Consider the following 70,885-nt stretch of genomic DNA (forward strand, 5'->3'; position numbering starts at 1 on the left):
ATCAAAACAAACCCATAAAATATGAGTGTATAATATCACCATGGTGATCTCAATTCTCAACTTCTTAGAGATGAATAGAAGTTATTTTTGATAACAAAACAAGGTGTTTGATTTCCATTATGAAGTATTGAGATAGAAACTCTACAGATTCAGATGTTTGTTCATCCAAGGAAAGGTGTAGAAGACAGAAGTGAGAGCAGCTCTGCTGTATGAGTTAGAGACAGAAGCAGTGAGGGAAAGACATGAGCCAGAGATGGAGGAAGCAGAGATGAGGATGTTGAGGTTCTCTTTAGAAGTGACGAGGATGGACAGGATTAGGAACGAGCACATCAGAGGGACAGCTCAGGTTGGCTGTTTTCGGGACAAGGTCAGAGAGACTAGATTGAGATGGTTTGGACATGTACAGAGGAGGGAGATGGTTATAAAGAGTAGAGGATGATGAAGATAGAGTTAGGTGGAAACAAATGATTTGCTGTGGCCCCTAACGGGAAAAGCCAAAACTTGTAGAAGAAGAGCGAATATTTAATTCCCTGTGAGTAACCCCCCCCAAAAGAAAAAAAAAAAAAAAAAAAAAAAGGCAAAAGAGTCATTGTTCTCAGTCCAGTTTTTAGGCTTTGTGAGTGAGGGGGCTGGAAGTCCAGCAGTGTTTCAGGGTAAGAGTGCGTGTAGGACACGACAGTCTCGCAGTGCACTACAACCTTCCTCATCAGAACAGAGCACTTCAGAGCGTCGAGGATGAATAAAAAGAAAAAGATCTCACTGTTGGAGGTGTGGCTCAGGAATCGCACCGCTAATCCAAAGAGAGCAGAAAAACTGAAACTATGGCCGCGACAAATGTAAGTGAGAAAAACTTTTTTTAGCCGTCGGAGTGTTGTTTAACGATTTATTGAAACAAAGATAAGCTTGATTATGTTCACATCCCAGGAGTTATATTCCTCTTATAACGTAACAATTCTTCATTGAGTGCTTCAATAATTTATTTATTTATTTATTTATTAAAGAATTACCTTTATTTTTTTATCATTTACTTTTGTGGAACATCAAGAAGTTTATGAAAAAGGTTTTCCTTCATCAGTATTTATTATTTTCTTCGCTCTGAAAGTTAATATCAAACTTAAAAAAAAAAAAAAAAAAAAAAAAAAAAAATAATAATAATAATAATAATAATAATAATAATAATAATAATAATAAATATATATATATACACACACACACACACACACACACACACTCACCAGTTTAACTCAACACTTTATTTGGTACACCTTACTAGTTCCGGTGTGGTCTTCTGCTGCTGTATCCCATCCGCCTCAAGGTTTGACGTGTAGTGTGTTCAGAGATGCTCTTCTACACACCTCGGTTGTAACGAATGGTTATTTGAGTTACTGTTGCCTTTCTATCAGCTCAAACCAGTCTGGCCATTCTCCTCTGACCTCTGGCATCAACAAGGCATTTGCACCCACAGAACTGCAGCTCACTGGATATTTTCTCTTTTTCAGACCATTCTCTGTAAAGCCTAGAGATGGTTGTGTGTGAAAATCCCAGTCAATCAGCAGTTTCTGAAATACTCAGACCAGCCCGTCTGACACCAACAACCATGCCACGTTCAAAGTCACTTAAATCACCTTTCTTCCCCATTCTGACGCTCGGTTTGAACTGCAGCAGATCGTCTTGACCATGTCTACATGCCTAAATGCATTGAGTTGCTGCCATGTGATTGGCTGATTAGAAATTTGCGTTAACAAGCAGTTGGACAGGTGTACCTAATAAAGTGTCATTTATAAATATTTGGGTGTTTGGATCAGCAATTTCATTTTGATCTACTAAATAACTGAAGGACACTAAAGTTATATTTCAGTAGTGAAATGAGGTTTATTGGATTAACAGAAAATGTACAATATGCATCAAAACAAAATTAGACAGGTGCATAAATTTGGGCACCCTTGCCATTTTGTTGATTTGAATACCTGTAACTATTTAGCACTGATTAATTGGAACACACAATTGGTTTGGTGGCTCATTAAGCCTTGAACTTCATAGACAGGTGCATCCAATCATGAGAAAAGGTATTTAAGGTGGCCAATAGCAAGTTGTTCTCTTTCACTCTCCTCTGAAGAGTGGCAACCTCTATGTTTCGCTCCCTCTCCTCTTCTCTTCTCTCCTCTCCTCTCCTCTATGTTTCTCTCTTCTCCTTTTCTCTCCTCTCCTCTACATTCCTCTCCTCTCCTCTCCTCTTCTGTCTAGTATCCCTCACTTGCTCACCTTTGGTCTCTCCTCTCTGGGCAGGGCGTTACTGAGAGACCCCGAGCTGGTTTCATCTCTCGTCCAGCAGAATGTGAAGATGGCCTGTTTGCTCCCCCACGCAGGCACCAATGTGTTACGCCGCTTCACTCCAGAGTCGCTGGCTGAGTGCGAGCGACTTAAAGCAGAGGAAGATGCTGAAAATGCAAACAGGAAAGCCCAGAACATTGAGATCCCTGAGGAGGAATTGCCCAAACCCTCCAAAGACCTGGAAGCTGGAAAACCCTTACCATTTATTTATGGAGATCCTCCACCTGAGCTCCTGAACATCCCTCTGGAAGAACTCGATCCCTACTACAAATCCAAGAAAGTCAGTCCTGCCTCCTCTCTGTGCACCATGATATCACACTCAGTCATATGTTTAGAGTTATTTTCAGGCCTTTGAGTGTTTTTCTGAAATCACGGTCAAAGTTTAAACTCTAGACAAACATGGAGCGGGAGATGAAACGGCAGTTTATTTTAATGCTCTTTCTAATGTCATCGTTTCTATAGTAACAGTCAACACAGAGAAACGTATACGTTGGATGTTCCTCATAAAATAATTCTTGCTTTATCTTGCAGTTTTTGCAAAAAAAACAAACAATCAGATCCCATCCCATCCAAAGTGCACACACACAGTGAACACACACACCCAATCAGAACTAAAGCTGCAGATTTCTGGTTTCTCTGTGACATGCTGCATGTTTTCGTCTTATTAACATCATCATCATTGAAAAGAAGCAACGGAACGATTGTGTATAGCTGGACAGGAAGTAACGTCTTTAACCACAAACGCGCCTGAGTGTAAAAAGAGACATGCACCACTACAGAACACACTGTTATAGAGAATCAGTCAGCTTTTTTACTACCACACCAGGATACCAGTAAACACACAGCTATGGTCTGGTGAATGTCTGGTGAAGACATTTTGTGTAGCTGATTGTCTTCATTTTATTTGATTAATGTATTTTTGTGTCTTTACAGACTTTCATTGTGATCAGCAAAGGGAATACAATCAACAGGTTCAATGTTGAGTCAGCATGTTACCTCCTCAGCCCCTTTAACCCCATCCGCAGATTCTCCATCCGAGTCCTCATTCACTCATATCCTTGATTTGCACAAATGTGATCGGATCCTTGATAAATGTCTGTTGTTTGATCTCTTATCAGACTTCCATGAGTTCAGTACTAAAAAATAAAAGCCTTATTTCATTGTTTTTCAAACCATTTATGAACAAACACACACACACCTATGCACACACACGCACATACCTACACACACGTACCTACTGTACACACATACACATGCACACACATACATACACACACACATACAGTACCTATACACATGCACACACATAGACACACACACACATATCTACACACACCTACGCACACATGCACACACACACACATACCTACACACATACACATGCACACACACACATAGACACACACGCGCACACACTCACACACATACACACACACACACACACACACAGACACACATACCTACACACATAATGTACACACGCACACACATACATACACACACACATATACACACACACTCACTGCTCCTTAACTGTTCAGTAAATTGTTCAGCATGTTCATCATGGTAACCATCCTGTCCAACTGCGTGTTCATGACCATGAGCGACCCACCTGAGTGGAGCAAAACTATGGAGTGAGTCTGAACCTCTATTGAATACACAACCATCTCCATCTAAAATACATCCATGGTGTATCTCACAGCTCAGTTATCTTCTCACACTCCAGCGTGTTTCCCACATTCTCAGTTCGTGTGTGTGTTGTGTGTCAGGTACGTGTTCACAGGGATCTACACCTTCGAGGCTCTGATTAAAGTCTTATCCAGAGGGTTCTGTATCGGAGACTTCACATTCCTTCGAGATCCGTGGAACTGGCTGGATTTCATGGTGATCAGCATGGCGTGAGTAGAAGATGTGCAAAAATCTAAATATATTTAATTTATATTTATTTTTCACTTCAGTTACACTTAGAAAAAGGACTACTCTACTTTCTTTCTTTCTTTTTTTCCTCTTTTTATAGTTTATTTCTTCTTATTTTCCTTTCTCTCATTCTCCTTCTTTTTTATTTTTCAGTTTTTCCCGATCATATTTTTTTTCCACATTCTCTTACTTACCAACATTTGTTTCTGTCCTTTTTTCTTTCTGTTATATTTCTTGAAACCATATCTCCCTATTCACTATTTGATCATTTGTCTCTCTGTCCTTACCTGCCCCTGCAGATAGTGTTATTATTAATGTGGACAGTGTGTGTAAACACTCCGTAATTACATTCAGTGAGATGTTAGAGAGCTGAGCTGAGCTACAGTCTGAAGCCCACGCTGATGTTCTCAGCAGTCTTGTGAAAACATCACCGTGGCTGTGCTGAATGAGTCTGTATTTCTGGATGCTGTGTGTCTGCAGGTACATCACTGAGTTTGTGGACTTGGGAAACGTCTCAGCTCTGAGGACCTTCCGTGTGCTTCGAGCCCTGAAAACAATCACTGTAATTCCTGGTGCGTCCTTAACCGCATTCCACATCATATCACATAAGCCTTTAAGGAGTCAGAGAGAGAGAGAGAGAGAGAGAGAGAGAGAGAGAGAGAGAGAGAGAGTTTACAAGAGATGGGTATATGCAAATACAGTTTACACTTACTGTGTGTGTGTATTGGAGGTCTGAAAACCATTGTTGGTGCACTGATTCAGTCTGTGAAGAAGCTGGGAGACGTCATGATCCTGACCATCTTCTGTCTGGCCGTTTTCGCTCTCATTGGCCTGCAGCTGTTCATGGGAATTCTGCGCAACAAATGCGTCCTGTGGCCTCCACCGAGCTTCGTCAACAACACAGACACAAACAGCACTTTCGACTGGGAACAATTCATCAACGATCCTGGTAACTGGAGCATAGATCTGAAGCCAGATTAGTATCAAATGATATGATGTTAATGGTGAAGGTTTAGCAGGAGTCTGTTTGTCATGCTGCTCTTCTGTACGCTGACAGGGACTTCTCTGTTTTGTTTTGTTTTGTTTTGCAGAGTATTTCTACTTCCTGCCTGGTAGCCTGGACCCACTTCTTTGTGGAAACAATTCAGACTCTGGGTATGTTGGTCAGACAAGGAGTTTCCTCTTCACTAGTTATGATATGATCTTTATTTTGGAGAAGGGACAATTATAGAAACAAATGTGTGGTGCTCCCGCCTCCGCCTTGTGTGTGTGTAGTTTGCATGTTCTCCCCGTGCCTCTGGGGTTTCCTCCGGGTACTCCGGTTTCCTCCCCGGGTCAAGGACATGCATGGTAGGTTGATTGGCATCTCTGGAAAATTGTCCGTAGTGTGTGAGTGTGTGTGAGTGTGAGTGCATCAATAGAAGAAGAAAATGTCTCAGGATAATAATTTATTCCTTTTATTATTACATTGAAGTAAATTATATTAATATATTGGTTATTTTTTACATGTCCACTTTCTAACCTTCTAATAAAAGATGAATTAATTTATCATCCTTGTGGTTATTTCGTTCGATTTCCGCCTCCGCCTTGTGTGTGTGGAGTTTGCATGTTCTCCCCGTGCCTCCGGGGTTTCCTCCGGGTACTCCGGTTTCCTCACCCGGTCCAAAGACATGCATGGTAGGTTGATTGGCATCTCTGGAAAATTGTCCGTAGTGTGTGAGTGAATGAGAGTGTGTGTGTGCCCTGCGATGGGTTGGCACTCCGTCCAGGGTGTATCCTGACTTGATACCCGATGATGCCTGAGATGCCTGAGGCTCCCCGTTACCCGAGGTAGTTCAGATAAGCGGTACAAAATGAATGAATGAATGAATGTGTGGTGCTGTGCTGAGGGAAAACACATCATTAAACACATTTAAGCTGTAAATCTTGTCATGACACTTGGAGTTAAAAAAAAATAAGTTTAGACACATTAATTGGGCTCTCATTATTTTTTTCCCTTTTAATACAAAATGTCTATCTATCCATCTGATCTTTTTGTATAACTCAGCTGTACTGTGATATTGACAGAGTGTGTCCCGAGGGCTATGTGTGTATGAAAACAGGAAGGAATCCGAATTACGGTTACACCAGCTACGACAACTTCGGCTGGGCCTTCCTCGCCCTCTTCCGCCTCATGACAGAAGACTACTGGGAAAATTTGTTCCAGCTGGTTTGTACATCCACATTTTCCACGAGTCTCGCATGCTGTTACACATCCATTATTCTTTCACCTTTCTTTATGCTTGCTTTGTCATGCTTCACTAACGGAGCTGTGTAGTGATAAAGTAAGTACCGAAACATGTTTATATTTAACTCACCACTCTCGCTATGGAGCACAGACAGAGAGAATTACGCTTAAAGGCAGGGTCACTGATTTTTGAGAAATGCTTCAGAAAACTGAGTCGGGCCAAAAATAATTAACAAAAATCAAAACAAAAATCAAAACAAACGTGTAGCCAATGAGCAGAAAGGGGCAGTTCTTGCCAATATGTGCGGAGAGAGTGTTCAGTGTGCATGTGTGACATTAGCAGAAAGCGGTTTTAACATTGACATGGAGGATAAAAACAAAGAAAGAAAGCGAAGAAAGACTTACGATAAGGTAAGAAGTAGGACGTGTTAATATAGGATCAGCTTTCCAGCGCTGGAGAGAACTGAAGGAGCAGGAAGTTGGCCACATATTCACAGATTGCAGTTTCTCGAGTCAATAACTCCTGAGCTAAACGCTGTTACTACACAAATAACACCTCTTTTATATCGTAGTAATGTAGAGGCGCAGCTACAACCTCGTTTTGCTAGTAACAGCGTTTAGCTCAGGAGTTATTGACTCGGGAAACTCCAATCTGTGAATCTGTGCCAACTTTACTTAAGATGCCGAGGCGCTTTTTTCCTTCTCGATAGGTGAGTAACGTTGGTTTTGCTTTGTTACACAGAACTAATATATGCCGTCCTTTGCATGATTATGCTTGTGTGTCGTTTTTGCTTGTTTGTTTATCTGCAATCGTATTGTTCTTCCCTTCAGCTATGATAAAGACACGTTTCTTTCCATTATTTGCCTGGGTTATGTATGTATTTGTGGGCGGAACTATCAATACAGGGGTGGGACCCATTTGGGTTAGGGGCGTGTTTGTTTTGGTGATTTCAAATGTCGACATTGGCTTTCAAAAATCTGAGACCCCACCTTTAAGGAAATATATAATTACATTTTGTGTGTGGTTATATGAGTAATGTGTTCGGACAAGTCCATGCTAACAATGGAAATAATGTGGATATAAATACATTAAAAAAATCATTAAAGGTGAATTAAAATAAATGAAATCGTACAATGAAGTCAGTACATCTGTAATATGTTTTTTTTTTTTTTTTTTTTTTAAAAAGAGGGAATCATTTTAGAGAACTGCAGAATAAACATTTTCTCATGTTGTCTCTTGTTTCAGACGCTCCGGTCAGCAGGGAAGACCTACATGATCTTCTTCGTGGTCATCTTTTTAGGCTCCTTTTATCTGATCAATCTGATTTTGGCTGTGGTGGCAATGGCGTATGCGGAGCAGAACGAAGCCACTAGAGCTGAAGCTAAAGAGAAAGAAGAAGAGTATAACATGATCATGGAGCAGCTCAAAATGCAATCTGAGGCAAGCATGCTCTCTCATAATGTTGTTCATTTCATTCCTATTTAGCATGGCTAATAGCATAGCCTTCTCAGGGGCAGCTCACCTCTGAGACTTTGTTTCTGGCTTGTCATTTTCCTACAATTTTCTAAATTTTGTTCTGGATGCTGCTTTAGAAAATACATGCAAAATTTGGAACATGAAAACAATTTGCAATAAAAAATTTGCATAAAATAGTAATCTATTAGTTTTATTTGTCCGACCAGCAAAAAAAAGCGATGATGAAAGAAAGCATGACTTCGCTCTCGAGCAATAAGAAAGAAGAGTATGATGAAAATCATGAAGAGGTAACACACAAACACCAACAAATTCTCTGTACTTTTATTACATAAGACCTGAACTGAAATTCAGTATTAAATTCTGACCTGTACTGAATTCTGATTACTTGTGATGAAGTGTTAATGAATTTCTTGTATACAGTAAGTTCTCTGTTAGGAGATGTTCAACTGGTATTTAATGCAAGGAGTCTCTAGTGTTACTTTATTTAAGAATAAAATGTAATCCATGGTGAATTACTGTTTTTTATATATATATATAATAAAACATTTTTCATGCCATACTTTAAATCTTGCCAAAACATTACAGTCCAATTAGACACTAATTTTATTTCCATTCTGCCATGTCTTTAAAGTGTATTGAGGTGAAAAAATCAAATGGATCCAAAGGAAGCATGGATTTACTAGAAATACCTGGCCAGCAAAACAGGAAAGCCAGTGTTATAAGCGCTGCAAGCCATACACTAGAAGGTAAATTCTTTAGTTTGTTTATGAGTAATGAAATGTGATTCAACAGATTTGATGAACAAAAACAGTTTACATATTTGTGGGGTAAAAAAACGTAAAAAGTTTCACTGGATGCTGGTATTGTTTGCATTAAAATAATAATAATAATCATGATAATAATATCCTATAAATTTCTTCTTTTTTTTTTTTTTTTGAGAATTGGAAGAGCTAGAAAGGCCATGCCCACCTTGCTGGTACAAGTTTGCAGACATTTTTCTAAAGTGGAATTGCTGTGTACCATGGATCAAATTCAAAAAATGGGTGCACTTCATTGTGATGGATCCTTTTGTGGACCTGGGCATCACTATCTGCATCGTATTAAACACAGTCTTCTTGGCCATGGAGCATTATCCAATGACTGATGACTTCGAACATGTCTTATCTGTTGGGAATTTGGTAAGGTGATAGGCACAAACCAGACACCGGCATCTTCTAAATGGCCCTCAAATATAACCACTTTAGTTATGAGTACTTATTTCTAGGTGTTCACAGGCATCTTCGCTGCGGAGATGGTCCTCAAACTCATAGCGCTGGACCCATACTACTACTTCCAGGTTGGCTGGAATATATTTGACAGCATCATCGTGACCATGAGTCTTGTGGAACTCGGACTGGCTAACGTAGAAGGGCTCTCTGTGCTCCGGTCCTTCCGAATTGTAAGTAATTGTTTATCCACTTAACAGAAACTGTATATAAACAGATGCAGAGAATTACACGTTATCAATTGTTGCTAATAAGGTTGTACATAAGTCGTCTTGATGCAATGGCCTGCTCTGATAGCATACTGAATATTACAGTTAAGATGATGGAAGCCTTATTGCTTCTCGTATCCAAACATCTGAGATTTCACACTCATTACACTAGTCCCTCTACACTTGGAAGCAAGAATGAAGAATTTGACCTACAATCGGCGGACGTTTTAGTTGGACATGACCGATTGGAGCACAAGAAACCTATTGGAGGACTTCACACCCTTGTTTTGGTAAATAGCTGACCTCACACTATCTGATTCTTCTCATAGTTCATAGGATGCAAATTTTATAATATGTATATTTCATATTTATTGGCAAATTCAGTTCATCAATGAACAAGCAAACATATGGGAAGAATCATATAGTGTGGTGTTGGCATTTCTGTAGACAAATTGGAGAGTTTTTGCACTTTGCACTTTTATTATGATTATGCGTGAAGCAATAGGCCCAAGCTACTGTATTCTGTGAGTATATGACTACTCAACAGCTTGCCATACTTGGCCTGTCAATGTGTTGGAATGTGCACTTAGTGCTTGTGTGCTTTTGATCAAGAGCCTGGGTCAGTGTGAGGGCCTGAGACAGAAAAGGGACAGAATCGACATGTGAGACCAGCACTGAGGGGTGATGCAGGGACAAGATCTACATGAGAGACTGGTATTGAGGCAGAATGGGTGTTGCGGGGATGGGATCTATAACAGAGACTGGTATTGAGGCAGAATGGGTGATGCAGGGAAAGGATCTATAACAGAGACTGGTATCGAGGCAGAATGGGTGTTGCAGGGACAGGATCTATAACAGAGACTGGTATTGAGGCAGAATGGGTGATGCAGGGAAAGGATCTATAACAGAGACTGGTATTGAGGCAGAATGGGTGTTGTAGGGACGGGATCTATAACAGAGACTGGTATTGAGGCAGAATGGGTGATGCAGGGACGGGTTCGATAACAGAGACTGGTATTGAGGCAGAATGGGTGATGCAGGGACAGGATCTACCCGAGAGACTGGTATTGAGGCAGAATGGGTGATGCAGGGACAGGATCTATAACAGAGACTGGTATTGAGGCAGAATGGGTGATGCAGGGACAGGATCTATAACAGAGACTGGTATTGAGGCAGAATGGGTGATGCAGGGACAGGATCTATAACAGAGACTGGTATTGAGGCAGAATGGGTGATGCAGGGACAGGATCTATAATAGAGACTGGTATTGAGGCAGAATCTGTGACAGGGACAGGATCTATAACAAAGACTGGTATTGAGGCAGAATCTGTGACAGGGACAGGATCTATAACAGAGACTGGTATTGAGGCAGAATGGGTGATGCAGGGACAGGATCTATAATAGAGACTGGTATTGAGGCAGAATCTGTGACAGGGACAGGATCTATAACAAAGACTGGTATTGAGGCAGAATCTGTGACAGGGACAGGATTGGTCCGAATGATTGAGGCATTGAAGTGTTCAGTGTGCATGTATGACATTAGCAGAAAGCGGTTTTAACATTGACATGGAGGATAAAAACAAAGAAAGAAAGCGAAGAAAGGCTTACGATAAGGCAAGAAGTAGGACCTGTGTTAATATAGGATCAGCTTTCCAGCGCTGGAGAGAACTGAAGGAGCGGGAGTTTCACGAGTCAATAACTCCTGAGATAAATGCTGTTACTACACAAATAACACTTCTTTTCTATCGTAGTAATGTAGAGAGGCAGCTACAACCGCATTTTGTGTAGTAACAGCGTTTAGCTCAGGAGTTATTGACTCGGGGGGGCACGGTGGCTTAGTGGTTAGCACGTTTGCCTCACACCTCCAGGGTCGGGGTTCGATTCCCACCTCCACCTTGTGTGTGTGGAGTTTGCATGTTCTCCTCGTGCCTAGGGGGTTTTCCTCCGGGTACTCCGGTTTCCTCCCCCGGTCCAAAGACATGCATGGTAGGTTGATTGGCATCTCTGGAAAATTGTCCGGAGTGTGTGAGTGCGTTAGTGAATGAGAGTGTGTGTGTGCCCTGTGATGGGTTGGCACTCCGTCCAGGGTGTATCCTGCCTTGATGCCCGATGACGCCTGAGATAGGCACAGGCTCCCCGTGACCCGAGGTAGTTCGGATAAGCGGTAGAAGATGAATGAATGAATGAATGAATGAATGTTATTGACTTGGGAAACTCCAATCTGTGAATATGAGGCCAACTTTACTTAAGACGCCAAGGCGCTTTTTTCCTTCTCGATAGGTGAGTAACGTTGGTTTTGCTTTGTTACACATAACTAATATATGTCGTCCTTTGCATGATTATGCTTGTGTGTCATTTTTGCTTGTTTGTTTATCTGCAATCGTATTGTTCTTCCTTTCAGCTATGATAAACACATTTCTTTCCATTAGTTGCCTGGGTTACGTATTTATGTGTGGGCGGAGCTATCAATACAGGGGTGGGACCCATTTGGGTTAGGGATGTGTTTGTTTTGGTGATTTCAAATGTCAACATTGGTTTTCAAAAATCGGAGACCCCACCTTTAACTAGCAACTGCTTAACTTTTTATTTAGTATTCAAACATTGCAGTCTGAAAGTTTGTTAGCATTGCTTGTCAGCTCACTAAATTGTGTCCCATCTGACCACAAACTGGTATTTCTTGCTGGTTTATTTAAAGCTAACTATTATATAACCATGTTGTGATTAATATTCAATATAGATGCGTGTCTTCAAGTTGACAAAGACAGGGCCCACCCTAAACATGCTGATTAAGATTATTGGTAACTCTGTGGGTGCCCTGGGGAACCTGACGCTCGTCCTGGGTATCATCGTCTTCATCTTTGCTGTGGTGGGCATGCAGCTGTTTGGGAAGAGCTACAGGGACTGCGTTTGTAAAATCGCTGCAGACTGTGAGCTGCCACGCTGGCACATGACAGACTTCTTCCATTCATTCCTAATTGTGTTTCGGATACTCTGTGGCGAGTGGATTGAAACCATGTGGGACTGCATGGAGGTGGCAAGCCAGCCCATGTGCATTACCGTCTTCATGATGGTCATGGTGATTGGAAACCTGGTGGTGAGTATCACCTCAGTCAGGTAATCACAACGGGGTCTGTCTGTTTTGTTGTTTTGGTTTTCAAGGTTTCTCTATTGGGCGTTCGTGAGCTCAGATTGGTCTATGATTGGTCCAGCATTAACAGAGTTATTACACATACAGATCATTTTTAAGGTAGAGTTTTTTACCTGGATTTACCTGAATCACTAACTACATGAGGAATCTTTTAATATAAACCAAATGAATTTGTTTCACATTCCTTTAAGCATACTACTAAGTGAAATAGCAAAGAAACATTACTTCACAACATTCAACATCTACTGAGGCCCGTACACTAATTGTGTCATCCATTACCATGAAAGTTCAAAAACACTGGACAGGTCTCTCTGAGATAATTAACTTGTGACGTGCCACTTTAAACTCTCCTGCAAGTCTGATATCCCTAAGCATGCTGTAGTGGATGTTATCCGTTGTTCTTGTGGAGACAGATCTGTCATAGACGTTACATTCATCATGTGATCCTCTCACTAGAAGTTAATAATACATAGGGCTTATTTACTTTGAGTATCAACCAACCATTTACTATAAATGTAAGCAAGCATATTTCCGTTTCAGCTATTCATAGAGTCGAGAGGAAACAGCTCGTCCAGTGAGCTAGTGAAACTAGCAAAAGGAGTTTTTGTCTGAGATATTTTGATTGGGGATGTGAAAATTGGGATTTCGGGTAATAGGTAGTATTTTTAACAAAAAGAAGTGAAAAAATGCAGTGTAATTTATGAATTGTCCCAATTTCTGAAACTGCAAATTCAGCTAAGTTAACTTTAAAAGCAGGAACCATCTTGTTACTAACTCAACAGTTAATAATTCACTTAACAAATTATACAGTAGCAGATCATTTAGTTCAATATAGATTTTTCTTTTATAGAACTATTACACGTTTTTCTTACGACAATAAGAGAACTGTTTCAGACTGTTTTCTGAGATAAAAGAAAATTGATACGCATGGCTTTTGTTTCTTGCAGGTCCTGAATCTTTTCCTGGCGTTGCTGCTTAGCTCCTTCAGTGGAGATAATTTGTCATCATCAGACGACGATGGTGAAATGAACAACCTTCAGATTGCCATATCAAGAATCACCAGGGGCATCGACTGGGTCAAGGCCTTCGTTATCACACACATAAGGCATTTGTTGGGGCTGAAACCGAAGGAAGAGGATAAGAAAGGAAATGATTTGGTCCTAAACCACATGGACACTGGTGAGTCAGGGGATGAGACCAAGGAGGAGCTGAAACTGGAGCTTGATGGTGCTCTTAGAATGGCTGTTGTTCCAATTGCAAAGGGAGAGTCTGATGTTGAAAGCCCGTATGAAGATGATAGCACTTTTGAAGATGAAGAAAAGGTCAATGAAAAAAAGGAAGTGAGTTCACACATTCAACATAACAGAAAAGAACTGACCTATTGTTAACAGAAATATTGATTTGATAGTTATTTCTAATCTAGATTCATGAATATTCTGGTTTGTAAAAAAAAAAAAAAAAAAAGCCATCACTAAAATGTAAATAATTTGTATATTAATCTTTTTTTGAGCTATATGAGAGCTGTTGCACTATGATAGGATTTAATTATTGCCCAATTGCCTTCCAAGTTGCCTTCCTGCCACACACTGTCTTAAATTGCGGAAATACAGCAATTTTAAATTAACATCTCCTTACAACGGGGGTGTGGTGGCTTAGCGGTAAGCCTGTGTTACTTAAACCTAGGGGGTTTCTCCACTGGGTACTTTGTATTCCTCCCCGAATACAAAGACATTGTCCATGGAAATGTGTTCCTGACATGGGTTGCCACACCATCCAGCATATCCCCTGCGTTGTGCCCAAGTCTAGGCTCTCTGCGACACTGTGTAGGATAATCTCTACAGAAAATGGGTAGAAGGATGAAAGGATGGACCATCATACAGGAAACTTGGTCTTGCTTAATTATCACCATGATATTAGAACACATTCAACATCCACCATAAATGTCCAGGTATATCAGTCATTACTATACATCATTCATATAGTAAAATAACATATCAGCATGAGCGCCTTACTATAATCCTATGATTTATGTTAGATGAAAGATATAGAAATTAAGACTGGACTGTCTGACCAATCACAGGTCAATAACTCTGTGGTGGATAGGAAAACAAACATGAGTACTTTTACACATGAAAACCTCATTTATATCGACACAGAGGATATCTGTGGATATCATGGGCAATATGTGGTTGTACAGAGGTAAAACATAGACACTGAGTGGTTTTATGGGTGCACTGGATGTCAGGTGTCACAGTGATGGAGCGTGGGAAACAGCACTAGCGCAGCATGATTAGTTAACCTGTTTGACAACCACCTGACCTCTTGGGTTCCTCTTTCACTCTTTCTTCCAACCGAGAATTTCCCTTTGCATAAGATAGCCGTGTATCCAAAAAAAACTTGTCTGTTCGTGCATTTTAGTAGTAGAACAGTAAAGCTAAGCAGTGCCGCTTGAGGTCAGACATTTTGTTAAACATTTGTTTCAATGAGGCGCATAAGCCCTGACTCATTAGGCAACTGTTTGTTGGTATGTTTGCAAACCGGGTTGAATTACGTGGCTCAAATAACATACTCTCGCTTGTCTAAATGCTTGGCATTACTCTGGCAGCCATGTTTCTCCTCAGGGAAGCTGATACATAGCAGAAGTGGAGGCAGTGGTGCTAAGCAATCAGCTCTACTTCACTAGAATTTAACAAGGCCAAAGCTAGAACCAGATAAGATCAAACCTTATGCTATGTTGTCGAAATTTCTACAATGAAATGTACTACAAAATGTTTAATTCAGAAATTATCCAGAAAAAAATAAAAAGCTGGAAATATGCTAATGGATAAACAGTATGGAACTGTGCTTTATCAGCCAGATCTGTTTACTCCTTAAGCTTCAGTTACATGTGGCTACGTCAGTGAAAGAGGAATAGCGTCCAAATCTGAGCGATGGATTTATGCAGCACACTTATCATTCACAGTGTCTTCTTCATACTGCTAAATATAACTCCTTTTGAACTGTGCCTGTAAAGTCAGTCAGATATATTCTTGTACAAGATGTCCTGAGCAATCTGGCTAAGAAATCTAAACAGAAATAGTACAGCAAAACACAGTGACTCTCAAAAATAAATGCAAGACAATTATCTGTTTCGGTAGTTTAGCATGTAGCATGTCATATGTCAGAATCAGAATCAGAATCAGAAAGGTCTTTATTGCCAAGTATGTTTCCACATACGAGGAATTTTTCCTAGTACAGGAGCTCCACAGTGTAAACATGTAGCAATGGTAAGACATGAACATATAAATAATAGACAGTTGTATGTGCAAATTGTAATATAAGTGTGCAAATTAAAGTAGAGATGTGCAAATTCAAATGTAGATGTGCAAAATAAAATATAAATGCGTACTTGCAGACAATGTAAGAATAGGTATTGTTCTGTGTATGTTAGGTGTCCATCAGATGTATGTTAAGTGTTCATCAGATGTATTGCCTGAGGGAAGAAACTGTTCCTATATCTGGTCGTTTTGGTACACAGGGCTCTGTAGCGTCGGCCAGATGGCAACAGTTCAAATAGTAAGTGTGCTGGATGTGAGGGGTCCAGAGTGATTTTCTTTGCCCTTTTGCTCACTCTGGAGAAGTACAGGTCTTGGAGTGTAGGGAGAGTTGTGCCAATGATTCGCTCAGCAGTCCGAACTACCCTCTGTAGTCTCCTGAGGTCGGATTGGGTGGCTGAGCACTGTCACTGAGAAATGATCAAACAGTCACTGAAGTGCAGAGGATGGATTCAATTATTGCAGTGTAGAACTGTTTCAGCAGATCCTGTGGCAGGTTGAACTTCTTCAGCTGGCGAAGGAAGTACAACCTCTGCTGAGCCTTTTTCACAATGGAGTCAATGTGAATGTCCCACTTCAGGTCCTGGGAGATTGTGGTTCCCAGGAATCTGAATGACTCCACTGCTGTCACAATGCTGTCCATGATGGTGAGTGGGGGGAGAGCAGGGGGTTTCTCCTGAAGTCCACGATCATCTCCACTGTCTTGAGCGTGTTCAGCTCCAGGTTGTTAAGGCTGCACCAGACAGCCAGCCGTTCCACCTCCAGTCTGTAAGCAGACTCGTCACCGTCCTGGATGAGGCCGATCAGTGTGGTGTCGTCTGCGAACTTCAGGAGCTTGACAGAGGGGTCCTGAGAGGTGCAGTCATTCGTGTACAGAGAGAAGAGCAGTGGGGAGAGAACACAGCCCTGCGGGGCGCCAGTGCTGATGGTGCGGGTGCTGGATTTGAGTTTCCCCAGTCGCACTAGCTGCTGCCTGTCTGTGAGAAAGCTGGTGATCCACTGACAGACAGAGGAGGGCACGGAGAGCTGGGATAACTTGGGCTGAAGGAGTGATGGGATGATGGTGTTGAAAGCAGAGCTGAAGTCCACAAACAGGATCCTCGCATAAGTCCCTGGTCTGTCCAGATGCTGCAGAACATAATGCAGTCCCATATTGACTGCATCATTCACAGACCTGTTTGCCCTGTAGGCAAACTGCAGAGGGTCCAGTAAGGGTCCAGTAATGTCCTTCAGATAAGCCAGAACCAGTCTTTCAAATGATTTCATGACCACAGATGTTAGGGCCACAGGTCTGTAGTCATTTAGTCCGGTAATTTTGGGTTTCTTTGGGACGGGGATGATGGTGGAGCTTTTGAAGCATGAGGGTACTTCACACAGCTCCAGTGATGTGTTGAATATCCGAGTAAAGATGGGGGCCAGTTGATCAGCACAGGTTTTCAGACAGGCTGGTGAAACACTGTCTGGGCCTGGTGCCTTTCTCCTTTTGTTCTTCTTAAAGACCTGACACACCTCATCTTCGCTGACCTGAATTTTAGGTGTGTTGGAGTCGGGGTTTACAGGAGGTGAAAATTGGGCTTTTTCAAACCTACAGTAGAACTCGTTCAGGTCGTCTGCCAGTTGTTGATTCACCACAGTGCTGGGGGATGGTGTCGTGTAGTTGGTGATGGCTTTCAGACCTTTCCACACTGAAGCTGAGTCGTTAGAGGCAAACTGAGCCCGTAGCTTTTCAGAATAGTTTCTCTTTGCTACTCTGATCTCCCTTTCTAGTGTGTATTTGGCCTGTTTGTACAAGACCCTATCCCCATTCTTGTGAGCATCCACTTTGGCCTGACGGAGCTGGCTGAGTTTTGCAGTGAACCATGGTTTATCGTTGTTGTAGGTTAAGTGAGTCCTGGTAGGAATACACAAATCCTCACAGAAACTAATATATGACGTTACAGTCTCTGTGAGCTCATCCAGGTCGGTGGCAGCATCTTCAAAAACAGTCCAATCAGTGAGCGAGAAACAAGCTTGTAAATCCTGCTCTGCTTCCTTGGTCCATCTTTTTACAGTCCTTAATACAGGTTTAGCTGTTTTCAGTTTCTGCCTGTAGGTCGGTATGAGATGAACTAAGCAGTGTTCATTGTTAATGAAATCAATATGTTCATTGTTAATGGAATCTTCTCCATATTTTGCACATCTGAAGATGTTCTGATGGGTCTATCTTTTATTTTTTGCTTCTTCCGGACAGCCTAAAAATGCAGATGACTCGTCCAGCTGCAGCACTGTGGACAAACCTCCAGAGGTGGAAGAAGCAGATTCAGAGGATGAACCAGATCCCATTACTCCAGCTGATTGCTTCACAGACAGTGAGACTCACTAAGTGCTGTTCTCTCTAAATAGAAAGCAGGTTACCTCAGATTCAACACTAGAATAAAATAAATCAATTTACTGAGGGCAGAGTGGTAAAATATGGAATAAGTAGCTTTAATTCAGATTCTGGTTTCTGTTTACCAGCTGCTCAGTCTACACTGGATTCTTCAGCATAGAGCTAAAGTACTGTTTCCTAAAATAAAGATGTGTAATGGAATCTGAGTGAGAACTTCATTTTCTCATAAAATTGTAATTAATATTTTGATTGTATACCTGTACCTCCCGCACCCTGCACCAAAGACTGCATTAGACGATGCCCATGCCTGGATTTGGACATCACCAAGGGCAGAGGAAAGGTATGGTGGAACATCCGTAAGACCTGTTATGCCATTGTGGAGCACAACTACTTTGAGACCTTCATCATCTTCATGATTCTCCTCAGCAGTGGTGCCTTGGTGAGCTGGAGGAAAAAGACAAAAAGTTTTTTTTTTCTTTACAGTTGGTACAGTACATCATTGAAGACTGAAGTCATGTTTTCTTCTTCCCCAATAAGGCATTTGAAGATATTTACATTGAGCAGCGACGAGTGATTAAAATCATTCTTGAATACGCAGATCAGGTCTTCACCTACATATTTGTCATCGAGATGCTTCTGAAATGGGCTGCATATGGTTTCAAGATCTATTTCACCAACGCTTGGTGCTGGCTGGACTTCCTCATTGTTGACGTATGTCTTTATGTTTATCATATCAAAGTGAAACCATAAATGAAGGATTGACTAGACATGAATGTTGTAGATGAGAGAAAAATGTTAATTTTCTTACAGCAGTTCATCCTTCATATGTTTTCCAATGGGGTGTGTTGGTTTCCCAAGTATCATACTATTAAAATAAATATTTTGGTTCTGCTCAGTAGCACAGATAGCAACAACAATGGGACATGAGTGGGATAGGAATCGAATAGAATTAACATTATGAGAAAAAAGAAAAGGCCATGCATGCCCTGGCATATTTAGCCACTACTGCAATTAGCCTTTATGTTATTTCTTTCTAATCTTTGCAATTTTCCATCAAATCGCTCTCAGAAATGAAGGCACCCATTGTTTCCTAACTTGACACTGGAGAGACACTGTAGTAACAAAGGCACATGAGTTACTTTAGCATGTATCTTTGGGGCTTTTTACACCCGGTCACTTCATGTGTTTTCTCTGATCCGATATCTATCTGATTTGTTAAAACTGTTCCATTTACATTAGGCCACATAAATGCGGCTCGGCGAATCGGATATCGATCCGCTCTTTCTACTCCCGCCCAAAATGCCAATATATTTTACCTCATTTCCGGGTTAATTGAAATGGAACACGCTTTGGTGTATGCGGTTGCTACAAAAAACAGTATTTACTGTTTGCTGCATTTTCGCTGGCGGCACCAGTGCATTTTAAGACCCAACGAGACACCTGGGTGAAAGATCGGAGCCAGTACTGGTGGGAAAACATTTGTTACTGGCATGATGCACGACTCGCGAGTCACCTGCGAGTGACATCCTTCTGTTTGGGAGGAGTATAGCGCTGACGTATGTGGCTTGAACAACCACATTCATTTACACCTGTCCAGTTTCATCTGAAACGCGTCCCAGACCACCTCCTGAAGTGGTTTGTACCATCGGATTTATATCCGTCTCCAAAAGGTTTCGGAGGGCATTTAGACCTGGTCTTTTTACCATCGGATAGCTATCTGATCACAGAAAACACATGACGTGACCAGGTGTAAAAAGCCCATAAGCCAATTGCAAAAGTGTATCGTTAATGTAGTCACTGAATATGAGACATATAACACACTGACCTAAGCAAAAGTACTTCCAGTGTAGTAATAATTTATTCAAATCAAACTTATTTAACTTTAAACTTGAATAAAAGCAATAAGAGACAAGATTTGTAGCTTCAGTGTCAGCATTTTGGTAATGATTCCTATTCCTTATGAAATTGTAAAATCATCACACAGGTCTCCCTGATCAGCTTGACAGCTAACATTCTGGGTTACTCTGAGCTTGGACCCATCAAATCCCTGAGGACATTGAGAGCTCTAAGGCCACTTCGCGCCTTGTCCAGATTTGAGGGAATGAGGGCAAGTACATTATTTCTCCTTTGACATGGTGTAGATTGTATTTTCAGACTGATCAAAGTTTGAAATTTAATTACATGCAGATAGATTTTATTTTACTGTATGCTGGTGTAGCTAACAAGATGCTCTGACACCAATGCGAGGAAGAAAATACTCTCTGACATGACTGGAAAATGATCTGAAAAGTCATCAGTAGACAGGATTGACAGTTCTGAATTCTTGTGAACATCCTCAGGTGGTTGTGAACGCCCTGGTTGGAGCAATTCCCTCCATATTTAACGTGATGCTGGTGTGTTTGTCCTTCTGGCTGATCTTCAGCATAATGGGTGTGAACCTGTTTGCTGGAAAATTCCACTATTGCTTTAACACCACCTCTGAAGAGTATTTCACACTTGAAGTGGTGAACAACAAAAGCGATTGCATGGAGCTGATGCTTAGTTCTGACGACGTGAGATGGATGAACACCAAGATCAACTTCGATAACGTGGGCATGGGCTACCTCTCCCTGCTTCAAGTGGTTAGTGTTCATGGATGACTGGATGGCTAGATGGATGGATGGATGGCTTGATAGATGGATGTGGGTATGGATGGATGGATGGCTTGCTGGCTGGATTGATGGATGGATAGGTGGATGTATGGATGTATGGATGGATGGATGGATGGATAAATAATGGATAGATGGATGAATGTTATTATGGATAGCTGGATGAATGGAGGGTGGTATGAATGGATGGATGGATGGATAGATCAATGGATGTGGGTATGGGAGGCAGGATAGGGGTATGGCTGGATGGATAGTTGGATGGATGGATGGATGGATAAATAATGGATAGATGACTGAATGTTATTATGGATAGCTGGATGAATGGAGGGTGGTATGAATGGATGGATGGATCAGTGGATAATGGTATGGCTGGATGGATGGATGGATGTGGGAATGGGTTGCTGGATAGGTGGATGGATGGATGGATAGATGGATGGATGTGGGGATGAAAGGATGCATGGCTATGGGTAAGAGATACTAATTGCTTGTATTGTTTTGGTTCACAGGCAACATTTAAAGGTTGGTTGGAGATCATGTATGCTGCAGTGGATTCTCGGCTGGTAAGCATCACTCTTCAGAGGTATAAACTCTACTCAGGTGTCCTGTTTTTAGTCTCAATGCCAGCTTTTAGTATACATTTTGGTATGATTTTGTTTGGAAACACAGATAAAGGAGAATGATGCAATTATATCAAGATGCAGAAAAAAATAGAGGATATAGAAGTAAACTGAAACATTTCTGATTTGTTCTTGTTACAGTAAATAGAGTTAGTAACATGAAAAATTGGTCTTCAGATGAAATACTTTTTATTCTGAAAATTGTGTGATAATGTGTGCTTTCTGGGTGGGATTTGGTCCTCTATGGTCAAACAAGCTAATTTTGAAGTGTTGGTTTGAGCGAGTTTTGGAGATAAACTTAATACTTTGTTCAAGATTTGTGTCAATATCAACACATTTTAACTCTTTAACTAGACGGAAGATCAGCCAGATTATGAGGCTAACCTCTACATGTACCTGTACTTTGTGATTTTCATCATCTTTGGCTCCTTTTTTACCCTCAATTTGTTCATCGGTGTCATCATTGATAACTTCAACCAACAGAAATCAAAGATAAGTATCATTAACACAAACCAGTCTGAAATTGTTTACTGGACAAAATTCCTTTTTTCAGGTGGAATAGATAAATAAGTTGTACTGAAATCACATGGGTTTAATCATGTGGGTTTCTTCAGGGAATAAGGAACAAAACAATTTGAGAGTGTGCTGTTAGAAGATAACAATCAACAGCAGAGTGGTGTGATGAAGAAGAAGCCTTTATTATTGTCACACATGCATTACAGGACACTGGAAGTCTTTTCTTCACATATTCCACATTGGAAGGTTGGGTTCCCAGAGGGTTAAGGGCCTTGCTCAGGAGCCCAATTAGCTGAGCCTTTTGATCAACAGCCCAGCCTTAACCATTTGAGCCACCTTAACCCTGAAATGGAGTTACTGCTGCTGTTATGTGGAATGTTTGCAAAAACAAGTTCATCACTTCCTGTACATTATAAACTCCTCCATTCTGAAGACCTTCCAGCTGTGGAGCTCACTGACACTGGAGACTCCTTCCATCATTAATCAACAATATAATATAATATAATATAATATAATATAATATAATATAATATAATATAATATAATATAATATAATATAAAAAAGAAAACATAATTAAATAAACATTTATAAATTTTTTGTTGTAAACACATTTTAATCCTTTTTTTCTTAAATAACTGTAATATTATGTGGCTCGTGGCTGTGACTATTATTATTATTAAATTAAAATCCCCAATTGGTATCCATAAGTAACACATAATCTGTGAGAAATATTTTATTTTAATATATTTTTTGGGGCATTTAAAACATGAAGAATAATCGTTTTCCTGTGTTACCTTACTTAGGAGGACAAGACCTCTTCATGACAGAGGAGCAGAAGAAATACTATAACGCTATGAAGAAACTTGGCTCAAAGAAGCCACAGAAACCCATCCCACGCCCTCAAGTAGGTTGGGGTACTCAGTGTAACAGAGAAATTAATAATTAATTAACTACCGATAAATTTGAGTTGGAAATGATCGTTATTTGACATGAAATCTCGTAAGGGCTTCTTACTGGTCTCGCTAAACCCCACTTTTTCCCCTGGGGTAGAAGACATTTCACATGTGTAATTCAGAAGCGAGGTTATGAAGCACATCTTTTTCCTCAGGGTTACGAAACACGAAAATACTTTAAATAACGAGACGCAATAAGCGATCACATGCTAGATATATCCAATCAGGGTTGTTGATGCATGAATATGCAAATAAAAAGTTCACATCAGGGTTGAAGAGCAAGATTATGAAGAGCCAGGATTCAGTGTTACCTTAATTACCTTAACCTGGGGTGTACTCGGTCCCAGGGGAACTATTTCATGTCTAAAAATCCCTTAATTTTATCATTTCCTCATGCTGAAGACTTTTTCCTCACATCTGATGTCTGATTTCCTGCAGAACTGTTTGCAAGGCTTCGTCTTCGACATTGTCACTAAACAGTTCTTCGACATCCTGATCATGGGCCTGATCTGTCTGAACATGGTCACCATGATGGTGGAGACGGATGACCAGAGCGCAGAGGTTGAAGAGATCCTGTACATAATCAACTTTGTCTTTATCGTTGTCTTCACTGGAGAGTGCGTGCTCAAGCTCATTGCACTACGACAGTATTTCTTTCACGTTGGATGGAATATTTTCGATTTTATCGTAGTCATACTTTCAATTGTGGGTAAGTAGCTGGTGTTGGAAAGAAAATCATGCTAATATTAGCTTTCCTAGACTCATTTACTCAGATTTACTGAGATGCTAATTCACTGACCAATCAGATTAAATACAGTGAATCTGGGAAAAAACTTATTATTTACATAAAGGGCAATATTTATTGAAATTTCAACACAAAAGGAAATTATTTTGTTTCCAAATAGCGAAAACAAACCAACACAAATTTGACACCTGAAGCTATGTTGTGTTAATTTGCACATATTTATGTTATTGTGTATTTGTATTTTGCACTATTAAGTAGAAACGCCTCAATCCACATATTGTCCTTAAACAGAGAGCTTAAAATTTTCCCTCGTATTTTATACACATTCAAGCCTTTATTAAATCAGAGCCATAAATATTGTTTGCATTTCAATATATAACTATATTAAGCCCCTGATCTGTTTTTAAAAACTTGTTTTCAGGCTTAGTCCTAGCTGATATCATCGAGAAGTATTTTGTGTCACCTACGCTTTTCCGTGTCATCCGACTTGCCAGAATCGGCCGCGTTCTGCGACTTATCCGGGGTGCTAAAGGTATCCGAACACTGCTGTTTGCTCTGATGATGTCACTCCCTGCTCTCTTCAACATCGGACTCCTCCTCCTTTTGATCATGTTCATCTTCTCCATCTTTGGCATGTCCAACTTCGCATATGTGAAAAAAGATGCCGGCATTAACGACATGTTCAATTTTGAGACCTTTGGGAACAGTTTCATGTGTATGTTCATGATCACGACGTCTGCTGGCTGGGACGGACTACTGTCCCCGATCCTAGACAGCAAACCTCCAGACTGTGACCCGGACGTTGAGAATCCTGGCACGGATGTGAAGGGAAACTGTGGGAACGCCGCTGTGGGAATAGTCTTCTTTTGCAGCTACATCGTGATGTCGTTCCTAGTGGTGGTGAACATGTATATTGTCATCATTCTGGAGAACTTCAACGTGGCAACGGAGGAGAGCAGTGAGCCTTTATGCAAGGAAGACTTCGAGATGTTCTACGAGACCTGGGAGAAGTTTGATCCGGACGCTTCGCAATTCATTGAATACAGCGTGCTGTCCGATTTCTTCGACACACTGAAAGATCCACTAAAGATCCCCAAGCCCAACACGGTCAAGCTGATCGCTATGGACCTGCCGATGGTCCCCGGGGACAGGATCCACTGTCTGGACATCCTGCTGGCTCTCACTGCCGAGGTACTGGGTGAGTCTGGGGAAATGGACATGCTCAAGTCGAGTATGGAGGAGAAATTCATGGCAAATAACCCGTCTAAAGTGTCGTACGAGCCCATATCCAGCACTCTCCGAAGGAAGCAGGAGGAAGTGGCCGCTATCGTCATCCAGAGAGCCTTCCGCAAATACAAACTCAAGCATCCTCACAAACTGGGAGCCCATAGCTTTAGACAAAAGATTGACAAGCCTCCGAGTGTAGCTCTGCAGAACGAGGTGGTCTTACACTCCGCCCCTTTCACTATCCCTGATACGGACTACGTCGACAACTTGAAGGAGTCCATCGTGTAGCAAGATCTTACTGGTTTTTCTGGATACAACTTCATCAATGTGACATTGTTGTCACTTCCACTGCTTGTTCGACTCTTCCAAAGTTATCACGTCCCGGATACGAAGGACATGTGAGCGTGACATGTTTTATAGGTCACTATAAAGAAGTAAAGAACTAAAATCTGTGAAGAAGCCAGTGGCGTGAAATCTTTAAAAAAATAAAATAAAATTGCATTAAAGATGTTAGTCAGGCTCTAAGCACAGTTTCCTAATCCTGGAAAAAAAATAGAACAAAGTACAAATGTAGCATGGGACTTTTAGATACTTTTGATACAAGACCGAAGAAATTGTTAGCTTACATGGTGCAGCTTGAGAAGGACTTTTTCTTGTCAAAATTCAATATAAAACAAAGAAAACATGCTGTTTCGATTTCTCTATCACCGATAACCCAAATCTGACATCAGATAAATCAAATGTACTCAAATGTTGAAGCCATTTGTCTGAATATAATGCAAAGGACTTCAATCCTTTCTTATTTTAGTGTGATCAGTTAGCCATGCGTTTCAATAGCCATGCATTTAAGTCATCAACCTCATCTGCTCAACTCCTCATACCACATGATGACCACCTACAGCACGAGGGAACAGGAAAGGGAACAAAGCTTCAGCCTGAACTATAACAACATACACTTGGACATAGCTTAGTTAATACTTTATTTAACAGAATCAAGTCAGACAGTTATCATGTGCAGTATAAATGGCAGAGTTAGCCTTTCTTTGTGAGGGACATATTACATATTTCTTTTTCCTGTTTCCATTTAAAAAAAGATCTCCTCCATTTTATGCTGAATTTTTCTCAAACACAATTTTCTGGCTAGTCTATGACGAGTTTCTGGTTAAACAAGAGTTTCTATAACAAGTTTAAATCTAGTTTCTGGTTGGTTTCTGGCTATTTTCTTACTCGTTTACGGGTAGTTTGTTTGAACACAGCAAAGACGATTCAGGCTTTTAAAAAAGGTATCCACATATTACGCAAATACTTAAAATCAGAGCTTGAAATGAAAAAGAGTTTTAAAAACTAAGATGACATTGTTCCTGACCCTCATGATGACTTGATCCCTTGTGTCTCGTTTTACATGCTTGAGCAAAGCAGAAGTAATAAGACGTGGAGGAAGTTGAGCTGAAAACAGTATTTGAACGCATCTCTTATTTGGACACACTAGCACCCTAGCAATTTCACACAACAAACCTAGAGTTTGGATGATTTCGACTTATTTTCTTGGCTGGAGGCGTGAAAGCCTTTGCAGCATTAGGTGTAAACAATAGTTTATCAACCAATATCAATACAGCTGCATATTATTAATATACTAGTTTAATTGTACGAGTCCAGACAGATACACTTAAGGTCTTAAATGCTTTTTAATGTCAAATGTAAAATTTGTACTAATTTGCACGAGCCAGCTTGAATGAAAAGTTAGTGACGCTAGTTACAATGTGAATGCCGTATTAAATTAAACAACTAAGAAGCTATGAAGCTAAGAAGCTAGCTTTTCATTTCAGAATGGATTTCTATGATGTGTTATTGTAACATTTGCTTTACTGACTTTGTGCTTTAGATTTACTGTTTAATTACAGATTAATCACCGTTATCCCTACAGACCAAACAAAAAGACTCACCAAACGTACAGCAGTGTTATTAACTGTTATAGATTAAGGTTTTGGCCATTTCCAATTACATTACATTTAGTTTAATCGAATCAGATATTAGATTAGATTATTGGGTTTATTGTCCCATTTTTCAGCTCATGGAATAGTAAACATTTCTTAATTCACTCGGAGTTGTTCCTCTGTTAGCTTTTTGATTAATATTTACAACTAAAGGAATTTGGAGTACTTTTGATGGGCAGTGTATATGTAAAGATTTACTTTATCTTTAATCCTTCAGTCATGTTGTGTTTTCAATGATTGCATTTAAAGTCTCTCATTTAAAGTAGCTTTATACTCCGTCACAATGATTCATTTATGCTAATAAATACACGTTTAGCAAGATTAATAATAATAATCATAATAATAATAATTCTACAAACATAACATAACCTACTCAATGGTACATAAAGTTCATGTCACTGAAATAACTTTTTTTTTAGATTCAATATAACAGGATTCTTATATGATTGTTCTTTTATATCCTGAATTGTCTTATTCTACTTATTCAGAGGTCATTTTAACCCAATGAGAATTTATATTATTAATATTATATTATTTTAAAAAATAACAAAAATAATGTGAACTTTTTTTTTCTTTTAATTTCATTTTTAATGATTAATTTTTAACATTTGTTTTCTACTTTTTTGATTTTCTCAGTTAAAACCACCTGATATCTGGTTCACATGCACTGATTCTCTGTACCGTCTCTACAACAGGCCACTTTTATTAACCTGACAGAACTGCACCTGCTTCTCTGTCACTGTATAATTTATGTATAAAATGTTTTTTTTGAGGATAACAATTAATAAACTGGAAAATCTTTCTTTTGTGTTTATTTATGTAAGTGAAGGGCTGGTCTCTTTTATGGCTAGTTTTTCTCTCATTTGATATGCTTCTGGAAGGTTATTTTGGGACAACGCCGTTTGAGGACGTTTTTAGGAGATGCCCAGGGAAAAGTTTACAACTTACTGAGCTAGATTTAGCTATTACAAACATAAACGTCGGTTTCGATTTATTTTCCTTCTTTCTTTTCTTATTTCCTTCCGTCCTTCCTTCCTTCATTCATTCATTACTTTCTTCCTTTTGCACCCCAGTAAATTTCTATTGATAAATAATTCACGCACACTGAACATTATCATTTATAATTATCTGAATAATTAGAAGCATGAAGGCTGATGGTAAGACCAGCTAAATATCCTACGTATGCTCTTCAATCATAAGCCCCTCCCGCTCACTCACTCTGCTCCTCCCCCATTCGCCTTTTACAGTGACTTGATAAATTATACTGTAATACATCATTATATATGAAGACCATCAGGCCAGTGATTATCTACGTCAATGAGTGAGTATTTATTTAGATAAACGAAGGTCCTGTATTCCTGATTTAATTTACATTAACGTTAGCTAAAATTTTATTTGAGCTAGAGCTTTTTATTTATTCGTCCTTTCATTACTTGGCATCTCTGGAAAATTGTCCCTAGTGTGTGATTGCGTGAGCGAATGAGTGTGTGTGTGTGCCCTGCGATGGGTTGGCACTCCGTCCAGGGTGTATCCTGCCTTGATGCCCGATGACGCCTGAGATAGGCACAGGCTCCCCGTGACCCGAGGTAGTTCGGATAAGCGGTAGAAGATGAATGAATGAATGTCCTTTCATTACTTTCATACTAAAAAGCACCAGTATGAAGCTCAGATGAAGACAACATTCTTTTAAACTATTTTTTTATATTGTCAGAGGTTTACTTTAGCAGCCTCCAGCACCAGATTTCTATTCAAACTGCCCCGAAATTCACAAGAAGAAAAATGATTTGATTTACAGTGTTAGGTGACCATCAAATGGCTCAGTGGTTAAATGCTCCATGTAAATGATCAAAAGGTCAGAGCTTTGACACCTCCACTCCAGGCGGACACTGTTGTGCCCTTGAACAGGGCCCTTGACCCTCTTCGCTCCAGGAGTAGAGTATTTCCTAAAATACGTGAAGAAAATAATTTCTCTCTGTAACATAAAAGTTTGCTGAAGTATCTGCCATTCAAAATGATAGAAACAATACAGATCCTTAAAGAAAGTACCTCAGTTCTTCTGGCTGAGATTGATGAAGAACCCATTTGGTACTGTTGGAGTTGAGGAACTGTAAATGTTCAAGATAACTTTTAATAAATAAATTCTGTAAAAGAACATAGAAGGGACTGAGCACAGTGAAAACAGGTTGCTACACTGGTTGATCTTTAAGGGTCTCCTTCTGTCAGCAAAAAGATCCTTCAAACAAGCTCACGGTTGCCGAGATGAAACATGAGAGGACACAAGTGTTGTGACGGAAATGATGGCGGCCGGAGTGAAAGGACACTGCATTTCAGAGTGTGATGGTCAGCACGGCTCACTTTGAAATGGGAGTGGGGAGGGAGCGAGTTCAACACAGAGGAATTTTAGTGAAAGGAGATAAGAAGAGGAGCATAAGTTACCCCTGAAACCTGCTCTGAGACCTGCTCTGAGACAGCAGCCTGCACCATTATCTCAGATCAGTTTCAGATCAAGTCGAGCCACTGACTTTTTTTTCAGCTCCTCTATGTTAAAGGTCACTGCTGAGATTCTAAACATGCCAATGATGCAGATCGCAGCTGAAAGGAAATGATGCTGAACTTCCTGGAGATTATAAAGCAGGATTTAAGAAATGGATGGACACCAAACACCAAAAATAAACACCATGCCTTGAAAAGTTAATGTCACAACCCTGACACTATGTGTTTTATTCCTCTTACACTACAGAAATTTGTCAGAAATTACATTTTTTTATTTCTTTTAAAGATGAATTTCTCATCATATTTTTTATCTGTTTACAGCTACAGTTACTGGATTATTAATCTAAACCTAAAAACAGATCAAAATGCTGAAACATCAGGGATTTTCACACGTAAAATAGTTCCCCTGGGTCCTAGTACACCCCACGTTAAGGTAATGTAGTTAGAGGCTTCACACTGCTCCTAATTTGAGGTTTCACACTGTACATTTCTAAACCCTGGTGAAATCTTCTTATTTGCATATTTAAGCATCATTCATGCTGATTTAATAAATCAAGGGTGTGATCATTGTCTCACACTTTCACGTCGGTGTGGAAAAAGTTCAGCTCAGTGGTTCAGTGTTTAACCCCTTGACTCAAACTACTGAGCCATTTTTTGTTCAGTGATGTTCAGCTACATCCTGGTTTTCACCTGATATGAGGCTGAAGAGCTCTAAAGTTTCTGATTGGGTGTCTGTTGCTAGGCAACCATCCATAACATTCTAACAGCGCATGCTTTCACAATGCACACGTTCAGCACCGCCATGTGGAGTTTCATAACCCTGAGGATAAAGATGTGATTCATAACCTCGCTTCTGAATTACACGTGTGAACCATCTTCTACCCCGGGGGGGAGAGGGGTTAGAGACACCGGAAGCCGGGGTTATGTGCAGTGTCAAAAGCTCTAATAAAAAAGTTAGATTGTGTTTCTTGTCCATTATCCATATTTCTGTAGAATGAGTGTGTCAATGAATCGTTTGAGTTGCTGCTTCAAGAAAATGAATCCACAGCGTCGTGGTGTGTGTGTGTTGTTCACATATGAAGATGGTGCATTTAAATAGAGGCCTGTTAAAATATTTAGTGGTCTTAATGTTCTGCGTTCTGAAATGACTCTGAGCAAACTAAGTAATGAATTCATCCAACCCTTAGAGAGTCTACTCCATCTATATCTTGGCTTCAACATGAAAGGGTTTAGTTATTTTGGGGGCATCAGAGGCAGCGGAAGTAACGGATGGGGCTGTTAAAAGAAGAGTTACATGATAGTGCTTTAAAATAGCCGTGGCGGTCTCATCCATGCAGGGTACCATACATTAACACTGAAGACAGAGAGACAGAAAAAGAGAAAGAGAGTGATTAGGTGGGGCTGTGGATCTGGGTGTAAATGTCCGTTTTATCGGGACATATTTCTTTACTCCTACTTCACCTGAAATGCTTCCAATCTCTTTATTTTATTTACTCTCGCTTCCTTTCCTTTACTTGTAAAATAACAGACTACAGACTTCTTTTCTAATCAAGCTAATGACTCGGTTTCCCTCCTTCGTCCAGTCTTTCATCAAGCCCTGAAGGAACAGACAGAAGGCTTGAGAACGCCACAGCCAGTCTCTCTCTCTCTCTCGTCTATCTTTTTGCCCCTCTCTCTCTTGCTCTCTCTCTCATCTATCTTTTTGCCTCTCTCTCTCTCTCTCATCTATCCTTTTGTTTCGCTCGCTCTCTCTCTCTCTCTCGCGCTCTCTCTCTCTCTGTCTATCTTTTTGCCTCTTGCTCTCTCTCACGCTCTCTCTCTCGCTCGTCTATCTTTTTGCCTCTCTCTCTCTCTTGCTCTCTCTCTCCCTCTCTCTTGTCTATATTTTTGTCTCTGTCTCTCTCTCTCTCTCTCTCTCTCCCACACACAGCTAGCTGCCCTTTAGAGCCAGGGTGCACAGTGCTGCGGAGATTATCAGCTCTTAAAATGTTTAGAATAAATCAGATCCTCGATACGGATCCCAGGAGCCACAGGTGAATCCAGGTGTGTCATGAGCTCAAAGATAGAGAGCGACGATTGAGAGACACAGAGAAAAGCAGGAACAGGTGGTATGTTTAGAACAGGTAGAATGAGAAAGATGTTGTGGTGATATCCAGTAGAGGAAGCTGCTCATGGAGTAATATAACACCGGCACGCTTGCCCTCTAAGTACCAACAGGAAACGAGTAGAAATGCCTGCAGGTGTTCATTTGATGAATCATGAGTCGTGGCAGAAGGATTAAAAAAGACTATCTTTAAGATCAGTGTTGTGCAGTGTAGTTTAATGCGTTAGGAAATGAAATGTACGAATGAAATTGAATGAAGAACAAATTGCACAACGTTATGAAAAGCCTGCTGGAGGTGAAGGATCTCATCTCGTGAACAATTTTGCTTTGGATTTGTCATGGCATATATTTCATCGTGCTGTAAAATGTCTTGAGATTTATTTTTTCTAAAATCAAATGGATCAAAGCAAGGCTTTTCAAAAGCAGGGGTGTACAAACTTTTGGACATGGACATGATCAGTGCAGATTTCTTTAAATACTTTGTCTATTTATTTGAGTCATAGAGGTTTTCTATGACTCAAACAATTTCAATTTGCATGATTTTCATTTATAAATCTTAGGGTGTTTGGATTTCATTTCAGCAATTTTATTTTGATCTAACAAATAACTGAAGGACTCAGTAATATTTCAGTAGTGAAGGTTTATTGGATTAACAGAAAATGTGCAATATTCATCAAAACAAAATTAGACAGGCGCATAAATTTGGGCACCCCAACAGAAATCACATCAATATTTAGCAGAGCTTCCTTTAGCAGAAATAACAGCCTCTAGACGCTTCCTATAGCCTGTAATGAGTGTCTGGATGAATGTATTTTGGACCATTCCTACTTACAAAATATCTCCAGTTCAGTTAGGTTTGATGGTTGCAGAGCATGAACAGCCCGCTTCAAATCACCCCACAGTTGTTCAGTGATATTCAGGTCTGGGGACTGGGATGGCCATTCCAGAACATTGTACTTGTTCCTCTGCAGAAATGCCCGAGTAGATTTTGAGCAGTGTTTTGGGTCGTTGTCTTGTTGAAATATCCAGCTCCAGCATAACTTCAACTTTGTGACCGATTCCTCAACATTATGCTCAAGAATCTGCTGATATTGAGTGGAATCCATGTGACCCTCAACTTTAATCAGATTCCCAGTACCGGCACTGGCCACACAGCCCCACAGCATTATGGAACCTCCACCAAATTTTACTGTGGGTAGCAAGTGTTTTTCTTGGAATGCTGTGTTCTTTTGTCACCATGCATAACGCCCCTTGTTATGACCAAATAACTCAATCTTTGTTTCATCACTCCACAGCACCTTATTCCAAAATGAAGCTGGTTTGTCCAAATGTGTGTTTGCAAACATCAAGTGACTGTTTGTGGCATGTGTGCAGAAAAGCCTTCTCTTGCATCACTCTCCCGTACAGCTTCACCTTGTGCAAAGTGCGCTGAATTGTTGAACGACGCACAGTGACACCATCTGCAGCAGGTTGATGTTGTAAGTCTTTGGAGGTGGTCTGTGGGCTGTTTTTGACCGTTCTCATCATCCTTCACCACTCCAATATTTTATGTGGCCTGCCACTTCAGGCCTTAACAAGAACTGTGCCTGCGTTCTTCCATTTCCTCACTATGTTCCTCACAGTGGACACTGACAGCTTATGTCTCTGCGATAACTTTTTGTAGCCTTCCCCTAAACCATAATGTTGAACAATCTTTGTTTTCAGGTCATTTGAGAGTTGTTTTGAGGCCTCCATGTTGCCACTCTTCAGAGGAGAGTCAAAGAGAACAACACCTTGCTATTGGCCACCTTAAATACCTTTTCTCATGATTGGATGCACCTGTCTATGAAGTTCAAGGCTTAATGAGCCACCAAACCAATTGTGTGTTCCAATTAATCAGTGCTATGTAGTTACAGGTATTCAAATCAACAAAATGACAAGGGTGCCCAAATTTATGCACCTGCCTAATTTTGTTTTGATGCATATTGTACATTTTCTGTTAATCCAGTAAACCTCATTTCACTACTAAAATATTACTTGAGTGTCCTTCAGTTATTTAGTAGATCAAAATGAAATTGCTTTTATGAAAAATATATGAAATTTATAAATGACAATCCTGGAAATTGTCAGGGGTTCCTAAACTTTTGCAAATGACTGTAAGTACAGAATTCATTTAGAAGAAGTAGAATGAACAGATCAGTAACAGAGCACATGGAGCCATCATGTGGCTGAAGCTTTCAACACAGGACATTTTTCATGTTTTAAATGTATTCATTTAATCAAACTTCTTGTTGATATGCTGTGGTGACCTCTGAAGGGAAAAGCCGAAAGAAGAAGAAGAAGAAGAAGAAGAAGAAGAAGAAGAAGAAAACTTCCTGTTCTAAAAAGTAGTTTTATGAAATTCATCTAAACTTAAAGTCAATACAACATTTTAATTAACCCTTTCTCCAGGTACACGGGTGTTGATTTATGGGACATTTTTATTCTTTATAAACAAATAAACTGTCGCGGTGCGGCAAGGGCGAGTAAGGATCCAATTGCAGTTTAAACATTTATTAATCAAAAACAAGAAACAGATAAACAGATATATATATCAATAAACAGCAGGGCAAACTGTTTATGCAGCAGTATAAGCACAAAATAAAAGGCAGACACAAGAGTGTAACTCAGCAACTGTATTAACAACAGAGCAGCAAGCTAGCCTCCAAACCAACACAAGGCATGAGCAATCGACTGTCGATCGCATGATCCATTACATCCTGTAACATCCCCCTTTACAAATATGAACAAAAGGATTCCCCTTTTTACACTAAATAAGAACAAAATACTATATAAACTTTAGGCAGATATTTTTTAACTGACTGCCATACTTTGCTTTATGCAAACTGCCACAATAACATTCATAACACATTACAAATCCAGCCTTTTAGGTGGCTTGGACAATCGGCCAGCCCTAGTATACGTGTGTCCATCTGATGGTGAGAGTTTGACAAGGTCAGTCGAATACTGTGGCAAGGGCTTCACAAGAGGTGAATCAGAAAGAGCTCCTGCAGCACTACTCTCCGGCATAAGAGGCATCTCGGGTTCACTTGTGTCCAATGCTTGTGTGGCGGTTGACTCTGCCACTCTCAAGTGCACGCTGTTTCGTCTATATATGGATCCATCCATATTAACAAGAAAAGTTCGTGGTGCTACTTTCTGAAGACAGGTGCCGACCTTCCAGAGTGCAGGGTTTTCTTGTGGAAGGGGCTTCATACGGATCTTCTCACCAATGTTCAGTTCTGGCAGATCACAAGCTGACCTGTCATAATAGGATTTTGCCTGCTGCTTTCGGTGTTGAAGCCTCTCAACAACCCCAGTAACCACAGCTGGCTCCAGACGCTTGTTGGTTACTGGAAGAGACGTTTTCAGTCTCCGCGACATCAACCTTTGTGCAGGGCTACTGTACATATATTCAGTTGGGGTGTTTCTCCAATGAAGTATTGCTTTCCAAGGGTCAGTTCTGTCGTGCATGGCTTTGCGCAGAAGGTTTTTTGCAAACTTGACGGCTGACTCAGCCTTTCCAATTGATTTAGGATGTCTTGGTGAAGAAGTGACATGCTCAAATTCCCAGTTGGAGGCGAAGCGCTTAAACAGAGCACCGAACTGAGGGCCATTATCTGTGATAACTCTATCTGGCTGACCATGTCGAGCAAACTGAGCCTTGCAGCGTTTGATGACTGTCTCTGCAGATAGGTCAGGAAGCAGTTCAATCTCCCAAAAGTCTGAGAAATGGTCCACAATTATAAGATAGTCCTTTTGTCTGTGACTGAATAAGTCCATGCTGACAATCTGCCATGGCCTGCTGGGGATGTCGTGAGATAGAATGGTTTCCTTCTGTTGGTTGTGTGCAAATTTATTGCAAGTTGAACAGTTACTCACAAAGTCTTTGATTTCTGCTTGCATACTAGGCAAATACAGTGTGTCACGGGCCTGATGATAACATGCTTCACCTCCTATATGGCTTGAATGTATGCATTTGAGCATCTCTGGACGTAGTGATTTGGGAATGATGACTTTCTGACCAAGGTACAAAATACCATCTTGCGCACTTATCTCATCTCTATAAGGCCAGTATTCTCGGATGATGTGTGTTGTCCTTTCTTTCTCATCAGGCCAGCCTGCCAGGACAATGGTTTTTAGGGCCTGTAATGCTTCATCCCTTTCTGTATGCTCCCTGATTGTCCTCAACCGCTGGTCCGTCACATTCAGGTATTCTGCTTGGTTGATGAGTTGTACCTTTTCCTGCTCTTTTTGCAAATGACATATGGCATGCCTCTGGTAAATGGCTCCCTTGCCCGTACAGTCAGCAGCTGCTCTGCTCAACATGTCACTGATGAACATTTTAGGCCCTGGTTTGTAGACAACTTTGAGACTGTAGTTTTGAAGTGTCATGAGCATGCTTTGAAGCCGCTTGGGTGCACTGAGAAGTGGTTTGCTGAATATAGTGATCAAGGGTTTGTGGTCTGTCTCTGCTGTGACCAACTCTCGTCTGTACAGGTAATGGTGAAATCTTTGACAAGCAAAGACAATACTGAGACACTCTTTTTCGATTTGTGCGTAATTTTTTTCGGTGGGAGTCAGTGCTCTTGAAGCAAAGGCGACAGGCTGTCCTTCTTGCATAAGGCAGCACCCAAGACCGCTTTGGCTGGAATCGCTTTGTACTGTGACAGGCTTGGCAACATCATAATAGCGTAGCACAGGCATTGATGTGGCCATGGCTTTTAGCTTGCAGACTGAATCTTCATGTTTGGGTAGCCAGTGCCATGGGGTGTCTTTGTCGAGCAAGCGCCGCAGTGGCTTGCGAACAGTAGACAAGTGGGGCATGAATTTGGCTAAATAATTAGCAAAGCCGATGAGACGCTGTACACCTTTAGCATCTGTAGGGTTGGGCATGTCCATGATAGCCCTCACCTTTTCTGGGTCAGGCTTCAAGCCCGTGGATGAAAGGATATGACCATGGAACTTCACTTTGTTTACTGTAAATTGCAACTTTTTTAAGCGAAGTCGTAGCATGACCTCTCTGCAATGCTCCAACAGGGCCTGAAGTTTGATATCACGATCATTTTCAGGTTGCTGGTCTGTGTCACCACAACCAACAACAAGAATGTCATCTGCGATGGGCTCAATGCCCTTTAGACCTGCTAACAGTTCATGCTGTTTCCGTTGATAGACCTCAGGTGCCACTGAGACACCAAATGGTAGCTTTAGCCACCTTTTCCTGCCCCACGGGGTCCAGAATGTGGTCATGAGGCTGCTCTCTTGGTCGAGCTTGCACTGTAAGAATGCATGTTTGGCATCAACCAACGTAAAGATCCTTGCCTTAGGCAATTTGTATAAAACATCCTCCAGGGTTGGCATGATATAATGAGAGCGTTTCAGAGCTTTGTTCAGAAACTTTGGGTCTAAGCAAATTCTCAGCTTGTCTAGTTGTTTTACTATCACCATGTTGCTGATCCAATCTGTTGGCTGCGTAACATCTGACACCTCAGATTGATATGCATCCAGTTGGGCTTTGACTGTTGCTTTCATAGCAATTGGAACATTACGTGGGGCACACTGTATCGGTGTAACACTGGGATCCAGCTCAAAATGGACCTCACCAGGTAGTGATTCCACAGGCAAGTTGAACACATCACTGTATTTATCAATCAACTGTTCCTTAGTCAGAGGCTCAGACCGCTCATATCCAATTTTGAGCACGTCATCTGGTATTCTGATCTGCATCAGGCCTAGCTGTTCACAAGTTCAGCCTGAGAGAAGTGAATTTTGACTTGACTCTACTATCTCAAAAGACAGCTGATATTTCTCTCCTTTGACCACACATTCTGTATCAAAAACACCCATGGAGTCCAGCGACTCGCCTGAGTACAGCCGTAGTTTGGCGCTACTAGGGCAGAGTGGTGAGTGTGGAGCCACCTTTACTTTGTCCTTGTAGCTCATCACATTGCATGTTGCTCCTGAATCTAACTGACAACGCAGTGACTTGCCATGTAATTGCAGAGTCCATGTTTTTGCTAAAGTGATTGTCAGTTCCACAAAGTCTACATGTTTTGCCATATGCTGGACAGTAATCCCGGCCTCTTGAATGCACATTGCCACAGTATCGGCATGTCTTGCTTGTGTCTAAGAGTCTTGGTGAATTACTCTGCATCCGCTGGTTAGGCCTGAATGGTTTCCTGGCAACAGTGTGAACCGTTTCGGCTACAGTAGGCATGCATGCTACGTCCATCGCTCTCATATGCATAGCGGTCTGTTCAGCTGTGCGACATCTCAATGGCTGTGAGCAGCGTTAATTTTTTTTTCACTTAACAATCTGCGTCTGGTTCCTTCATTTATAATGCCCAGTACAATTTTGTCACGAATCATTTCATCCTTTAACCCACCATAATCACAAGTCGTATGCTTCCAATGCATCTAGGATGGATTTAATGTCTCTTTGTTGTTCATCTGTGAGATTCAGATTGTGCCGGTACACGTCTGCATTCAGATCCCATCACACTTCTCAATGTAGCAGCTTGTACTTCCCTGGTCTTCTCAGCCAGGCCAGTGACCAGCGCATAATCCTCGAACTCACTCACTCATCTTCTACCGCTTATCCGAACTATCTCGGGTCACTGGGAGCCTGTGCCTATCTAAGGCGTCATCGGGCATCAAGGCAGGATACACCCTGGACGGAGTGCCAACCCATCGCAGGGCACACACACACTCTCATTCACTCACGCAATCACACACTACGGACAATTTTCCAGAGATGCCAATCAACCTACCATGCATGTCTTTGGACCGGGGGAGGACACCGGAGTACCCGGAGGAAACCCCCGAGGCACGGGGAGAACATGCAAACTCCACACACACAAGGCGGAGGCGGGAATCGAACCCCCAACCCTGGAGGTGTGAGGCAAACGTGCTAACCACTAAGCCACCGTGCCCCCCATCCTCGAACTCGGCTCTGAATAAGTCCCAGTTAGCGCTCCAGTCTCCATTCATGTTCATCGGTAATGGCGGAGGTATATTAGCCGGTACGCCGCTGGACGGGTGAAGAGCGACCGCAGCATTATCAGCAAACACAGTGTAAACTAAAGAAAACTCGCTAGGCATCTTCTGACACCATGTTTATGCAGCAGTATAAGCATAAAATAAAAGGCAGACACGAGAGTGTAACTCAGCAACTGTATTAACAACAGAGCAGCAAGCTAGCCTCCAAACCAACACAAGGCATGAGCGATCGACTGTCGATCGCATGATCCATTACATCCTGTAACACAAACCAGCAGACAGAAACAGGGCAAAACACAGACAGACTCATTACATAAACGTTTTTATGGCTGTCAGTCTGAGCTAAAATAAATCAGGGGGCCGTTTCAGAAAGGGGGTTCAACCAACTCTGAGTTTAAACTTGAAACTTGAATGCTGAGTTGACAAACCCTGAGTTGGGAAACTCTGAGTTTTCGGTTACAGAACAGCTGAAAAGAGTTTTTGCCTGGTCTCAAAGAAATGTGCAGCCCATCTGGCACATTTAAATAGGTCTTACACAAAAAACTTGAAACTATTTTAACGTGGAAAGAGAGACTGGCTTTTTTTTCACTGTAAGTTCTCGTTTAATCATTTCCTAGTATGACTATTATCCCCATTTTTCTTCCTCTTTTCATTTAGATTGCAGAATTTAATTTTACTGATTTCAGATTATTTATTTAAAAAAACTCATCACTCTCCTGCAAGACTATTTTTATACAAAACTAGATGAATTTGGCTTAAAACATGGCTTTGTTGACCTTAATTAACAAAATACTGATTTTTCTTGAAATAAAACTGCTCTAAATATTTGCCCTTTTTTCACAAATTGCCTGCAAAACAGTTTCACATGGATAATCAGCCCATGTTATAAGTTCAGCTTTAGCAAATTTGCTGCCAGTTGCAGTGCAGTCCTCTTTTCCATCGTAGTTATTAGGTTCTCCTGTCCACCAGAATCTGCAAACATACAGATTCAGAACATCCTGTTTTCTTTACACATAAAGTAAAGCTGAGAATAAGATCTGTATGGTGAGTAATTACTCTGTGGTCACTTCTGTACCGTCCACCCACATCCACTTCCCTTCCTGAACAGTGTCATGTAGACCAATCCAAGCCTCACCAGTAAACATTTTACTGATATATACCTGTAAGAGCAACAGTACGATAAATTAGGGATAAAACTGACATGGAAAAGTCAGTCTAATGATAAAAGATGAGAATGATGACCTGTTCTTCTCGGCTGTTGATGATCACCAGGTCAGCTCCTTTCGATCTGCATTCCTCTCTAGCATTGTTCCAACTCGTCCTCTTTGTGGTGAAATACTTTTGACCCTGCTGGATGGTATAATCTGCAGAGGGGAATAGTGCATTTACAGACAGTATAAACCACATTTATTTAGCATATTTTGATGTTCTCTATTGTCTAAGGTTGTTTTAAAGACATGTAGATCTGCACTTTGTAAATAAAATGAGGAACCTAAATTTTTACAACATTGCCCTTTCTATTCAGCTCAGTTCACAGTTCACACGGGTATAATGGGTCAGTAAACTATTCTCTCATTGGTCAGAGTTTTACTTATATCGCTCGTCCGTTATCCGTCAGCCTGCTTATTGTGACAGTGATAAATGATTAGTGATAGCCCAGTCTTCTACTAAATGCACACAAATCAGCTAGATCCACTGATCAGCTAGATAAATTTTGTCATTAGACACTGTAAAGCTCACAGCCTCACCCTGACTTTGATGCTAAATTAGATTCATCCATGTGTACAAACTACTGACATTCTACAATAAGATGCTACTGATATAATTAATGTTTTGTTTAAACCGTTAAGAATCGTGGCAGTTTCTCATCTGCTACATAATGTTATTAACACTGTGTGTGTGAAGATGGAAAAGATGTGAAGGACCTGGGGTCTCATTTATAAAGCGTGCGTATGCACAAAACGGGGCTGGGACCTTACGTACGCCAGTTCCCACGCAAAGGTTGTGATCTATAAAAAACAAACTTGAAGGGAGAATGTGCGCACCTTTATGCAAACTTTGAGCTGTGCGTACGCACATTCTGGAGACAAAGGGAATTGGTGACACAGATGGTGAGGTCGTGAAAAATCCAAACGTAATTCAAAATGTATTAAAAAAAATAATAATAATAATCAGCGCTGTCTTACAGTCACATTGTCCACAACGGGAGCGCAGGAGGAGATGGCGCGACTACATGTGATACAGAATAGCATGAAATACCCTTTTATTAGAGAACTGCAGAGCACAGTGTAAAAACGAAACATTTTCCTTAATGTACATATATCATAAAATGTCAAAGTCTGCAAATACAGTCATGAAGCACAATCAGTCCTAACTATTACGGTGTTCATTACAAAACCGTCATGAAGAAGCATGTGTTCACTATAACATTTACGTCTTAAATTTTCGCCCACAAATTAATTCTGTGATTTTTAGGTGTTAACGATCAGTCTAATTGCTAGAAACATATAAATCCTCCAGTGACCCGGGTATGTTAATGCTTCATGATGGCACTGCTGGCACTGTTGGAGGATTACGCCAATGGCAGAATAAGGAGAGAACGAGTTTTCAGGGTCCATGATGATGACTGGCTAATAAGCCGATTTAGATTCCCTAGAGCTGTGCTCTTAGATCTATGTGCTGAATTGGGTCCAGTATTAGAGAGGGCAACACGCCGGAACCATGCCATCCCAGTCCAAATACAAGTCCTCACCACTCTGGGGTTCTTGGCAACAGGCTGTTTCCAGCGGAAATTGGCAGACAGGTAAATTATTTATATAAAAAAAACTATAAGTAATCCTCAACTTTGACTCTAAGACCTTTTTGTATACAGTATGAAATAATTCTATTGGAATCTATCATCTCACCCTATAGGTCTGGTATATCACAGCCGTCCCTGAGTGCCATAATATCTGTCGTTTTGAATGGTATACTTAATATGGGTAGTCGATACATCAGGTTCCCCTACACTGTGCGAGAACGGGCCGAAATTAAAATGCAATTTGCTGCAATGTCTGGTTTCCCAAATGTGATCGGCGCAATTGACTGCGCTCATGTTGCTATAAGGGCACCATCTGAAAATGAATTTTCTTATGTTTAACAATATTAAAAAGTAGAAACTGTAACATTTTTGTTTTTAATATAATTATAACAATGTTGCTTTTAATATAATTATAACCTGTAGGCGACAGTGGCTTCCCCCTGAGACGCTCAACCCATTTTTAAACCCGCAGAGCGCAGAGGAAACTCATTATAACGAGGTCCACTCTCGTGCCCGCGCAGTTGTGGAGCGTGTAATGGGTGTGTAAAAAATGGGTGTGTACAGGGCGGGATATGAGGCTGGTTCACGTACGCACATCTGCGGGAACATTGCTTACAGGTGTGTGTACGCACGGTTTTATAAATCTGAATTTTTTTTGCCGTACGCCATTTTTGGCTTTTGGGCGTACGTAAACCTTTAGTAGGGATCCTACGCACAGTTTTATAAATGAGACCCCTGGACTGTAGTGAGGATATTGAGGACGAACATCTACCTAACTCCCTCTATCTCCGTCTGTCTGCATATACCTCAATTTATCTCCATCTGACTCAATTTGACTTCATCTACCTGCATCAACATCATCTAATGCCATCTAACTCCATATAATACCATCTAACAACATCTACCCCAATCTACCACTATCTAGCTCCATCTACCTACCTTGAACTGAAAAAGTATTAGTTTCACTAATTTGCTACATTAACTGTCTATAATGAGCTAACATGACTAACATTAAAATAATCAGTTAATAAAAACTTTTTTATAAACAATATTTTGTTGATACTTGAGTATCGTTTCTCAGTATTTTGACTACCATTTCCTGTCTGTGTAAAGTCCTTTTTCCTGGTTATAGAAGTCAGAAGTGAATCTGTTCATTTGGCAGTTTCACTTCCACACATGCAGACTATTTTAGTTCATATATAGATGGTATTGCTACTGTGACTGTGTTTGCTAGTCTATGTAGACTGAGAAGTGCAAAACAAAATCACGAATCTGGAAACAAATGAACAAATCAGAAAACAAATTAACAAATCAGAAAACACAATTAGGGGGCACGGTGGCTTAGTGGTTAGCACGTTCGCCTCACACCTCCAGGGTTGGGGGTTTGATTCCCGCCTCCGCCTTGTGTGTGTGGAGTTTGCATGTTCTCCCCGTGCCTCGGGGGTTTCCTCCGGGTACTCCGGTTTCCTCCCCCGGTCCAAAGACATGCATGGTAGGTTGACTGGCATCTCTGGAAAATTGTCCGTAGTGTATGAGTGTGTGAGTGAATGAGAGTGTATGTGTGTGCCCTGCGATGGGTTGGCACGCCGTCCAGGGTGTATTCTGCCTTGATGCCCGATGACGCCTAAGATAGACACAGGCTCCCCGAGACCTGAGTAGTTCGGATAAGCGGTAGAAAATGAATGAATGAGAGTGAGAAAACACAATGACATTTCAGACAAACTGGTAAAGGTAGGTATAGTTTGCAAATGGAATTCTTACTATTGATTGGACGATACATCTGTCACTCAAACTATACAGGCAATAGGATGCCGATATGCCATGATTTTTAATATGCTGATACATATCAAGTTGTGTGTTTAATGTGATGACATTATTCGGTTGATGCAAGAACTTAATCCATACAGATTATGTATAAGGATATATACAGTAAGGAAAGTATCACCCAAAATAGACACTGTATTTGTTTTCTGGACAAATCGTCTAGAGTCTAAACTAGCCAATCATGAACAAATTTAAACCCTATGAAAATGTTCCTTTGGCTGCTGTTGGATCAAAACGAGACTTTGGAGAACTTTTTCTAAAGGAAGGAAATGAAATGCAATAGAAATGCCACAGATTATTGTAAGATAATTGTGTAATGGATGATAATGATGAGGATATGTGGCTACTTACTCCACATCTTACTCCCCTCCTGCAGTTCATCTCTCTCAGCCTGAAGCTGGTCTCTCTCACCGTGAAGCTGGTCTCTCTCACCCTGAAGCTGGTCTCTCTCACCGTGAAGCTGGTCTCTCTCACCGTGAAGCTGGTCTCTCTCACCCTGAAGCTGGTCTCTCTCACCCTGAAGCTGGTCTCTCTCAGCCTGAAGCTGGTCTCTCTCAACACTCACATTATCATAACTGATCTGCAACCGGTCTCTTTCTCCGGTCATACTGTTGAGTTTCACAGACTGCATTACAGTGAAGCTGAGCAGGAGAACACACAGCAGTGCTACACACACTGCAAACACTGCCAACGACCTGGAATATCTGCTCCATGTCCCATCGCCTCCTACAGTGGGGTTAGACAAAGACACAGTACTTTTAGACATGATAGCACATTTAAAATGTCTCCAGGACGTCCAGTGTGGGATGAGAATAAAATCCCTAATGAGACCCTGTACAAGCTTTAACGCTATACTTCCTCAAATCTCTTTTTAATTGTAACCTCTTTTTTTCTTGTATTTTCTTTGTATGCAGCTTTTAACAATAGACACTGTCACAAAGCAGCTTTACAGAAATATCCAGAATAAAAATAACAAAGTTTCAAAATTTATTTTTTAAATTTATTTCTAATGAGCTCCATGAGATGATATGAGGAAGAACCTTGAGAAGATCCAGATCCAAAAGGGAACCCATCCAGAATATTGTGATTTAGTATCGAACGCAGACGACCAGAGCAGTTTTTTTTTGGCCAGACCACAAAAACATGAACTTCAAGATAAGCTATTCATAAATATTTATTCATAAATATCATTTTATCACATAAACTACATATACACAGTCTGGTCATACAAGTGTGCATATGATTCAACACCTCTACACCTCTGTCACCCCATCACCCCGGTCACTCATGTCACCCATAATTACGAGCATAAAAAACTACTTGGCGACATTGTTAGCAGTGGGTTACCCATCTTGTGCCAAGGTTAAAGATTTAGATAGAAGATTATGATACGATTTACTTCAGAAAGCACGATGGTGGCTTCTACATATGAAGGGAACTGGTTTAAAACTACATTATCATCATCCACATGAGGCTGAGATATTATTAGTTTTCTCATGATTTCTTCCTTATATAGAGGTGAAGGTGAAGCATAATTAAAGAACAACACTAATTCCTGTTCTCAACTGTTATAGCACCTCTCTCTCTCTCTCCCCCTCTCTCTCTCTCTCTCTCTCTCTCTCTCTCTCCCACCCCCCCTCTCTTTCTCTCTCACTCTCTCTCTTTCACAAATCTCAATTGAAGCTAATAAGACCAAAAAAGGAGCTTTTTAATCTGTGCAAACAAATCATGTATTTTTACTGTAAAACAAAATTGTTCTGTATCAATTTCCATCATAAAGATGACATATGAATTCCTCCAAAACCTGGAAAACACTGAAACTCGTCTTCTGATTATTACAAAGCACTTGAGACTCCTTCCATAAATGTTAAATAAACATCTCTTTAAACACTGCTTCACCGTATCAATGACCAATCAGGATGGAGAATTCAGCCCCCGCGAGATAGAATTAACTAATTCTACAATATAGCTTATATGTAATAAAACATATCACGTGTGTGTGTATACTGCACCTGAGGGTTGACGTCCCTGCTCGTTTACCTTCTGGAGACGGGGTTTCTCCCAGTTTGCATATTCGGCTTCCATTGAAATGTCATCTCTGGAACTGTCATACATAATATCTAAACTCCTGTCTGTTCTGATCTCTGCAGTAATCCTGTCTTACACTAAGTGTGTGTAAAATATTCTCCTAAAGTCCTAGTACAATTGGAAATTACAGTGGCATTATAGTCTACACTACATTATCCAGCTGTCATGCTATAGCGGGTATGAGAGTGTGTGTGAGTGTGTGAATATGTCAGAGATATTTAAGCAGCGAATGAAGGAAGTGCAACACTGTGGAGTGTTGTGTTGTTTTGTCTCTGCTGGCTGCACAAGTGTCATTTGTGAAGTGTTATAAGTGAGCAGACACAAACGTCCTCTAGAGGATTGACATTTCTTTGTAACTGCACACAGTCATCTTTACCACCTACATTGCAACCATTACAATACACTAAACTGTTGTAAACTACAGCAACGTAAAACACAAATTAAAGTATTTCTATCTGAATGGCTCTTTAGTATAAAGACAAAAAAAAATCATCAACTGTGTTTTGAGTGAAATGAATTTGTAGCATTTCAGAAGTATTTCTGTTTTACTCTAGAATACTAGAGCAATATATTCATAGAAAGCTCCAGGAAAAAGACTATTTTTTCCATACAAATGTTTGTATCTTCAAAGCAAATGGTGACATTAAACCCATTTGTGCTCTCTGACATGTGAGAGAAGTGTTTCTTCATAAACATCACAAATTTAAAGGTGTTCTCTTCAGCCACTAACCACACGTCTCACCCTCCACCCATCAGAATCCTGACTCATTTTAGATCACAATCACAGACAGAAAATCACTCATTTGTTCATAGTGATGTCCATTTCTGAGCACCGGTTTACAGCCATAGACAAACATTATGAGAATGACACAAATATTAATTTTCTCAAAGTCCGCTGCCTCGGTTTTTCTTCCTCTGTTATCCATGGTTACCTGCATGGAAACATCTGTAGTCATCATGGCTTTGTACAAAAAGGGATTCAGAAGCAAGGAGATTGCTGCTAGTAATATTGCTCCTTAAACAACCATTTATCAGATCATCAAGAACTTCCTTCCCAGCAGAAAGGTTCAGCTGTTGTGAAGAAGGCTTCAGGGCACACAAGGAAGTCCAACAAGAGCCAGGACAGTCTCCTAAAGTTTATTCAGGAATGAGAAGTGAAGAATTCATTTAGAAGAAGCAGAATGAACAGATCAGTAACAGAGCACATGGAGCCATCATGTGGCTGAAGATTTCAACACAGGACATTTTTCATGTTTTAAATGTATTTCTAAAAAGTAGAAGTTTTATGGAATTCAACTGAAGTCAATACAACATTTTAATTAACCCTTTTCTCCAGTTAAACTGGTGTTGACTTATGGGACATTTTTATTCTTTATAAACAAATAAACGTTTTTATGGCTGTTAGTCTGATCTAAAATAAATCAGGACTCTGTTGACTTTCAGTGTGAGACGTGTGATTTTCCGCTGTTGATAACCTTACACTGAGTTGTAGTGGCTGAAGAGAACATTTGAGCTGATTATAAACACTTGGAGCATCTCAGAGAGCAGAAATGGGTTTGATATCAACATTTACTTTAAAGACATAAACGTGTGAACAGAAATAACCATTTGTTTCCTAGACATTTTCTATAAATATATTGCCTCTAGCATGCTAGAGAAAAGCAGAAATACTTATAAAATATTACAAATTCTTAAACTCCTGAGTGTTTACTGTGATGCTCAGGCTATGAAGATATTATTAAATATACCCATTCTCTACCATAGATTATTAGGAAGAAAAAGAACTTCATTTTGCACATCTCCACTTACAACCATACAAACATTTGTGTGGAAAAAAAACCTAACCATATATATAACCATATATATTCCCCTTATTGAAAAACAGAAATAGTGATGAAACACTACAAATTGTTAAAGTTCTGAGTGTCTACTTTCATACGAGCTTCATATTAACACCAGTTTGGAGTGAGACATGACAAAGACATTCAATGATCAACATAATCACCAACAAAACAGAAGAAAGTTTTTTTTTCCATTTTTTTGGCTTCTGGGCAAAAAGAAGTTTAAAGGAATATCAGAGCCGATCTCGCAGTAATATTAATCCATAATTTAGTGAGAAAAGCAGCACAAAGCACAGAGATATTAAAGTAATTGATAATGACATAGGGAATCTGACTGGTCAGAATGTCTGTGGAATGATTTTGACTTTTTTTTTGTGTGGGAAAAACAGGGTTGCCTGGTCTCAAAGAAATGTGCAGCCCAACTACATCTGGCACATTTAGGTCTTACACAAAAAATTTGAAACATGGAAAGAGAGACTTGTTTTTTTTCACTGTAAGTTCTCGTTTAATCATTTCCTGGTACGACTATTATCCCCATTTTTCTTCCTCTTTTCATTTAGATTGCAGAATTTGATTTTACTGATTTCAGATTATTTATTTCAAAAAACTCATCACTCTCCTGCAAGATTATCTTTATACAAAACTAGATGAATTTGGCTTAAAACATGGCTTTGTTGACCTTAATTAACAAAATACTGATTTTTCTTGAAATAAAACTGCTCTAAATATTTGCCCTTTTTTCACAAATTGCCTGCAAAACAGTTTCACATGGATAATCAGCCCATGTTATAAGTTCAGCTTTAGCAAATTTGCTGCCAGTTGCAGTGCAGTCCTCATTTCCATCGTAGTTATTAGGTTCTCCTTTCCACCAGAATCTGCAAACATACAGATTCAGAACATCCTGTTTTCTTTACACATAAAGTAAAGCTGAGAATAAGATCTGTATGGTGAGTAATTACTCTGTGGTCACTTCTGTACCGTCCACCCACATCCACTTCCCTTCCTGAACAGTGTCATGTAGACCAATCCAAGCCTCACCAGTAAACATTTTACTGATATATACCTGTAAGAGCAACAGTATGATAAATTAGGGATAAAACTGACATGGAAATGTCAGTCTAATGATAAAAGATGAGAATGATGACCTGTTCTTCTCGGCTGTTGATGATCACCAGGTCAGCTCCTTTCGATCTGCATTCCTCTCTAGCATTGTTCCAGCTCGTCCTCTTTGTGATGAAATACTTTAGACTCTGCTGGATGGTATAATCTGCAGAGGGGAATAGTGCATTTACAGACAGAATAAACTACATTTATTTAGCATATTTTGACATTCTCTATTGTCTAAGGTTGTTTTTAAAGATCTGCACTTTGTAAATAAACTGAGGAACTTATATTTTTACAGCATTGCACTTTCTCCTCAGCTCAGTTCACAGTTCACACGGGTGTCATGGGTCAGTAAACTGTTCTCTCATTGGACAGTTTTGCTTATATCGCTCCTCCGTCATTGGTCAGCCTGCTTAATGTGGCAGTAATAAATGAATAGTGATAGCCCAGTCTTCTAGTGAATGCCCACAATACAATAAGATGCTACTGATATAATTAATGCTTTGTTTAAACCATCAAGAATCATGGCAGTTTCTCATCTGCTACATAATGTTATCTGTGGGATAACATGGGTGGTTGGAAGCCCAGGACACACTGGAACGGAGTGAGGTCGGTGGCGGGCTTGATGAGGGAGTTTTGTGCATATTCTGCCCACATTAAGTATCTGCTCCATTCGGCTTGGTTGCTCTGGCAGTACGAGCGGAGGAAGCGGATGAGTTCCTGGTTTAATCGCTCCGTCTGCCCGTTGACCTGAGGGTGATCCCCCGAGGTGAGGCTGATATTGACGTTCAGCCTTTTGAAGAAGGCCGACCAGACTCGCGACGTGAATTAGGGTCCTCGATCTGAGACGATATCTTCGGGCAGGCCGTAGAAACGGAACACATGATTACACAGAGCTTCGGCTGTCTCGAATGCCGTGGGGAGTTTCGATAGGGGCACCAGGCGGCAAGCCTTTGAGAATCAGTCAATGATGGTGAGGATGATGGTGCAGCCGTTCGACCGGGGGAGATCGGTAATAAAGTCGAGCGCGGTGTGCGACCAGGGCCGTTGTGGTGTCGGCAGTGGTAGGAGTAAGCCCGTGGGGAGCTGATAGAGGCTTTGGACGTGTTGCACAGGCTTTTGTACGTGTCGCAGCTTCGGACGAACTCTCGCGCATCCGCAGACGGAGACGGCCACCAGAACTGGTTCTGGGCTAGGTGGATAGTTCCCGTGATGCCGGGGTGGCCGGAGCTAGGATTGGCAGGAGGGCAGCGCGCAGGCTCTCGGGCACAGGTTTCGACAGAGGGCAGTCTGTGGGCAGTGGCGTCCACGCTTGGCTTCGGAGATCTCCATCATTATATCCCACTGAATCGGTGCGAGGATACGGGTTTCGGGGATGATGGGCTTGGCGGGTGCGTCCGGACCGACCTCCCAGAACATACGAGACAGAGCATCGGCCTTGGCATTCTTGGTTCCTGGTCTATAGGTAACGGTGAACTGAAAACGGGTGAAGAACATAGCCCACCAAGCCTGGCATGGATTCATGCGTCTGTCGGCCCAGAAATATTTGAGATGCATGATCATCTCGGAGTATATTAGGATGTCGTCGATGTATATGATCACCCAGCGGTCCAGCATGTCGTGGAATACGTCATTGATAAATGACTGAAACACTGCTGGACTGTTCGAAAAGGCATGACTAAGTATTCATACTGTCCGGACTGGGTCAAAAAGGCGGTCTTCTATTCGTAGAGGAAGAGGATACCGGAACTTCACCGTGATGTCATTCAGCGGCCGGTAATCAATGCACGGCCGGAGACCCCCATCATTTTTCCTGATGAAGAAGTAGTCCGCGGATGCCGGGGAAATGGAGGGACGAATGAACCCCTTCTTTAGCTCCTCCTCAATGTACTCGTTCATGGCCGCTGCCTCTGGTTGTGATAGAGGGAATATTCTTTCTTTGGGTAGTGTTGTGCCAGGAGTTCGATGGCACAATCGTAGGATCGGTGCGGTGGCAGTTCGGTGGCTCTGACTTTGCTGAAGGCCTCCGCGAGGTCTTGGTATTCTGACGGGAGTTTCGAGGTGCTGGGGCGGAAGGCACGGTGGCCGTGGTGTTGAGTGCACGCCTTGTCCCAGCTCGAGATCCGCAGGTCGGACCAGGAGATGACGGGGTTATGGAGCTGGAGCCACGGTAGTCCCAGAATGAGTGCGTGATGTGGAGAGTGGATAATGTGGAACTGGATGAGTTCATGATGATGAGGGCCCACATAAAGTCGGAGGTCCTCGTTGACGCGCATGATGCGTCCCTCTCCGAGAAGACGGCTATCTATCGCCTCCTCTGCCAGGGGAAAGACACATGGGGTTACCGATATGTTATAGACTTGGGCGACAAAGTTTCCAACTGCGCCTGAATCAATGAGAGTGGCCAGGTTAATTTTCTCCCCTCGTATCTCGACTTGCACTTGAATCTGTGCACAGCTTAGCGTGTGAGGAGGGAGGAGATTTGAACTCACCGGAATGTTCTGCCTGCTAGGCGGCCTGTGGGGCAGGCAGACAGCCAGTGTCCGGGTTCTTCGCAGTACAGGCAGAGTTGGTGGCGGAAGCGTCATGCTCACTCCTCGGGCGTGAGGTGGGTGGGCTGCATGGGTTCGGGATTCTCATTGCAGAACGCGCGTATGGTCTCAGGTCGGGAGGCGCGCGCGGATGCTCGATGGGTTCGCATGGGAATATCTATTTGTATGGAGCGATCCATGAACTCCGATAGGTCCCTCCCTTCGTCCCGACAGGTGAGCTCGGCTTGCAGATCCGGGTTCAAGCCCTTGCGGTACAGCAGATTCAGGGGCCTCTCTTCCCAGCCTGCCTCCACGGCGAGAGTGCGGAAAGCCAGCGCGTATTCCGCGGCCGTGCGGTCTCCCTGGGAGATGGCCAGTAGATGCTCCTCCACGCTCTCCCCTGTCGCAGAGTGGTCGAAGACAGTGCGGAACTGTGTGAGGAAGTGCTCAAATGTGGGGAATGCGGAGCCGTCCACTCCCCACACCGCGGTGGCCCATTCCAGCACCTTACCAGTGAGGAGCGTGCACACAAAGCGTGAGCGTGCTATGCAGCTGGCTTCAGTTGAGTACAGCTCCGGTTGCTGCGCTACGAAGAATGAGCACTGCATTAGAAATCCCTTGCATTTCCCGGGATCTCCGCTGAATCTCTCTGGGAATGCGAGTCGGGGGCTGGCGACTGTAGGAGCAGCATACGGGGTAGCTTGGGGAAGCGTCACCGGTGGTGCAAGGCTCGGTGGCGTGGTAATTCCTTGCAGGTTTTGCAGTGCAGTGTCGAGTTCTCCGGTGAGCTAGGTGAGTCGCGTTAGCTGCTGGTGGTGCCCAGCGAGCTGCTGCGCTTGGGCGGAGAGCTGCGTGGCGAGCTGGAAGACAGCTGCTGGATCGCTCGGTGGCGAAGTCTCCTATAATGAGGAGTCATAAGGCTGGTGATCCATTTGCAGCGTATTTATTGGAAAATCGTAACAGACAAGCAGGGTCGGCAACAGTAAACACAATGTCAAAGGGCAGGCAAAATCAGACACGGAAAGACAGGCAAAAAGGCAGGCAGCAAACAATCAGACAATCAGAAACAATCAGAAACCAGGATACAGAAATAGGATCAAAAACCAGAACTAAGACACACTAGGAAACGCTCAGCGTGATTGCTACGCAAATAGAGACTTCGCACTGGGGTAAAGTTCAAGTTCAGTTTATATAGCGTGGGAAATAGGAAACAGCTGGCGGTGTAATTAGCCCCGGTGCATGGATTGTGGGAACTGTAGTCCGGAAGCGCCTAATATTCCGGGACGTTTCTCTGTGTTGCAGGCTGGGAGGCGGGGCAGGTGCGCCAACCGTGACAGCGTGTGTGTAGATGGAAACGATATGAAGGCCCTGGACTGTAGTGTGGAAATTGAAACTCTATCTCCGTCTGTCTCCATATACCTCAAGTTCTGTCAGGATCATTTTGTCAAAAGAGGATTTATTAGATGATATGCGTACAGTTAGTGTTGGCGGTATGGCTCTGTTCTGGGCAAGAATCCACGTGCCCGTCTGTGCGCAGGCGTGGACAGAGCGGGGAGAGCAGCGACTAGAAAATAGAATAGACCCTGTATAACAGAACATTAATCATGCATAGTATTAGATATGCTCGTATATAAGTAATGAATGAATGAATGGATAAATAAATAATTAAATAATTAGAGAGAGGGGGACAGAAAAATGTGTGGAGATTTGAGATGTAAACTGGTACAAGGAACACGGGTTCCGGCACGGTGGAGTCGGGGTTGGGGGAGGGAGTTTAGATCACGGCAGCAGCGAAATGCTAGAACGGCTCTATGAATGGGAATTTAAATGGTCAGGCAATATGGATGCCGTAACCGGATTGGTGCGCGTCGTGGACAGCTGATTAACAGCTGATGCACGCTTGACGACGTGGCCTGCCAGAACTAACGCGCTGCTTGATTTATCTCCATCTGACTCAATTTGACTTCAAATACCTGCATCAACATCATCTAATGCCATCTATTTCCACATAATACCATCTAACAGCATCTACCCCAATCTACCACAATTTATCTCCATCTTTTTCCCTCTAACTCCATTTACCACTATCTAGATCTTTCTCCATCTATGTCCACTGAGAATTCCACCTACCTTGATCTGAAAATGTATTGGTTTCACTAATTTGCTACATTAACTGTCTATAATGAGCTAACATGACTAACATTAAAATAATTTAATAAGTTAATAAGTTCAGTCAGGACCACTTTGTCAAAAGAAGATTTATTGAGCGATATGCATACAGTTAGTGTTGGCGGTATGGTTCTGTTCTGGGCGAATTTTCCCGCGCGCCTTCCGTGCGCATGCATGGACGGAGCGGGGAGAGCGGTGGCTGGAGAATCGAAGAGACCCCCAAAACCAACCATATGCCGAAGAGTTCCCCCAACATAACTGATGCGGTAGGCGCTAACCTCAGGGGAGGTCAGGGGAAGCGTCACCCTGGGGAGCCGAAAGCGCATATTGCGATGTGCATAGGAGGCCGGTGACGGTTGTGGAGGTGTATCCACTCAGCTATAGTGCAGCAGGGGAAGCATCACCCTGAGCTGAGCGGATGGCGGCATATTGCAACGGCATGTGTATGTCCACTCAGCTATAGTGCAGCAGGGGAAGCATCACCCTGAGCTGAGCGGATGGCGCATATTGCAACGGCATGTGTATGTCCACTCAGCTATAGTGCAGCAGGGGAAGCATCACCCTGAGCTGAGCGGATGGTGGCAGGAGGGGGGGTGTAATTCGCCCGTGCGGCGCAATTAATGATCAGGGGTAGCATCACCCTGGGCTGAGCAGATGGCGCATATTGCAACAAGCGTGTTGCTTTTGAGGACGAGCGATCTATACCGCGATCGGGGGAAGAGTCACCCCGGGCCGAGCGAGAGGCGGCGAGATAGCAACAGCATGTTGCTGTGGTCAGGTAGGCAGAGTGCGGCTCTTAGGGGTAAAGTAAATACTCCCCTGCAACTGCGGCGACAGCAGTTGACTGTCCCCTAGCTGTAGTGGAAGCGGCTGGAGAAGCGTGTGCCCAGAGACTCGGCTGCATGAGAGGTTGATATACAGGCATACCGGATGAAATGCGAAGAACTAGGCAGGAATGGAGGAGAAGGAGAAGAAGGGAGAGAGGGGGGGGGGAGAGAGGAAGAGAGGGAGAAGGCACGTTAGAAAGACATATCATGATCAGATGGAGTCCTTGACTTTTTGCGCTTCTAACGTGTCCTGGATTCCCGGACGCACATAGCGTTCAAATGCTGCAGAAGACCATCGGCCCAGACGTTTTAAAGTGGGGATCATAGTGACCGAGGCTGCCGTTGTAACTGCTCCGATGTGGAAGGAGTGAGATGTGTAGACTCATATATATATATATATATATATATATATATGAGAGAGAGAGAGAGAGAGAGAGAGAGAGAACACAGCTTTGGATTTCGGGATTAACTTTGGTTCCCTCTACAGTCTGGGCATTTTCAGCATTGTTGACACCAGTCTATTTGGACTGTCTGGAAGAAACTGAAACTTGATTGAGAGACTATAAACTTTATCATTTAGGAGCGCTATCACGCTACTTTTTGTACTGGTCCCCACACAGATGTTGCTGCTGGAAAGCGCGTGTGTCATTTCATGCACGATTGCACGCGCATATGAACGCATGTTCACGCGCGGCGCGGTTATCGAGCTGCCGTTTATACGCACTGTTGCCCTTGGGTGTTTATTCACGCGAATGTTAACGCAATAAATTGTTGTGTGACAGACAGGCCAAGATATGCACCGGCAGCACTGCACAGCTAATTTAGCTAGTCAGATAGAGACTAGAGACAGAATCACATCAACTTAACTTTACTGTTATTTGCTCTTGCTGACATCAAACCTGAAGAGAACACAAGTTTACCTGATTGCTGTTCTCGCATTTCACTCTCATTTTGTTTCTTTTTTCTCTTTTCATGAGTAGATGGTTAGCTCCCCTTCATATTGTCATCTACACAGTAAACATTAACACGTGCTGTAAAATGAGGCAGGGGGAGGCGGGGCCTTGCGTAATTTGCGGGGCCCTACGCAACTTGCGTAGTGAGCGTATAGGGCCGATCGGCTCTGAGTGTGGGACTTGGCATGAAGAAAGAAGTAAAGTTCCTCAAAACTGCAACAGTGTCTGATTAAAAATTCCACTGATCCTTCATTGGATCTTTAAATTTCCCTGTTTCTAATAAATACTAGACATTTGCTCTATTAATAATTTGCTGATGTTGTCGAGTTTGGTCAGTGTTTATCATACAGAATATCAAGATTGGGAGAGTTCTTATGGAATGTGTGTACGGTGCCCAAGAAGTGCAAAACAAAATAACAAATAAGGAAGAAAATGAAACGCAATAGAAATTCCACAGGCTACTTACTACACATTTTACTCCACTTCTGCAATTCATCTCTCTCACCCTGAAGCTGGTCTCTCTCAACACTCACGTTGTCATAACTGATCTGCAACCGGTCTCTTTCTCCGGTCATATCATTGAGTTTCACAGACTGCATTACAGCGAAGCTCAGCAGGAGAACACACAGCAGTGCTACACACACTGCAAACGCTGCCAACAACCTGGAATATCTGCTCCATGTCCCATCGCCTCCTACAGTGGGATTAGACAAAGACACAGTACTTTTAGACATGATAGCACATTTAAAATGTCTCCAGGACGTCCAGTGTGGGATGAGAATAAAATCCCTAATGAGAACCCTGTACAAGCTTTAACGCTATACTTTCTCAACTCTCTTTTTAAGTGTAACAGTGTACAGCTTTACAGAATTATCCAGAATAAAAATAAAGTTTCAAATTTGTTTTTTTCTCTCTAATGAGCTCCATGAGATGATATGAGGAAGAACCTTGAGAAGATCCAGATCCAAAAGGGAACCCATCCTCATCTGGGTGATACTGAATATTGTGATTTAGTATCGAACGCAGACGACCAGAGCAGTTTTTTTTTTTGGGCCAAACCACAAACACATGAATAAAACTTCAGGATAAGCAAATGAATTGAAGATTTAATCAACAATTATTATATAATTCATAAATATAATTTTATCACATAAATGACAAATTACATATACACAGTCATATAAGTGTGCATATGATTCAACACCTCTGCACCTCTGTCACCCCATCACCCCGGTCACTTATGTCACCCATATCACTCAGGTCACCCCAATACCCAGTCACCCCCTTCACCCCTGTTATCCGATTGCCCGTGTCACTCCCATTACCTGTGTCACCCCCATTACCCCAGTCACCCCACCCTCCACCCCATCACCCATTTCAACCCATCACCTCTGTCTCCTATTCACCCCAATACCCAGTCACCCATTTCACCCCTGTTATCCGATCGCCCGTGTCACTCCCATTACCTGTGTCACCCCCGTTACCCCAGTCACCCCACCCTCCACCCCATCACCCATTTCAACCCATCACTTCTGTCTCCTATTCACCCATGCCACATCACCCCTGTCACCCTATTTCCCCTGTCACCCCGTCACTCACCCCCATAACCACGTACAGTGTGAAAAGGACTCCACTGGGGTGGTGTGATACAGCTCAACATGAAGAAGACTAACAGTAAGAGTTTTATTCCTCTTATACCACAGTAGATTTTACTGATATATTAGAGATTAAAACTACAGAACAAACAAATTCCTGTATTTGTTTTGTCGTGACTGATGTAAAACAATTGAAAACTAATAATACACACAGCCAATAAATTCTACTCTACCAAGCCAGCTTTATTGGCACCCGAGTTTGGAATTGCTGGTTTTATTATTTATTATTATTAAAATCTTTTTGGTTTGCCTTTTTGTTTTATTCTCAGTCTATCCTCATAATTACGAGCATAAAAAACTACTTGGCGACATTGTTAGCAGTGGGTTACCCATCTTGTGCCAAAGTTAAAGATTTAGATAGAAGATTATGGTACGATTTACTTCAGAAACCACGATGGTGGCTTCTTCATATGAAGGGAACTGGTTTAAAACTACATTATCATCATCCACATGAGGCTGAGATATTATTAGTTTTCTCATGATTTCTTCCTTATATAGAGGTGAAGGTGAAGCATAATTAAAGAACAACACTAATTCCTGTTCTGAACTGTTATAGCACCTCTCTCTCTCTCTCTCTCTTTCACAAATCTCAATTGAAGCTAATAAGACCAAAAAAGGAGCTTTTTAATCTGTGCAATCAAATCATGTATTTTTACTATAAACAAAATTGTTCTGTATCAATTTCCATCATAAAGATGACATGAGTTTCTCCAAAACCTGGAAAACACTGAAACTCATCTTCTGATTATTACAAAGCACTTGAGACTCCTTCCATAAATGTTAAATAAACATCTCTTTAAACACTGCTTCACCGTATCAATTTCCATATACAATGTAGCTTATATGTAATAAAACATATCACGTGTGTGTGTGTGTGTATACTGCACCTGAGGGTTGACGTCCCTGCTCGTTTACCTTCTGGAGACGGGGTTTCTCCAAATTTGCATATTCGGCTTCCATTGAAACGTCATCTCTGGAACCGTCATACATAATATCTAAACTCCTGTCTGTTCTGATCTCTGCAGTAATCCTGTCTTACACTAAGCGTGTGTAAAATATTCTCCTAAAGTCCTAGTACAATTTGAAATTAGTGGCATTATAGTCTACACTACATTATCCAGCTGTCACGCTATAGCGGGTATGAGAGTGTGTGTGAGTGTGTCAGAGATATTTAAGCAGCGAATGAAGGTAGTGCAACACTGTGGTGTGTTGTGTTGTTTTGTCACTGCTGGCTGCACAAGTGTCATTTGTGAAGTGTTATAAGTGAGCAGACATACAAACGTCCTCTAGAGGATTGACATTTCTTTGTAACTGCACACGGTCATCTTTAATACCTACATTGCAACCATTACAATACACTAAACTGTTGTAAACTACAGCAACGTAAAACACAAATTAAAGTATTTCTATCTGAATGGCTCTTTAGTATAAAGACAAAAAACCATCATGTGTTTTGAGTGAAATGAATTTGTAGCATTTCAGAAGTATTTGTTTTACTCTAGAATACTAGAGCAATATATTCATAGAAAGCTCCAGGAAAAAGACTTTTTTCCATACAAATGTTTGTATCTTCAAAGCAAATGGTGATAAACCCATTTGTGCTCTCTGACATGTGAGAGAAGTGTTTCTTCATAAACATCACAAATTTAAAGGTGTTCTCTTCAGCCACTAACCACACGTCTCACCCTCCACCCATCAGAATCCTGACTCATTTTAGATCAGACTCACAGACAGAAAATCACTCATTTGTTCATAATCCATGTCCATTTCTGAGCACCGGTTTACAGCCATAGACAAACATTATGAGAATGACACAATATTAATTTTCTCAAAGTCCGCTGCCTCGGTTTTTCTTCCTCTGTTATCTATGGTTACCTGCATGGAAACATCTGTAGTCATCATGGCTTTGTACAAAAAGGGATTCACAAGCAATAATATTGCTGCTAGTAATATTGCGCCTTAAACAACCATTTATCAGATCATCAAGAACTTCCAGCAGAAAAGTTCAATTGTTGTGAAGAAGGCTTCAGGGCACACAAGGAAGTCCAACAAGAGCCAGGACCGTCTCCTAAAGTTTATTCAGGAATGAGAAGTGAAGAATTCATTTAGAAGAAGCAGAATGAACAGATCAGTAACAGAGCACATGGAGCCATCATGTGGCTGAAGATTAACACAGGACATTTTTCATGTTTTAAATTTATTCATTTAATAAAACTTCCTGTTCTAAAAAGTAGAAGTTTTATGGAATTCAACTGAAGTCAATACAACATTCTAATTAACCCTTTTCCCCCAGTTAAACTGGTGTGGACTTATGGGACATTTTAATTCTTTATAAACAAAAACATTTTATGGCTGTTAGTCTGATCTAAAATAAATCAGGACATTGACTTTCAGTGTGAGACGTGTGATTTCCCTCTGTTAACAGGGGCGGTTCTAGCCCTTTTTTAGAGTGGCTCCAGCCTCCCTGTCTGTGATCTCAGCCACCCTAAAACTAAAAGTACAATATTTACTTTTATAAATAAACAATAAAAATTACATTAAAATGCAGGACATGTCATTGATGGGAAAGAAAATTATTTATCAGTTTGATCCAAGAGCGATTTTTTTTACTTTGCTTTTACACACGTGCGTTGTAGTCTTTGTGTAGAGTTGATAGCACAAACAAAATATTAATGCAAACAATCCATTGAATAATGAATAAAAATAACATTCATTGATTTGATCTTTGTCTTGTAAGTATTTTTTTTTTAATAATGACTGCATTCATTGTTTGTAGAGAATGCACACATACATGAACTGATTTGATTCAAGTGTACCACTGCGCCTCTCCTTCAAAATAAGTTGCAAGAGAAACACTTCAAGTCACTCAAGGTACAAAAATTTATTTAAAAAAAAAGGACAAAGGATATACACAAAACAGACAAAAATGATTTATGTAAATAACCCAGCTCTCCAAGATGTTAATAGCCAACTCTCACTTTTACTATATTAGCTAGTTCCTGGCATGTGGCAGGCCCTTAAAGCGTAAAGAAGCATCTCCCTGATAGTTCACACTGGAAAGCAAAAAAACACCACAATTCAAATAAAACTAAACACAACTCAAAACATAAACCCTCAATCATAACCACATCAAGAAAACATGGCAAACATAGATCCCAAACAAGGCCCGCACACATACAGAAAGCAAGCACTAAAAATCAAGCTGGCGACATAAGGCTGGGAAGGTGTTATAAAAGAAGAAATACCCAAAAAAAAAAAAAACCCAGCCAACCGGACTCGTACACAAAATACACGTACTGCCACCATGCAGAACACACCTCTGAGACCGGCCAGCCAGGGAACCATACAAAAACAACACAGGAAAAACAGCAATTGACTTAAATCTAAAAACAGAAGAAAAAATTAACAATACATCCTATATTTTATTAAAACACTAAACATTTAAAACCCCGGTTACCAACTGCACAATCTCAATTTAATTAATATGAAACACATTTACCTTCTTTAGCAGATATAACCATCAGTCAATGTTTGAGCATTTATTCACATCTGAATAAAACACATTACCAGAAAAAAATACAATTAAAACATTTCATCCCATCTTAATTAAATTAAACAAAGCCCATATATTTACCTATACCAGCAGCTGTCAACATACAGTCAGCATTACTTAATTTATCTGCATCTAGGTAAACAAAAACAATTTGCCCATAGCATCAAAATAAATATCCATAAATAAACAAATCAAACAATATAAGAATAACCAGTCAGCCTACCTCAATTGGGGCAAATTCAGACACAACCAAAAAAGGCAGCAATATATCCCATGTACTTTTAAAACAAGACCCAAATCTCGAAGCCTCTTCCCAGTGTCTGCTTAAAAAGTCTTGGAATAATTAGTCTACCACACCCCCCCCTACTGGTAGGCACTTGCCTGGTTACACAAGACTGGCTTCAAATTGCATCATGCATCAAATTTTGGTGTCCACTTTTGCCATTTTAAATGATACCATAACATTTGGCTTATTATGTAGTCATATAATATATAATATAAAACTCTTATTGTTTTAAATTCTCACTGAGGGCTAAAACCCCTAAAGATGAACGTAGAACCTCCCCTGATTGATAACCTTACACTGAGTTGTAGTGGCTGAAGAGAACATTTGAGCTGATTATAAACACTTAGAGCATCTCAGAGAGCAGAAATGGGTTTGATATCAACATTTACTTTGAAGATACAAACGTGTGTGAACAGAAATAACCATTTGTTTCCTGGACATTTTCTATAAATATATTGCCTCTAGCAGGCTAGAGAAAAGCAGAAATACTTTTCTAATACAAATTCTTAAACTCCATCCGACTCAAACATCCGACTCGATCGCGCTACACGGCGAGAGTTTAATAACTGCTGCGTGTTTGTTTTCACAGAGACGCGGCTCAGCGACGGAGCCCCGCCCCCTGTCATGTGGAGCCCCGCCCCTGTCATGCGGAGCCCCGCCCCCGGTTCTGAAGCCAGCAGGAGCCACCTCTGCTCTTCAGGACTGCTTTGAGTGCACTCACTGGAACATCTTCAGGGAGGCTGCAACCAACGGTGACTCCCTCCCCCCATCCTGACTAATTTTTACAGAGGGACCATTGAGAGCATTCTGAGCAGCTGCATTACTGTCTGGTTTGTGAACTGCACCATTTCGGATCGCAAGACCCTGCAGCGGATAGTGAGGACAGCTGAGAAGATCATTGGAGTCTCTCTTCCCTCTATCATGGACATATACACCACACGCTGCATCCGCAAAGCCAACAGCATTGTGGATGACCCCACACACCCCTCACACACACTCATGGGCGTATATCCCGGGGGGATGGAGGGGACATGTCCCCCCATCTGAGGATTGCCCCCCCCATTTTTTTTTTTTTAAATATCGCACTCTATTGTGAAGAATATATGTATGTATACCTAAATAATTGTGTAAGTAGAAAAAAAAAACGCAAAAAATGCATTTATAAACAGTTTGAGTTACTGTAAATTAATTATTTAATAATTGATTTTGTTACAAGACATGACTTATTTTATATATATTTTTCACAATAACAGTCATGTTTATATTTTATTGTATGTTGGTGGCTTAACTGTAAACAACACAAACAATGCAATAAATAATTTTGAAGAAAAATTTGCTTTATCATTGAACCTGAGAAAAACTTTGAAAATAACCATAATGACGCAGTCTAAATGCTACAATAATAATGATAAAAGCAAAGTTTTTCACTGTGGGGACATGTCTATATAAGTACAATTAGACGTATTATTTGTGTCCCCCTTCAACAATTGCTCATGAGAAATTTTATATTTATTGTCCCCCCTACTGTTAAATGACATTTACGCCCATGCACACACTCTTCACTCCACACAGCCCTCACACACACTCTTCACAACACACACACCCCTCACACACACTCTTCACAACACACACATAAACACCCCTCACACACACTCTTCACCCTCCTTCCGTCTGGAAAAAGGTACCGAAGCATTCGGTCCCTCATGACCAGACTGTATAACAGTTTCTCTCCACAAGCCATCAGACTCCTTAATAACTGAACTGAACTGTACTGAGCACAACACACACACATCAACTGTATGGACTGCACAGACACAAATACACACACTTTAGTTTGATTATACATCCAAACTGTTTACATGCTGTTTTGCACGCTTTTTTTTTTTTGCTCTTTGCACATTCTGTCTGACATTTCAGTTGATTGCTGTTTTGCACAATACATTATCTCAGGTAACTGCTGCTATAACACTGTGTTCATTCCAGTATTTTTGCACACATAATATTGTTTGAACATACAATATTTACACTGGTCGGTGCTGTTTTTATTTATTTATTTATTTTATTGTCTTTTGTGTGATGTCTTGTATTTTTTGTTTGCACTGTCTTTCTGTCTTGTTTGTCTTGTCCTGCACTGTCTTGTCTGTCTTGTTTGTCTTGTCCTGCACTGTTTGCACCAGGTTGCACAGTAGCACTTTATGTATCTAGGACTAACTTACTAAGTCCTTAGCTCTGTCTTTGTTTTATGTAGCACCATGATCCTGGAGAAACGTTGTCTCATTTCACTGTGTACTGCAACAGCTATATATGGTTGAAATGACAATAAAAGCTTCTTGGCTTGACTTGTTTACTATGAAGCACATACTATGAAGATATTATATTAATATACTCATGCTCTACCATAGTTTATTTAAAAAAAAACTTTAATTTTGTACAAATTGTTAACGTTCTGAGTGTCTACTTCATATTAACAGCAGTGTGGAGTGAGACAACAAAACAGGAGAAAACTACAATTTTAGTAATTTGAATTCATCATTTAATGAGAAGCTCAAGGAAAAAACACAGAAATAAAAAAGCAATGTGTGATGATGACATAGGAAACCTAATTGGTCAAAATGTGGGAAAATGAGACTGTGGGAAAAACAGGGTTGTCTGGTCTCAAAGAAATGTGCAGCCCAGCAACATCTGGCTTATTTACATAGGTCTTGCACAAAAAAACCTGAAACTAACCTAACATCGGGAAAGAGAGACTGACTTTATTTTTTTCACTGTAATTTCTCATTTTATCATTTCCTGGTACGACAATGATCACGATTATTCTTCCCCTTTCCTTTCATTTAGTTTGCAGAATTTGATTTTATTGATTTCAGTTTATTTACTTTAAAAAACTCACCACTCTCCTGCAAGATTATCTTTTCACAAAACTAGATGTATTTGGCTTAAACCATGGCTTTGTTGACCCTGATTAACAAAATACTGATTTTTCTTGAAATAAAACTGCTCTAAATATTTGCCCTTTTTTCACAAATTGCATGCAAATCAGTTTCACATGAATAATCAGCCCACGTTGTAAGTTCAGCTTTAGCAAATTTGCTGCCAGTTGCAGCGCAGTCCTCTTTTCCATCGTAGTCATTAGGTTCTCCTGTCCACCAGAATCTGCAAACATGCAGATTCAGAACATCCTGTTTTCTTTACACATAAAGTAAAGCTGAGAATAAGATCTGTATGGTGAGTAATTACTCTGTGGTCACTTCTGTACCGTCCACCCACATCCACTTCCCTTCCTGAACAGTGTCATGTAGACCAATCCAAGCCTCACCAGTAAACATTTTACTGATATATACCTGTAAGAGCAACAGTACGATAAATTAGGAATAAAACTGACATTGAAAAGTCAGTCTAATGATAAAAGATGAGAATGATGACCTGTTCTTCTCGGCTGTTGATGATCACCAGGTCAGCTCCTTTCGATCTGCATTCCTCTCTAGCATTGTTCCAGCTCGTCCTCTTTGTGATGAAATACTTTAGACTCTGCTGGATGGTACAATCTGCAGAGGGGAATAGTGCATTTACAGACAGAATAATCCACATTTATTTAGCATATTTTGATGTTCTCTATTGTCAAAGGTTGTTTTAAAGACATGTAGATCTGCACTTTGTAAATAAAATGAGGAACTTATATTTTTACAGCATTGCACTTTCTCCTCAGCTCAGTTCACAGCTCACATGGGTGTCATGGGTCAGTAAACTGTTCTCTCATTGGTCAGTTTTGCTTATATCGCTCGACCGTCATCGGTCAGCCTGCTTATTGTGGCAGTAATAAATGAATAGTGATAGCCCAGTCTTCCACTGAATGGACACAATACAAGAGAATGGGGGGCATAGAAGCCTTTATTATCACTACATATACATTACAGCACAGTGGAATTCTTTTCTTCACATACCCCAACTGAGGAGGTTGAGGTCAGAGTGCAGGGGCAGCTATGATACAGCGCCCTTGTAGCAGGGAGGGTTGAGGGCCTTGCTCAAGGGCCCAGCAGTGGCAGCTTGGCTGTGCTGGGCCTGGAACCTCGATCCTCCGATCAACAACCCAGAGCCTTAACCAGTTGTGCCACCACTTCCCCTTTTTTTTTTTTTTAAATAGAGACAATAAGATGCTACTGATATAATTAATGTTTTGTTTAAACCATCAAGAATCATGGCAGTTTCTCATCTGCTACATAATGTTATTAACACTGTGTGTGTGTGTGTGTGTGTGTGTGTGTGTGTGTGTGTGTGTGTGTGTGTGTGTGTGTGTGAAGATGGAAAAGATGTGAAGGCAGTGGACTGTAGTGTGGAAATTGAAACTCTTTCTCCGTCTGTCTCCATATACCTCAAGTTCTGTCAGGACCACTTTGTCAAAAGAGGATTTATTAGATGATATGCGTACAGTTACTGTTGGCGGTATGGTTCTGTTCTGGGCAAGAATCCACGCGCCCGTCCATGCGCATGCGTGGACAGTGCGGGGAGAGCAGCAACTAGAAAATAGAATAGACCAGGGGTGGTTCTAGGATTTCATCTTTAGGGGGCTTAGCCCTCATTGAGAATTTAAAACTACATTTTATGACTACATAGTAAGCCAAAAGTTATGGTATTATTTAAAATGGCAAAAGTGGACACTTTTTATGCATGATGTAATGATGCCAGTCTTGAATCAAATCAGTTCATGTATGGGTGCATTCTCTACAAACAGTGTGTCCAATGAATGCAGTCACTAATAAAAAATATTCACAAGACAAATACCAAATCAATAAATGTTATTTTTATTTAGTATTGAATGGATTGTTTGCCTTAATATTTTGTTTGTGCTACAACTCTGGTAATAAGAATAGTGACAATAACAGGGGGGCTGAAAAGGTCTAGAACCGCCCCTGGAATAGACCCCCGTGTAGAGAGAGAGGGAGAGAGAGAGAAAAATATGTGATTTATGACGTAAACTGGTACAAGGAACACAGGTTCCGGCATGGTGGAGTCGGGGTTGGAGGAGGGAGTTTAGATCGCGGCAGCAGCGAAGCGCTAGAACGGCTCTATGAATGGGAATTTAAATTGTCGGGTAATATGGATGTCGTAACCGGATTGGTGCGCGTCGTGGACAGCTGATTAACAGCTGATGCACGCTTGACGACGTGGCCTGTCAGAACTAACGCGATGCTTGATTTATCTCCATCTGACTCAATTTCACTTCAAATACCTGCATCAACATCATCTAATGCCATCTATTTTCACTTAATACCATCTAACAGCATCTACCCCAATCTACCACCATTTATCTCCATCTTTTTCCCTCTAACTCCATTTACCACTATCTAGATCCATCTTTCTCCATCTATGTCCACTGAGAACGTATTGGTATCACTAATTTGCTACATTAACTGTCTATAATGAGCTAACATGACTAACATTAAAATAATCAGTTAATAAAAACTTTTTTATAAACAATATTTTCTTGATACTTGAGTATTGTTTCTCAGTATTTTGACTACCATTTCCTGATTAGTGTCTGTGTAAAGTCCTTTTTCCTGGTCATAGAAGTCAGAAGTGAATCTGTTCATTTTGCAGTTTCACTTCCACACATGCAGACTATTTTAGTTCATATATATAGATGGTATTGCTGCTAGATTGTGTTTCTGTTCACAGTGAATGAACCTTCGCACACACATGTGCCCATGCAGGTGTAGTGTGGGACTTGGCATGAAGAAAGAAGTAAAGTTCCTCAAAACTGCAACAGTGTCTGATTAAAAATTCCACTGATCCTTTATCGGCTCTTTAAATTTCCCTGTTTCTAATGAATACTAGACATTTCCTCTATTAATAATTTGCTAACGTTGTCGTGTTTGGTCAAATTATTGTGTAATGGATGATAATGATGAGGATATGTGGCTACTTACTACATATTTTACTCCACTTCTGCAATTCATCTCTCTCAGCCTGAAGCTGGTCTCTCTCAACACTCACGTTGTCATAACTGATCTGCAACCGGTCTCTTTCTCCGGTCATACTGTTGAGTTTCACAGACTGCACTATAGTGAAGCTCAGCAGGAGAACACACAGCAGTGCTACACACACTGCAAACACTGCCAACAACCTGGAATATCTGCTCCATGTCCCATCGCCTCCTACATTGGGATTAGACAAAGACACAGTACTTTTAGACATGATAGCACATTTAAAATGTCTCCAGGACGTCCTATGTGGGATGAGAATAAAATCCCTAATGAGAACCTGTACAAGCTTTAACGCTATACTTCCTCAACTCTCTTTTTAAGTGTAACCTCTTTTTTTCTTGTATTTTCAGTACTTTTAACAATAGACACTGCCCACTTCCCTCTCTCCAGACACTTCCTCCAGCTCTTCTGGGGAATACCGAGGCGTTCCCAGGCCAGCCGAGAGACATAGTCCCTCCAGCGTGTCCTAAGTCTTCCCCGGGGCCTCCTCCCGGATGGACATGCCCGGAACACCAAGGCGTCCAGGAGGCATGCGAAACAGATGCCCGAGCCACCTCAGCTGACTCCTCTCGATGCGGAGGAGCAGCGGCTCTACTCTGAGCTCCTCCCGTGACCGAGCTCCTCACCCTGTCTTTAAGGGAGCGCCCAGCCACCATGCGGAGGAAACTCATTTCGGCCGCCTGTATCCGGGATCTTGTTCTTTCGGTCATGACCCAAAGCTCATGACCATAGGTGCGAGTAGGAACGTAGATCGACTGGTAAATAGAGAGCTTTGCCTTGCAGCTCAACTCTTTCTTCACCACAACAGACCAGTATATCGACCGCATCACTGCAGAAGATACACCGATCCGCCTGTCGATCTCCCGCTCCATCCTTCCCTCACTCGTGAACAAGACCCCAAGATACTTAAACTCATCCACATGAGGCAGGAGCTCTCCACCAACCTGAAGGGGACAAGCCACCCTTTTCCAGCTGAGAACCATGGCCTTGGACTTGGAGGTGCTGATTCTCATCCCCGCCGCTTCACACTCGGCTGCAAACCGTCCCAGTGCACGCTGAAGGTCCTGATTTGAAGAAGCCAACAGGACAACATCATCTGCAAAAAGCAGAAACGAAATCCCGTGGTCCCCAAACCGGACTCCCTCTGGCCCCCGACTGCACCTAGAAATCCTGTCCATATCAATAATGAACAGGACCGGTGACAAAGGGCAGCCCTGCCGGAGTCCAACATGCACCGGGAACAAGTCTGACTTACTGCCGGCAATGCGAACCAAACTCCTGCTCCAGTCATATAGGGACCGGACAGCCCTTAGCAGAGGGCCCCGGACCCCATACTCCCAGAGCACCCCCCACAGATCACCACGAGGGACACAGTCGAATGCCTTCTCCAGATCCACAAAGCACATGTGGACTGGTTGGGCAAACTCCCATGAACCCTCCAGCAACCTGGCGAGGGTATAGAGATGGTCCAGTGTTCCACGACTGGGACGAAACCCGCATTGTTCCTCCTGTATCCGAGGTTCAACTATCGGCCGATAAGTTTCAAATTTTATTTTTTTAATTTATCTCTAATGGGCTCCATGAGATGATATGAGGAAGCACCTTGAGAAGATCCAGACCCTAAAGGGAACCCATCCAGAATATTGTGATTTAGTATCAAACGCAGACGACCAGATCAGTTTTTTTTTTGGCCAGACAACAAAAACATGAATAAAACTTCAAGATAAGCTTGAGTTGAAAATTAATTTTGACATTTAATCATCAATTATTATATAATTCATAAATATAATTTTATCACATAAATTACATATACACAGTCTGGTCATATAAGTGTGCATATGATTCAACTCCTCTGTCACCCCATCACCCCGGTCACTCATGTCACCCATATCACTCAGGTCACCCCAATACCCCCTTCGCCTATGCTAGCCGATTGCCCGTGTCACTCTCATTACCCCAGTCATGCAGATTGGCTGATATATTAGAGATTAAAACTACAGAACAAACAAATTCCTGTATTTGTTTTGTCGTGACCGATGTAAAACAATTGAAAACTAATAATACACACAGCCAATAAATTCTACTCTACCAACCCAGCTTTATTGGCACCCGAGTTTGGAATTGCTGGTTTTATTATTTATTATTATTAAAATCTTTTTGGTTTGCCTTTTTGTTTTATTCTCAGTCTATCCTCATATTTACGAGCATAAAAAACTACTTGGCGACATTGTTAGCAGTGGGTTACCCATCTTGTGCCAAAGTTAAAGATTTAGATAGAAGATTATGGTACGATTTACTTCAGAAAGCACGATGGTGGCTTCTTAATATGAAGGGAACTGGTTTAAAACTACATTATCATCATCCACATGAGGCTGAGATATTATTAGTTTTCTCATGATTTCTTCCTTATATAGAGGTGAAGGTGAAGCATAATTAAAGAACAACACTAATTCCTGTTCTGAACTGTTATAGCACCTCTCTCTCTCTCTCTCTCTCTCTCTCTCTCCCCCTCTCTCTTTCACTCTGTCTTTCTCTCTCTCCCCCCTTCTCTCTCTTTCTCTCTCTCCCCCCTCTCTCTCTTTCTCTCCACCCCGACCCTCTCTCTCTCCCCATATCTCTCTTTCTCTCTCTCTCTCCCCCACTCTCTTTCTCTCTTTCTCCCCATCTCTCTCTTTCTCTCTCTCCCCCTCTCTCTTTCTCTCTCTCCCCCTCTCTTTCTCTCTCTCTCTTTCTCTCTCTCTCTTCCCCCTCTCTCTCTTTCACAAATCTCAATTGAAGCTAATAAGACCAAAAAAGGAGCTTTTTAATCTGTGCAATCAAATCATGTATTTTTACTATAAACAAAATTGTTCTGTATCAATTTCCATCATAAAGATGACATATGAGTTTCTCCTAAACCTGGAAAACACTGAAACTCATCATCTGATTATTACAAAGCACTTCAACTTGAGACTCCTTCCATAAATGTTAAATAAACATCTCTTTAAAAACTACTTCACCATATCAATGACCAATCAGAATGGAGAATTTAGCTGCCCCGAGATAGAATTTAACTAATTCTACACTGTAGCTTATATGTAATAAAACATATCACGTGTGTGTGTGTGTGTATACTGCACCTGAGGGTTGAAGTCCCTGCTCGTTTATGCTCTGGTGATGGTGTTTCTCCCAATTTGCATATTCGGCTTCCATTGAAATGTCATCTCTGGAACTGTCATACATAATATCTAAACTCCTGTGTTACACTCAAGTGTGTGTAAAATATTCTCCTAAAGACCTAGTACAATTTTGAAATTACAGTGGCATTATAGTCTACACTACATTATCCAGCTGTCACGCTATATATCGGGTATGAGAGTGTGTGTGAGTGTGTGAGTATGTCAGAGATATATTTAAGCAGCGAAGGAAGGAAGTGCAACACTGTGGTGTGTGTTGCGTTGTTTTGTCTCTGCTGGCTGCACAAGTGTAGATGTAAAATACAAATTAAAGTATTTCTATCTGAATGGCTCTTTAGTATAAAGACAAAAAAAATCATCATCTGTGTTTTGAGTGAAAGGAATTTGTAGAGTTTCAGAAGTATTTCTGTTTTACTCTAGAATACTAGAGCAATATATTCATAGAAAGCTCCAGGAAAAAGACTATTTTTTCCATACAAATGGTGATAAACCCATTTGTGCTCTCTGACATGTGAGAGAAGTGTTTCTTCATAAACATCACAAATTTAAAGGTGTTCTCTTCAGCCACTAACCACACGTCTCACCCTCCACCCATCAGAATCCTGACTCATTTTAGATCACAATCACAGACAGAAAATCACTCATAACAAAAACCCACAAATTCTGACAAACTCCAAGCATTGATGATGCAAAAATGGGCTGCAATCGGTCAGGATGTGGCCCAGAAGTCACAAAAATGTACTCTTTGTGTAAACTTAATATAATTGTCCATATTAAATTGTATAATTATACTTCAGTATACATTACAACATCTGACAAAAAAAAATCTAAAAACACTGAAGCAGCAGACTTTAATTAAATTAATGTTTGTGTCATTCTCAAAACTTTTAGCCACGGCTGTACAGATGAAATGGGTGGAGAGAACCACCAGGGGGAGCTAATGTCACTAGTGGTACATGATCGTGACCCTGGTTAAAACACAACTTAATATTTTAGCAACATTACAAAAAAAAAGTTATGCATTTGCCCAGTCCTGAGATTAGAAATTTAATTGATATGCCACATAAAATCAGAAGCTCAAACATCTGGAATTTCATTCCATTACAGGTACATGCATAGCAACATAATTTTCCTATTGTAAAGATGAAAAAAAAAAAAACATTCATTTCCATGTTTCAAGTGTAAATCCTCTTTCAGTCATCTTCAGTGAGAACAGGAACCATTTCAGGTGTCAGACGATTCCTGGGGGTCGAGGTAACAAACGAGCAGATTTGTAATAACAATCCGGTTTCTAAAAAATATTGCATCAGGATCAGAGTTTCAAAAAAGAGAGAATGACGAACTAGCGAACATGTTCAAGTCATTTTTTTCCACGTAAGCAAAACATACTCCAAAAGAAAGAAACATGGTGAAGTGTGAATAATTGTAAAAACATCAAAGACAAACTAGAATCTATTGAATGTTTAGAATTATGCCATTGTTCAGAAAACATCTTTAACAATTAATTACAAAAAGAAATTAAATTC

At 41.2% G+C, this 70,885-nt stretch overlaps 5 protein-coding genes and 1 long non-coding RNA gene across 9 annotated transcripts in view; 1 reads left to right on the forward strand and 5 right to left on the reverse strand.

Annotated features, from left to right (window-relative positions):
- The first annotated feature begins 651 nt into the window (after positions 1 to 651).
- Positions 652 to 27,759, forward strand: LOC132842667 (sodium channel protein type 4 subunit alpha B-like). Of its 2 annotated transcripts, XM_060865464.1 has the most exons (26): positions 652 to 836; positions 2,287 to 2,611; positions 3,265 to 3,383; positions 3,876 to 3,965; positions 4,101 to 4,229; positions 4,729 to 4,820; positions 4,979 to 5,197; positions 5,340 to 5,403; positions 6,316 to 6,457; positions 7,722 to 7,916; positions 8,159 to 8,239; positions 8,584 to 8,698; positions 8,892 to 9,130; positions 9,217 to 9,390; positions 12,164 to 12,520; positions 13,522 to 13,914; positions 18,119 to 18,236; positions 18,541 to 18,695; positions 18,794 to 18,967; positions 20,241 to 20,363; positions 20,596 to 20,877; positions 21,411 to 21,464; positions 21,876 to 22,017; positions 22,842 to 22,942; positions 23,430 to 23,700; positions 24,158 to 27,759. In XM_060865464.1, exons 1-26 carry the CDS (start codon positions 736 to 738, stop codon positions 25,249 to 25,251), a joined length of 5,349 nt encoding a protein of 1,782 aa, XP_060721447.1. In that variant the 5' UTR covers positions 652 to 735; the 3' UTR covers positions 25,252 to 27,759. The 2 variants fall into 2 exon arrangements, with proteins under 2 accessions (XP_060721447.1, XP_060721448.1); XM_060865465.1 differs by lacking the exons at positions 652 to 836; positions 2,287 to 2,611; positions 3,265 to 3,383; positions 3,876 to 3,965; positions 4,101 to 4,229 and having other exon boundaries at positions 4,754 to 4,820; positions 5,011 to 5,197.
- Positions 27,760 to 38,731: 10,972 nt separating this feature from the next.
- LOC132842672 (CD209 antigen-like protein C) lies at positions 38,732 to 45,533 on the reverse strand. Its single transcript, XM_060865473.1, has 5 exons — positions 45,208 to 45,533; positions 43,547 to 43,921; positions 39,814 to 39,935; positions 39,628 to 39,731; positions 38,732 to 39,543 (listed from the first exon to the last, which is right to left on the reverse strand). Exons 1-5 carry the CDS (start codon positions 45,308 to 45,310, stop codon positions 39,390 to 39,392), a joined length of 858 nt encoding a protein of 285 aa, XP_060721456.1. The 5' UTR covers positions 45,311 to 45,533; the 3' UTR covers positions 38,732 to 39,389.
- A 1,908-nt stretch (positions 45,534 to 47,441) lies between these two features.
- Positions 47,442 to 57,488, reverse strand: LOC132842674 (CD209 antigen-like protein C). The gene is made up of 5 exons (XM_060865477.1): positions 57,251 to 57,488; positions 55,175 to 55,402; positions 48,270 to 48,391; positions 48,084 to 48,187; positions 47,442 to 47,999 (listed from the first exon to the last, which is right to left on the reverse strand). Exons 1-5 carry the CDS (start codon positions 57,351 to 57,353, stop codon positions 47,846 to 47,848), a joined length of 711 nt encoding a protein of 236 aa, XP_060721460.1. The 5' UTR covers positions 57,354 to 57,488; the 3' UTR covers positions 47,442 to 47,845.
- A 2,080-nt stretch (positions 57,489 to 59,568) lies between these two features.
- LOC132842676 (uncharacterized) lies at positions 59,569 to 60,036 on the reverse strand. The gene is made up of 3 exons (XR_009648060.1): positions 59,998 to 60,036; positions 59,863 to 59,912; positions 59,569 to 59,682 (listed from the first exon to the last, which is right to left on the reverse strand). It is a non-coding gene; the product is annotated as an uncharacterized LOC132842676 (long non-coding RNA).
- A 2,676-nt stretch (positions 60,037 to 62,712) lies between these two features.
- LOC132842673 (CD209 antigen-like protein C) lies at positions 62,713 to 69,562 on the reverse strand. 3 transcript variants are annotated; one of them, XM_060865476.1, is made up of 6 exons: positions 69,303 to 69,562; positions 67,786 to 67,803; positions 66,127 to 66,354; positions 63,626 to 63,747; positions 63,470 to 63,543; positions 62,713 to 63,355 (listed from the first exon to the last, which is right to left on the reverse strand). In XM_060865476.1, the coding sequence occupies exons 1-6, from the start codon at positions 69,403 to 69,405 to the stop codon at positions 63,202 to 63,204; spliced, it is 699 nt and encodes a 232-aa protein (XP_060721459.1). In that variant the 5' UTR covers positions 69,406 to 69,562; the 3' UTR covers positions 62,713 to 63,201. The 3 variants fall into 3 exon arrangements, with proteins under 3 accessions (XP_060721459.1, XP_060721457.1, XP_060721458.1); XM_060865474.1 differs by having other exon boundaries at positions 63,440 to 63,543; positions 69,303 to 69,561; XM_060865475.1 differs by lacking the exon at positions 67,786 to 67,803 and having other exon boundaries at positions 63,440 to 63,543; positions 69,303 to 69,559.
- Positions 69,563 to 70,484: 922 nt separating this feature from the next.
- The window catches only part of zfpm2b (zinc finger protein, FOG family member 2b), a 36,677-nt gene continuing 36,276 nt past the window's right edge, over positions 70,485 to 70,885 (reverse strand). The window contains exon 8 of the mRNA XM_060865468.1: positions 70,485 to 70,885. This exon is cut by the window's right edge and continues 2,886 nt beyond it. The gene's annotated coding sequence lies outside the window, so the exon portion shown is untranslated.

The sequence above is a fragment of the Tachysurus vachellii genome, chromosome 3 (assembly GCF_030014155.1).
Source record: "Tachysurus vachellii isolate PV-2020 chromosome 3, HZAU_Pvac_v1, whole genome shotgun sequence".
In the NCBI taxonomy this organism is placed as follows: domain Eukaryota; kingdom Metazoa; phylum Chordata; class Actinopteri; order Siluriformes; family Bagridae; genus Tachysurus; species Tachysurus vachellii.

Coding starts and splice junctions, on each gene's coding strand:
- LOC132842667 (XM_060865464.1), top strand. CDS start 736: ATGAATAAAAAGAAAAAGATCTCACTGTTGGAGGTGTGGCTCAGGAAT. Junction 3,384..3,875: donor ATCCGAGTCCTCATTCACTC/ATATCCTTGATT, acceptor ACTGTTCAGTAA/ATTGTTCAGCATGTTCATCA. Junction 8,699..8,891: donor TGCAAGCCATACACTAGAAG/GTAAATTCTTTA, acceptor TTTTTTTTTGAG/AATTGGAAGAGCTAGAAAGG.
- LOC132842672 (XM_060865473.1), bottom strand. CDS start 45,310: ATGTATGACAGTTCCAGAGATGACATTTCAATGGAAGCCGAATATGCA. Junction 43,922..45,207: donor GCAGGGACGTCAACCCTCAG/GTGCAGTATACA, acceptor ACCCCACTGTAG/GAGGCGATGGGACATGGAGC. Junction 39,732..39,813: donor TCAACAGCCGAGAAGAACAG/GTCATCATTCTC, acceptor TTGCTCTTACAG/GTATATATCAGTAAAATGTT.
- LOC132842674 (XM_060865477.1), bottom strand. CDS start 57,353: ATGTATGACGGTTCCAGAGATGACGTTTCAATGGAAGCCGAATATGCA. Junction 48,392..55,174: donor GAAGTGGAGTAAAATGTGTA/GTAAGTAGCCTG, acceptor TCCCCTCTGCAG/ATTATACCATCCAGCAGAGT. Junction 48,188..48,269: donor TCAACAGCCGAGAAGAACAG/GTCATCATTCTC, acceptor TTGCTCTTACAG/GTATATATCAGTAAAATGTT.
- LOC132842673 (XM_060865474.1), bottom strand. CDS start 69,405: ATGTATGACAGTTCCAGAGATGACATTTCAATGGAAGCCGAATATGCA. Junction 63,544..63,625: donor TCAACAGCCGAGAAGAACAG/GTCATCATTCTC, acceptor TTGCTCTTACAG/GTATATATCAGTAAAATGTT. Junction 63,356..63,439: donor GGTACAGAAGTGACCACAGA/GTAATTACTCAC, acceptor GCATGTTTGCAG/ATTCTGGTGGACAGGAGAAC.